This window comes from Macaca thibetana, chromosome 5 (assembly GCF_024542745.1).
Source record: "Macaca thibetana thibetana isolate TM-01 chromosome 5, ASM2454274v1, whole genome shotgun sequence".
NCBI classification, from domain to species: Eukaryota; Metazoa; Chordata; class Mammalia; order Primates; family Cercopithecidae; genus Macaca; species Macaca thibetana.
In genome coordinates, this window is record NC_065582.1 from 128,319,064 (window position 1) to 128,391,152 (window position 72,089).

At 41.0% G+C, this 72,089-nt stretch overlaps 3 protein-coding genes across 10 annotated transcripts in view; 2 read left to right on the plus strand and 1 right to left on the minus strand.

The window, feature by feature from the left end:
* The first annotated feature begins 1,328 nt into the window (after nt 1–1,328).
* FAM47E (family with sequence similarity 47 member E) lies at nt 1,329–33,014 on the plus strand. Its single transcript, XM_050790870.1, has 8 exons — nt 1,329–1,602; nt 5,994–6,339; nt 13,493–13,632; nt 18,790–18,943; nt 21,721–21,921; nt 28,245–28,400; nt 30,416–30,493; nt 32,615–33,014. Exons 1-8 carry the CDS (start codon nt 1,529–1,531, stop codon nt 32,678–32,680), a joined length of 1,215 nt encoding a protein of 404 aa, XP_050646827.1. The 5' UTR covers nt 1,329–1,528; the 3' UTR covers nt 32,681–33,014.
* Nucleotides 33,015–49,556: 16,542 nt separating this feature from the next.
* On the plus strand, nt 49,557–54,729 carry STBD1 (starch binding domain 1). Its single transcript, XM_050790882.1, has 2 exons — nt 49,557–50,654; nt 52,786–54,729. Exons 1-2 carry the CDS (start codon nt 50,435–50,437, stop codon nt 53,640–53,642), a joined length of 1,077 nt encoding a protein of 358 aa, XP_050646839.1. The 5' UTR covers nt 49,557–50,434; the 3' UTR covers nt 53,643–54,729.
* Nucleotides 54,730–56,647: 1,918 nt separating this feature from the next.
* CCDC158 (coiled-coil domain containing 158) overlaps nt 56,648–72,089 on the minus strand; it is a 116,056-nt gene continuing 100,614 nt past the window's right edge. For 7 of the 8 annotated variants that reach the window (XM_050790822.1, XM_050790823.1, XM_050790825.1 and 4 more), the window contains 3 exons: nt 69,849–70,007; nt 67,300–67,407; nt 56,648–56,855 (listed from right to left, as the gene is read on the minus strand). In XM_050790822.1, coding sequence (XP_050646779.1) covers nt 56,779–56,855; nt 67,300–67,407; nt 69,849–70,007 — 344 coding nt within the window. In that variant the 3' untranslated portion in view covers nt 56,648–56,778. The remainder of the gene's footprint in view (nt 56,856–67,299; nt 67,408–69,848; nt 70,008–72,089) is intronic. The other variant, XM_050790827.1, reaches the window with a different exon arrangement.

Consider the following 72,089-nt stretch of genomic DNA (forward strand, 5'->3'; position numbering starts at 1 on the left):
TCCACACTGACATCTGTTGTTTTTTTATTTTTTGATTATGGCCAGTTTTGCTGGAGTAAGGTGATATTACATTGTTTTGATTTGCATTTCCCTTATAATTAGTGATATCTAGTCTTTTTTCATATGTTTGTTGGCCATTTTTATATCTTCTTTTGAGAATTGTGTATTCATGTCCTTAGCCCACTTGTTGATGGATTGCTTGTTTTTTTTCTTGCTGGCTTGAGTTCCTTGTAGATTCTGAGTATTAGTCCTTTGTTGGACATATAGACTGCAGAGGTTTTTCCCATTCTGTGGGCCGTTTACTCTGCTGATTATTTCTTTTGCTGTGCAGAAACTGTTTAGTTTAATCAAACATTGTTCAGACAAATTGTTACAAATCATTCCTGCAGGACTCCATTCAGCCTAGACAACCATACCTTTAGTCTAGTTCTCACAGAATTTCTACAGAAATCCTACCTCCTCAAAGTAATAAAAAATTTGCATTAGCAATCAGACTAATATCAAAGATAATAAAAATAACAATTGGGCTACTTATAATGATTACCTACATAACTTTCTCCATTAACTACCTCACAACAACTCTGTGAAGTAGGCAGGACAAATATTACCACCCCCAGTTCACAGCTGGGATAATAGTACTCTGCATAATAATAATTCTTGAGGGATTCTTAAATGCTGGCACTGTGTTAATTTCTTTATATTCATCGAATATCCCCAATAACCCTATAGGTAGATACTATTATTTTCCCCATTTTCAGGCTACGTAATTAATGAAGCTTAAAAATGTAAGTAGCCTGCCCCCAGGAGTGCATAATTATTAAGTAGCAGAACCAATGCTTATGTTTAAATCAGAAACACTCAGAAGTAGCATGAGAATTTAGTAAAACCGAAACACACCCTCATGCAATCCGTACTATGTGGCCACGTGCCTACCAGGGTCAGCTGGATGGTACTTGTCTGCTAGAAGTGATTCGAGACAGAAGAATCAACACGAGCTGGAAGGGCATCTGGAAATCAGCTGGGGACTAAAGACAGGTGTGCAGCCCTCGGTTTACAAAGGCTGTGAGACCAAGAGTTCCAAGACCTCCAGGAAAACATCTCCCTGCTAAAAGGCTTTCCTAACCTTTAGAAATCTATTCCTTTCCCTCCCTTTCCATCCTCTTTCTCTTGCTATCTCTTTATCGCTCCTCCTGCCTTCTTCCTTTCTTTCCTTCAGTTAACTTTTTTTGAAACGATGATGAGCAAAGGCCTGATCCAGTCTATGGCGCGTTTCGGTGGGACGATGAATACGCCTTCCCAGCAGAGTAAAATGTGATTACACCAAGGACTGGTTCCCTCTCCCTTCCCCTGGCCAGGTCAGCGTCCCCAGGCGTCGGGGAAGGGGTTGGACCGCTCAGCGGGCTGTCAGAGTTGCCAGGCGCCCGGGGCAAATACGGGCAGCCGGTGGCTGTGAGGTGTCCTAGCTACGGGGCGGCGGCAGGACACACACACCGCCCAAGCCCGGACGGTGGCCGGAGCTAAGGCCACCATGGGGGACCGGAGGCGGCGGCTCCAGCCGGGGACGTTGGCCCCGGTGCGCGAGGACGTGAACTGCAGGTCCAGGTAAACGCTCAGTTCCCGGGCCGAGGGCGCATCCCCCGCAGGCCTCGCGGGGGCGCCTGGAGACCCGCGCTTGCTGGGGCGGAGGCGGGGGGAGAGGTCCTGCCTGCCTTCCCTCCTCAATGCTTCCTGTACGTACAATATAATATGCTGAGATAACCAGCGCTCGGTGCTGCTCTTCGCAAAGGATTTTTCCTCCTGTCATCCTCGCAACCCCCGCCTCTCACGCCCCCAGGGATGTAGACTAATATCTCCATTTCTGAGGGGAAAGTGATGGCCGCAGGGTCCGCTGCGGAGGCTGGTTTAGCCCAGGACTCTGAGCCCTCCTGCTAACCACCCACCCTTCTCCGGCCTAGCCAACCAACTGTTCGTCAGATGCCCCGGGGCGCCTGGGGTCCTGTATCCGGTGTTAGGCATCTGTTGCCCCTGGAGCCTTTGGCATCCAGATGGCGGCTGTGACCAAGCGGAGCCCAGGGTTGAGGGAGCGCCTGGGGTACCAGGGAGGTCTGCTAACACTTTGTACGGTTGTGGTAGCCTCACAGCAGGAACAAGAATGTTTTTGCCTTTGCCGACTCCTTGAGAATCTTTTGAGAATGGAATTCGTCTCTCTTGGAGACAGCACGATGTGGTGGTGAAGATTCCAAAGTCTAGAATCAGAAAGGCTTGCGTTGAAGGCTGGTTCTCCTCTTGTTTGGAGACTTAGGCAACTTAGGCAAGTTGGTTGCTCCTTCTGGGCTCACTTTCCTAACTATAAAATGGGGCAATAACTTGGGAATCAGCTTTCTAAGATTGTTGTGAGGATTAATGGAGATAGCACATGTAAACTTGTCACTGGCACATAGAATGTATTGTGTACATGTTAGCAATTATTCATAGTTGTTTCTAGCAGTTATTCATAAGAGCTTCTTTGGGAAGCTTTTCCCTCCATTTAAAAACTTTGTTTTGAAATAACTGTAGACTCACAAGAAGTTGCAGAAATAGTACAGAGTTCCCATGTACGCTTCCCCTAGCTGCGTACAGTGGTACCATTTTACATAATGATAGCACATTGCCAAACCAGGAAACGTCATTGGCAGAATATGCTAATTGAACTATAGACCTTACTTGGATTTTATCAGCTCTTGCACTCAGGTGTGTGTGTATACAGTTCTGTAACATTTGGTCATATGTATACATCAAGATACAAAACTGTTTCATCCCCACAAAGGAATGCTTAGTACTACCCCTTTACTGTCACTTCCTTTCCCACCCCAGCCTTGGCGATCAGTAAACTGCTCTCCATTTCTGTAAGTTAGTTCTTTTGAGAATGTTAGATAAATAGAATAATATGGTATGTAACTATTTGAGACTGGTTCTTTTTCACTCATCATACAGCCCCCGAGATCCATCCAAGTTGTGTGTATCAATAGTTCATTTTCGTTGCTGGATAGTGTTCCTTGGTGTGGATGTACCACAGTTTGTTTATCCATTCACTTGTTGGAGGATATTCAGGTTGTTTTGGACAGTACAGTTTTTGGGCTATTACGTAGAAAGCTGCTATCGACATTTGTATACAGAATTTTCTAAGAACATACGTTTTCATTTCTTTAGGATACATGCCCAGTATCCTTTTGCAATTCCTAAAGAGGGAAATATCCACATATCATGTACTAACGTCTGTGAAAACAGTAAATATTTAGAAAAATTGTTTTCAATTTTATTTTATGGGCCAAGCAAGATTTTTCCTGAACCTAACATAATGCAGAGTGGTAAGCTTATTAACTATGAGAGGCCGTGTGGGGGAGAGGAAAGCCCTCCCTCTACCCTTGTTGCCTCACTCTCCTCTTGGAACTTAGTTTCCTTATTGAAAAGAGGAAAGTGGTAGCCAGGCATGGTGGCACATGCCTGTAGTCCCAGCTACTCAAGAGGCTGAGGTGGGAGGATCACTTGAGTATGAGAGGCAGAGGTTGCAGTAAGCCAAGATCACACCATTGCACTCCAGCCTGGGCAACAGCAGAACCCTGTCTCAAAAAAAAAAAAAAAAAAAAAAAAAAAAAAAAAAAAGGAAAGAAATGAGGAACGTGGCTCATGCCTGTAATCCCAACACTTTGGGAAGTGGAGGCAGGAGGATCGCTTGAGCCCGAAGTTTGAGACCAGCCTGGGCAACATAGCAAGACCCTGTCTCCTCTCTCTACAAAAACAATTTAAAAATTTAGCTAGGCATGGTGGCACACACCTGTAGTCCCAACCATTTGGGGGACTGAGATTGGAGGATCCCTTGAGCCCAGGAGTTTGAGGCTGCAGTGAGCTATTGAGTTATAATTGCCACTGCATGCTAGCCTGAGCAACAGAGTGAGACCCTGTCTTGAAAAAAAAAAAAAAAAAAAACAGAAAGAAAAAGACGAGTGAAGAAAGTAGACTGGATTTCTCTCAGGATCTCTGCCAGTTCTAACATTCTATGAGGTTTCAGCTCACTGCCACATACATTCCCCATTTTGAGTTGTATGGCTGTACTTAAACAAAAATATTTGTTCTCAGATTTGATTTTGTGAAGTGCTTGGGTGCATGAGTTAGCTGTAAATATGCATAAAATGAACTTTGTAAAGACATTTAATATGGAGAGTTACTTACTAATAGGTAATGCTGAATGGGTCATCAATCTTATGATTAGATGTAATTTCAACATCTTTCTGCCATTTAGCTATTTAAGAGTGATTTGTTAAATGCAGAGAGTAACTTTTTGTTAAGTTCATCTTTTTGTGTCCTTTCATCTAGATTTTCACAGTAGAGTTGGGTTAAGCCCTTAAAACAACACATACACATCTATGCAGCAAGTAAGAAGTTTCTAGGACTCACTAGAAAATAATTGGGGTCAGGCTGGAATCTCTTAAAAACACTTTGTAGCAATGGGTGTAGCAAGGATTAGATTTGGTGTATAAAGACATTATAGATTAAAGGGATCTGAAGGTGGAAGAGGCTTCAAGGACACTGAGATTCTAGAAATATCTGACTAAGGCATTGTAGTATGTGGGGATAATGAGATGCTCAGATTCCAAGTTGTGACTTTGGTGTTCGCTGGTTGTGTTAGGTTATTTGGGAGCTGGTTCTATTTTCCTTCCTGTTTGCCCATCTGTCTCTTCCATCTCATCTCTGTGCCCTAACTACTCAATGCTAGCAGGGGGCTGGTGGATAAGGAGGCTGAGTGAAGCAGCTATATATATGGCGGTAGGGAGAGGTGGAGGTTGTGAATGAGAGAGCAGGTGGTTTGTCTCAAGTGGGCAACAAATATACCAATTGTGGCTCCTTGGAAAAGTGGACCTATTGTTCACAGATCTTGAAAAATCTGGCTTTTCAAGAGCAGCTGTTTTTCCTGGTTATTTATGTGAACATTTTTATTTATCAGAAACTAGTAGAGTGATTAAGCACCTTTTTATGGAGCTGCACTACCTGGGTTAAACTCCCAGCTCTACCACTTATTAGCTGTGTGACCTTCGACAAGTGTTTGTTTTGCTTTTTAACTTCTTTGTGCTCAATTTTCTTATCTGTAAATGGGAATAATACTCATACCTAATTCATAGGGTTGTTATGAGATTTAAATATGCTGGTATGTGTAAAGCACTTAGAAAGTGTCTGTTATATTGAAAATTCTCAATTTATGTTAGCTATTATGATTTTTATTAAAACGTAAGGAGGACCAAATGACAGGTTTATTGGCCCGATGTAGCCATGGACAGCCATTTTGCAACCTTTGATCCCCTAAGTTTAGGGGGAATCCACAGAGGTTATATGAAGAGCCAAGGCCATTCAGCTATTTAGGGGCTGAGTTGTCAGTGGGATCCAGGTTCTTCCCACCCCACTGCACTCTGTCCCTTTTAGTGAAGGGAGAGGGTCCTTGGGAAAGGCAGCAACTTGAGTGTCCTTCACAAAGTGAATGGAGAGAAGAAGTGTGGTGGCAGCAGTTGGAATAATGAATTAGATTTATATAGAGTGACATGGAAGGGTCTTTAAAATATAGTGCTTGGTAAACAAGAAACAGAATAGTGCCATTTACATAAATTAATAGTGCATGCACACAAAAGGATGCTTCAGAATTTCAAGGAAGTGTACAAACAAAGGATATATTCCAAATCCACTAGAACAGTTTTGCTTTTGCAAGGGAGACCAGTGAGACTGCACTGTGGGGATAAAATAGACAAGAAAGCAGGAGAGGGGTCTTGTACAGAGCAGCGATTCTGTGCTATGAACTAGGAATATGATTAACTCCAGCTTCTCTAGTGAATCCCTCTTCCCCTACCCCCCACCCCAAAAGCTGGAGACCAGCCTTTTTACTACCTCCTTCTCCCACCCAAGTCCTGTGGTTAATATGAACAGGCACGTCGTATTCTAGGTACAAAGAGAATTTATCTACCTTTCAGATGTTTCACAAAGCACAAGAATGCGCTGAAGTTCCCCACTTCCCTGAACAGCCGGCAGCTGGTATTTCTAAGAAAGAGGCTGGATGACTTCAGGAAGGGCAGCCCGTCTTGCACTGGTCTGGTGACTCAGGTCCCTGTGGAGGGCTTTCTGCCCCAGATTTATCACAGAGCTCCCCAATTGGCCCCAAAGAAGAGACAGATCAAGCTGCCCAAGGAAGCAGACCTGCTTTCCAAGCTCTTGCCAGCCCAGCAGGCTCAGAAGGCATTCCTGGAGGACGTGGAGGCCCACCTGACCCCACATCCCTTGGCGCTCTACCCGAATCTGGAAGAAGCTATGCCTGTCGAGGTGATGTGTCCTAGGGTTTGTGGGAGGGGCTTCACTGGGGCCTTGCAAATAATTCTATTTAAATGTCTAGGGAGTCCCCATGAGAGGGTGACATATATTTATAAGAGGAGCAATGAATGTCTCCCCCAGGGCACGAGTACTTGTGGGCCTCAGAGCAGCCTTCTGTCCTCTGCTCCCAGAAAACACAACCAGCAGCAACATGCACACTGCTCTCTTTGCTTCCTATGAAGCCCTTCAACTTACAAAGATGCCACAAACCGAAACGTCTGACTTCTGTTCCCCATAATTTCTACCCATCTACTGTACTTTGCATTGTGACTTTTTGGGGGGAGGAAACAGTGAGAGGGAATTGTCTAGTCTTATTTTTGTCACTTTAGCCTGTTATTAAGAGGTGCCCTTAGGTACTTACTAACAGGTGGAAAGAATGAGACCGGAAAGGTCGTGGGGAAAATCCACCTAATGGTCCAGACTAGGGCTGGACAGCAGCAGCTCTGTGATGTGACCCATGTCCCAGGCCTCTCCTGACTTTTAGCTCTGTATCCTTAATATGCATCTCTTGTCTTTGTATCTCAAAGTGGCTTCCATGCTTCCAGGCATCGAGTCTGTATTTCAGACAAGAAGAGGGAAGGGACAAAGGTTAAAGGGTGCATGCCGGCTGACTCTTTTAATTAGGCAAATAATAGTTTTGCCAGTAAACATCTCTTTCATCTGACTACTCCTAGTTGCTAGGGAGTCTAGCAAATGGAGTTTCAGAGTTGGGCGTTGAACCTGACAAAAACCCAGGTTCTATTGGGTTTAAAGAAAAAAGGTAGAATGGATATTGGGCAGGGAGCTAGCAGTGACTGCAACTCCATCCCCATCCCTGCAACCTGTATTCTACACAGAGAGGACGATGGTTCAGAAAGGCAAATCTGTTCAGAGCCCTCCAGTGTCCCCTTCTCTCTCAGAGAAAGCCAGAGTTCTTGTCGGGGTCTGAAAGGCCTTGGCATTCTGCTCTCCACAGTACCCCTGTTCTGCTCCCCCTCCAACTTCACCCCTGCTCCTGCCACTCCAACCACTCTGGCCTCCCTGGCTGCCCCATGGACAGTATGAGCATGTCCAATTCAGCTCTCTGTTCTGGTGCCTGGAACACTTGCTCCAGATGGCTGCTTGGCTTACTCCTTCACTCCCTTTAGATCGATGCTCAAATGTCTCCTAATTGGAGAGGCCTGTATAAAATAGCACTTCCCTTCCACCCTCACACTCTACTCCTTACCGTGCCCTACTTTTCACTGTAGCACTTGCCACCACTGAGCTCCTCCTACAATGAAAGCTTATAGGGGCAGGGACTTTATTTGTGTCTTTCACTGTGTACCACCAATACCTGTCCTATGGCAATAAATAATTTTGAATGAATGAATAAATAAATGATCAGTGGCAAAGAAGTCTACAGAAAGGACAGCTAGAATAGCTGATCAGTTAATTTCTCTCTGGGGCTTTCCTTCACTGCCTCCTGCAGGCCAGAGCTTCTGAGTCCATGACAAAGAGATTATTTCCACATCTCAGATGGCACATGGGCATGGCTTGGGATTGTGGTGCTTATTTCCATGTGTGACCTCCCCAAGTACATGTGTTGGCTTTCTGCTGAAGCAGGATCTCTTATGGTGCTAAGGTGGTCATCAGAAGATCCAAGTTTAAGCCCTACCCATTTAGCAACCCCAGCAGAAAGAGAACACACCTTTTTACGTGATCCCAGAAAAATTCGATAGCCGAATTTTCATGGATCCAACTTCAATCATGTGTCTATTCCAGAGTCAGTCACTGTGGTTCTGATTGTTCTGCGTTAGGAGTGAGGTTGGGGTCGGGCTAATTCAGACCATACAGGTTGAGAGCAGAGAGGTGGTTCTCCAAGGAAAAATCCAGATATTCATGAGAGGGAAAGTAGATAGTGGGCAGTCAAAAACCACAGAAATCCTTTAGAGGTGCTTCACTTAGTGGGGCGTTTGGGGACTGGGGTAGGCCCAGAGACATATTCTATTCTATATGAAGTAGAACTTTAGTAAAAAGCTGTATACTCAGTGTCTAGGTGATGGGAGGTTTATCCAAGTGGTGCTGATTATAATCCCAAAAGACATAGTCCCCAATCTCATAATCGTGAATGTTGAGATCTCCAAAGTCTAAAATCCCACAAATCACAATCCTGAAAGATTAAATTCCTGAATGTTGAAATCCTGAAAGCCAAATTCTGGGGAAGGGATTAGTGTGTTTTTGGTTGTATGCTGGATAGTTGCATCGTGGTAGGTGGACCTATTACCTTGCTATTGTCTTTATTTGGAAATTAAATATGGTTTAAGGAGATGAGTATGAGTGCCAACCTGACAAGAGGTGGACTTGTGGACTTAATTTTAGATGTCAGTTTGACTGGATTAAGGAATTCCCAGAAACATGGTAAAGTGTTATTTTGGATGTGTCTGTGAGGATGTCTCCAGAGGAGATTAGTATGTGAGTCTGAGTGGAGCAGGTCGGGAAGATCTGCCCTCAGTGTTTCAGTGCTTCAAAGATCATAGAGTAAGTGAAAATGCAGGTGAAAAATACAAGAGATCTCCTCTGCCAAATTATTTGATTGTGTATAATTTATGCCCCTTCACATATAACACCATCCTTGCCTTCAAGCATGTGACACCCTTTGTCAGAGAATTAAAAGAATTTGACAAGCTCAGCAACCTTCTGAACCAGACATTTGCTGATATTGAGATTCCTCCAGTGTTATAACCACCTAAAATGGTGAACTATTCTTGGTTAAAGATTTGACTGTCAAGAAAGATAGACTTCTTATATTTACCACTAAATCTAACATAGAAAAACTAGTGCATGTTTCACTTTGGCTATTGGATGGCACTTTCAAGACTGTCCCCACTTTTTAAAATCAATGATATACAATTCATGCCCCTGTTGGATCTGGAAATTCTAAAACTTATCTGCTTCTTTATATATTAATGACTGGAAACAAATGAAGTATTTTATAATCACTTATTTGGAGATTTGGTGGACTGTGCAGAAGAAAATGGATTTCTTTGAACTCCCAAACCAAAATGACAGGTTTGGAATTAAGTGTAATCAAAGCTTCTAAAAGTGAACCTGAAAGAGTTATCAATAAAGTTTTTTTTTTTTTTCATGTAGTCCAACACATGTGGCAGAAATTCAGATGAATGGATTGGCCGTGTGATTAGGCAATGGCAGAAACTTGAGTTTAAAAATGAATCATTTCATGATCCTACACCCAGAAAACCTTAAAGATTCATCCAAAAGACTTCTAGACTTGATAAACGACTTCAGTAAAGTTTCAGGATACAAAATTAATGTTAAAAAATCAGTTGTGTCTCTATACATTATCAATACTGAAGCTGAGAAACAAGAACTCAGTATCATTTACAATTGCCACAAAAAACTAAAATACCTAGGAATACATTTAACAAAGGAAGTGAAAGACCTCCACAAGGGGAACTACAAAACACTGATGAAAGAAATCATAAATGATGCTAACAAATAGAAAAACATTCCATGTTCATGTAAAGGAAGAATCAATGTGTTAAAATGACCATACTATCCAAAGCAATCTACAGATTCACTGCCATTCCTATAAAATTACCAACATAATTTTTCAAATAATTAGAAAAAACAATTCTAAAATTCATACAGAATCAAAAAAGTGTCTGATTGGCCAAATTAATCCTAAGCAAAAAGAACAAAGCTGGAGTCATCATGTTACCCAACTTCAAACTATACTGCAAGGCTACAGTAATGAAAACAGCATAATATGGATACAAAAACATGCCCATAGATTAATGGAACAGAATAGAGAACCCAGAATTAAAGCCACACACCTACAACCAGCTGGTCTTTGACAAACTTGAGAAAAACAAACAATGGAAAAAGGACACCCTATTCAATAAATGGTGCTGGGAAAACTGGCTAGCTATATGCAGAAGAGTGAAACTGTGTCCCCTTGTCTCACCAGATACAAAAATTAACTCAAGATGGACTAAAGACTTAAATGTAAGACCTGAAGCTATACAAATTCTAGAAGAAAACCTACAAAAAACTCTTCTGGACATTGACTGAGGCGAAGAATTTACGACTAAGACCTCAAAAACAAATGCAACAAAAACAAAAATAGACAAATGAAAATTAAGCTAAAGAACTTTGCACTGCAAAAGAAACTATCAATACAGTAAACAGACAGCCTGCTGAATGGGAGAAAATATTTGTAAACTATACATGTGACAAAGGACTAATGTCTAGAATTTATAAGGAACTTAAACAATTCAACAAGAAAAAACAATTCCATTAAAAAATAGGCAAAGCTGGGAAGTCTCCCCAGGAGGTTTAAGGCTACAGTGATTGCACCATTGCACTTCAGCCTGGGTGACAGAGTGTGAGACCCTGTCTCAAAAAAAGAAAAAAAAAATATATATATATATATATATATATTTTTTTTTTTTTTTTCACACAAAGGACATGAACAGCCACTTCTCAAAAGAAGACATACAAGCAGCCAACAAACATGTGAAGAAGTGCTCAACATCACTCATCATCAGAGAAAAGCCGATTAAAACCACAATGAGATACCATCTCATATCAGTCAGAATAGCTATTATTGAAATAAAATAACAGATATTGGCAAGGATGCAGAGAAAAGAGGATGCTTATACACTGTTGATGGGAATGTAAGTTAGCGCAACCTCTGTGGAAAACAAGATGGAAATTTCTCAAGGAGCTAAAAATAGAACTACCATTCAACCCAGCATTTCCACTACTGGGTATCTACCCAAAGGAAAAGAAATTGTTTTATCAAAAAGACACCTTCACTCATACATTTATCGCAACACTATTACAATAGCAAAGTCATGAAATCAACCTAAGTGTCCATCAATGATGGATTGGGTAAAGATAATGTGGTATGTATACACCACAGAATACTATGCAGCCATAAAAAGAATGAAATCATATCTATTGTAGCAACGTGGATGGAACTGGAGGCCATTATCCGAAGTGAAATAACTCAGAATCAGAAAATCAAATACCACGTGTTCTCACTTATAAGTGGGAGCTTAACAATGGGTATACATGGTCATAAAGATGGAGAGAATAGACACTGGGGTCTCCAAAAAGGGGGGTTGGGAAGGTGTTGAGGATTAAAAAACTACCTATGGGGTACTATGTTCACTATTTGGGTGACGGGTTCACTAGAAATCCAAACCCCAGTATTACACAACATACTCATGTAACATACCTGCACATGTACCCCCTGAATCTATAATAAAAAATTAAAAGATAAAATAAAAAGGTTTTTTTAAAGGAAAAAACTAAACATGAAAAAAGTGTCATTTGTTTGCATTAGCATTCCTTACAGCTGCTGAAATTCCAGGAGCGTTTAATAAAGCTGCATCTGCCTGAAGAGATCGTGATTTTACTGACTAGTTCAAAAATAATTATAGGATACATAAGATAAGATGTTGTTGCTATTGAATCATCAGTATTGTTTCTGCCAACTTTGGTGTCTGTATATGAGCACGTGTGGAATGGATTTCCCTATACCCAGAACAACATAGAAGTATGGCACAGAAAAGGGGAAAATGTAATAGGGAATACTCATGTGAGTATATATTGAATCACAGAATAATTTTAAAAAGAGCAGTGCATGTAGAAAATGAATATGAACGTATTCTCCAAGGAGAGCCCTAAAAGAAAAAAAGCAACTATTTACTATGATGCAAGTCTTCAAAATATAGTTAACGATCATAAATGCCTGCCAGTTCTTATGGGCTACCTCTGTGTAATTGCCCATAATCTATCTCATACATGTTTTTAACATGTTGAATTTCCTTCTTAGCTTTTTTTTTAGTGCCCCCCACACTATTTTAAATTGTAAGTGTTATTTTTTACAATTCACTATGTGTTTCATCTTTGCATCAATTGTAATGCTGGAGATACACATTGTGTAAAAACTTTTATAGAGTTCTAATTCACTTCATGCATTTTTTGCAAATTTGACTTCATGAAAATGCATTGTCACAACACTGACTTTGTGTGTAAGCATTGTGGATTTACATAACAACATTGAAACTTCATCAATGAATGAAGAGATGTCCTTTTTGTTCATCTGTATTTGTGAAAGATAATATTTCTTGATATCTTGGTTCTTTGGGTAACTGCGCATAGAGTGGTGTCCCACAATGGTTGTTTATTGCTTGTGTTTTTGAGACAGGTTCTCATTCTGTTGCCCAAGCTGGAGTGCAGTGGTGCAATTATAGTTCACTCTTACCTCAAACTCCTGAGCTCAAGGGATCCTCTTACCTTAGCCTCCAAGTATCTAGGATTACAGGAGTGCACCATCACGCCTGGCTAATTTAAATTTTTTTAAAATAGAGACAGGGATCTTGCTGTGTTGCCCAGGCTGGTCTCAAGCTCCTGGCCTCATGCCATCTTCCTGCGTCAGCTTCCCAGAGCACTGAGATTATATGTCTTAGCCACTGTGCCTGGCCCCATCATGCTTTTTGATTTTGTCTAGGTTGTACATTGCTGTATTTCAGATGACTGAAATTATAAAGCAGAGTGCACACAATTGCCAAACATAGTGATATGCATTTATACATATCACTTTTTGAGCTATTTCTTTATGAATATGGTTTCCCTGCTCATATTATACCCATGTGACTTTTGCTAGTATACCTGACTTTATGCTTGCAAAAATATGTATATTGTTTTTGCCCAATTCATTGTGTAAAATGGCCAATGAAGTGTTCTCTCATTTTTACATTTCTCAAATAAATCTCCATTTAAAAATTTAAGTGTCTTTAAAATAATTTTTTTTACAATTTTTTTTTTCAGAATTATAGTTTTGGAATTTTAATTTTTGGGATTGCGATTTTGAGGATTTTAGACTTAAGGGATTATGATCTTTCAGGATTTTAACATTTGAGATTATGTCTTTTGCGATATGGTCCTAATCTATCCATAGCACCCAGCATAATACTTGGTATGGAAGTTGGTGAACAGTACTGATGGATTGAAAAGGAAAAGTGAAGGGCAAGTGTGTCTGTTTTGTTGTAGAATGGGGACTCCCTTCTTCAGCACATTTTTCTTTTCCTCTAAGACTATTTTCTGTTTGTAGCTCTTATTAAAGGTGCTGGAAGTGCTCGATCCTGACCGGAAGCTGGAGGACACATGGGCTTATTGTCAGGACACCAGGAAAGGAATGAAAGAACCCACAAAGCTTTTAAAAAAACGTTCTACCCAAGTCTACCTGGGACCGTGAGTATTGTTCTTAACCCTTTGATCATTGCTGTCACCTGATGAAACATTCTAGCAATTACCTTCTTAAAGTTTCTCATCTTTAGAATAATTCTAATGAAGAAAATATAACTAAGTTCCCAAGGAAGAGGGAAAGGAGTCCTAGGTACCACTCTAAATAGTGCTTATTTCTTCAATGGATGTGATTTATCCAGCAACGATGCAGACACAGGTGTCTATAAGGAAATTCCAGAAAGAGTCCCTCCCTATGCTTGAGGGGTAGAAACAGTGAAAGTCAGAAAATCCTTGATTTTGAGGCAGCTTCTACAGCTTTCCAATTTCCTTTAATTCAAAAGTGCTCAGCATACCAAAGCACCATAGTTTTGGGGTTTCATCCTTTGTACCCCAAGAAATGTTACGGCTAGAGGGCAGTGAAGAGATCACAACTCACTGCAGCCTTGAGTTCTGGACTCAAATGATCCTCCTACCTCAGCCTCCTGAACAGCTAGGACTTCAGGTATGTACCACCATGCCTGACCTAAGCCTTTTTTCTGAGTATAGGTCTACTGCTTGGAGTTTCCACCCATCTTTTTTTCTTAAACCATACCTGTAATACTACCTTCATTGACACTTCTCAAAGCATTAAGCTTAACGAAAGCATCTCCCTTTTGTAACACATTCTTGATTCCCCAGTCAATATAATATTTAATTAAATAACATAAATGCAGTGATAAGCATACTGGACACAAATAGATTTGGGATACACATGTTTTTTTGTTTGTTTTTGAGACAGAGTTTTGCTCTGTTGCCCAGGCTGGAGAGCAGTGGCACCATCTTGGCTCACTGCAACCTCTACCTCTTGGGTTCCAGCGATTCTTATGCCTCAGCCTTCCAAGTAACTGGGACTATAGGTGCTCACCACCACATCTGGCTAATCTTTGTGTTTTTGGTAGAGATGAGGTTTCCTCATGTTGGCCAGTCTAGTCTTGAACTCCTGGCCTCAAGTGATCTGCCCACCTCTGCCTTCCAAAGTGTGGAGATTACAGGCATGAGCCACTGGGTCAGGCCTACATTTGACTTTTGAAATTAAAGACCTCACTGATGGGTGCTGAAGAGTATGGTGAACTAGAGAGCAGCCTATCCACAGTACCCAGACACTTAGAGGGGTGTGGACCAGGTCAGTGTGTTTTGTGGGGGCCATGTAGAGCTTTGTTGGTCACACACATTACCTACATGGAGGTGGATTTAGAGAGAATCCACTGCATTACATTGTATATGTTTTTTAGGGGAAGACACAAGGTGAGAGGAACTCTAAGGACATTTCTGGCTCTTCAGTCCACCACTTGGTAAAAATAGGAAGGGTAACTGGATGTGCTTCTCTCAGTTTTGCCTTTCTTCCATGAGGAGCAAGATGGCCCATGGGAAGCATAATTTCTCCTTGCTTCCCCATTCTAGAGGGGAGGACTGTCCTGGTCCAGCCCTGCAGGAGACTGGGTGGAAGTCTTTGCCAGTTTCTGGGTGTCAGTTAGCAAGTCCTCTTGGACCTAAAGCCATGTCGTCTATCATGGCTGCTGTTAGCAGTGAAGGGGATATTTTGGCTATTGTCTTTGCTCTCCATATTGTTTTTCAGGTTGCTCAAAACTTGGGTGGGGGAGCGAGAGGAATGTTGTATGTAGGGATCTGTGATATAATAAATATACTTGGTCTTTGTCCCCAGTTACTGACACAGGGCTCCTAAATCCCTTGGGATTTCCTGAGTGACAGGAATGTTTTTGTTATTCATAAGGAGCCCCTTTTAGTCACTGGAGAGTTTATGCTAATGAGGTGCTCAGGTTGGGGCACCTAGATTGTCTTAGAATGTGGCTGGTCACCAGAAAGACCAAGTGATTAGAGGGTTAGAATGTTCAGTCCCACTCAGTGTGACCTCTCAGAGGGGACAGAGGGAAGCATGGCTGGAGATTAAAAATTCTTGAACATATATTTGATGAACCTCCAGGTTGATGAACACCTCCAGGTCCTGGCAGGATACAAGTGACACCAACTCCGCCTCACCAGATAATCTCTCCTTTCCTTTAGAGCAAAATTTTTGAAAGAGGCATTCATACTCACTCAGTCTTTTTCTCTCCGAACAGCAATCAGGCTCTTATCTCTACCACTCCACTGAACCTGACCTTAGCCAAGGTCACCATTGACCTCTATGTTACTTAATCGGCTCTCAGGGATCACCATACTTGATGTATACATAGTAGCAATTGACGTAATTGATTATGTCCTCTTTCTCCTAGCACTTTCTTTACTTGGCTTCTGGAACATCCCTCTTTCATGGACCTCTCCGTAGTCATCTTTTACTGGCCACTCTTTACCTTTTAGCCTTGAAGTACTTTGGTCTTTGATGGCTTTTCAGCACATTTACTCACAACCAAGTGACCTCCTCTGGTCCATCTGTATATGGTTAATTCAATATTTGTCCTTGGATGTATAATTGGAATCTCCGACTAGACAAACCCAAAACTGAACTCTTGTTTTCTCCCCTAAACTTATTCCTACTTCTGTCTTCCCCAGTTCAGTAAATAGGAACCCCATCTTTCCAGTTTTTTCTGGAACAATAGTTGCAATCTGCTGGCGAATGATAATGGTTTTACTTTTGAAATGTATCCAGAATCTCACCTTCTCCACTACTACCAGTCTATTCCAAGATTCCATCACCTCTTGCCTGGATTATTGCAATAGCTTACTAACTGGTCTCGTGACCTCCACCCAAACCCCCTCTCTCAAGTCTGTCACACAGTAGCTGACATAATCTTTTTAAAAACATAAGTCAAGTCATGTCATTCCAGTGCTTGAGATTCTCCAATTGCTTATTTTTCTGAGAAAAATCCAAAGTCCTTACAGCTGCCTTCAAAGTACTATATGATTAGGTCCCTGTCACCTCTCAAGCCTCATCCTCTGCTGTTCTACTCTTTACTCCTCTCCATGGGACTTTGTATTCTTCAAACATGCTCAGCACGCTCCCAGCTCAGGTCTTTCCATATACCATTCTTTTCTGTCTGTTATCTGCATGACTTGACATTTACATGGTTTGACCCCTTTCTTCTTTTGGGTCTTTGGTCAAATATTACTTTAATAGAGACAACTTCTTTGTATAAATAAAATGCTCCCTACCACCACTCTCCATCCCTCCTGTCCTATTTTGCTTTCTCTATATCACTTATAATCACCTGGCATATGTTTGTTTACTATCTGTCTCTCTTATTCAATTGTGTACTCTATGAGGACAGGAGCTTAACTTTATTTACATTTCAATTCTAATGCCTGGCACATAGTTGATGCTTACTGAATATTTGTTGAATTAATGGATGGATAAATTAATATGAGTGTTATGAATAAAAGGTACAGGGGCTATGAATAAAAAGTAGGCTCAGGGGACAGCCTGTGGGGATGCCTCCCCGAGGAAGGCACATGTATGTTGAGACATGAAGGGGATAAGGAAATGGTGACAGCATTGCAGTCAGGTGGAACAGCTCAAGCAAAGGCCTAATGGCTGGAGGGAGCAGCATGAATTCACAGAACTGAAAGAAGGCCATATTGGCTGGAGTTCAGAGAGTAAAAAAGGGCGGTGGGTCCCAAAGAACCTGGAGAGCTAGGCCATGCAGAGCCTTAGAGGTTGTGTCAAGATTTAAGTCTTTATTGGAGGAATAGCAAGAGGCTGTTGAACACAAAAGCTTGTTCATGAATGTCCATAGCAGCATTGTCCTTAACAGGCATAAAGTGGCAACAGCCCAAATGTCCATCACCTGCATATGTTTGTGAACGGATAAACAAAAAGTGGTCTATGTAGACAATGGAATATTGGCCACAAAAAGAAATAAACTACTAATACATGCTACAACATGGATGAGCCTTGAAAACATGATGCTAATTGAGAGAAGCCAGACACAAAAGACTACATGTTGCATGGTTCCATTCAGATGAAATATCCGGTATAGACAAATCTACAGAGACAGAAAGGTAGGTTAGTTGTTGCCAGGAAGGAACAAGGGAAGTGGGGAAATGGTGAGTGATTATTAATGGCTACAGGGTTTCTTTCAGGGCAATAAAAGTGTTCTGGAATAAGATAGTGGTGGTGGTTGCACAACTTTGTGAATATAAAAGGGTACTCTCAAACACTTTTGAAGTGGTACATTTTATGAATTTCATGGTGGATGAATTATATTTCAATTTTTATAAAGAAGCTATTGATGGTGATGAAGGGTGGCTGATTTGATATGTCCAGAGTTACATTTTGAAATGACTGCTTGGGCTGCAGTGTAGGGAATGGATTGGGGGTTGAAGGTTGGGGGAGCCATAGGAGTTGATGATGCAGAGACACTAGCATTTTGCTGCAGTCCAGAGGGAAGGAGACAGTTACAATCTGCCAGACTTTAACTGAGCTGGATTTTAGGAATGATAGAGAAGTCAAGGATGACTCCTACTTGTCAAGGTTACCTGAGGCTTTGGTAGACTTCAAGCACAGTAATTTGGGCTTTTACCCAGTACATGTTTTAATAAATGGTACTCAAAATTTTAAAAATCAACTTATAATGGTAAAATGCTATATAAGTTTTAATTATTATAACTAATCATGATATACTTGTCTTTATGATATTGGTAATGAGAATGTGCTCTTTGAAAAATTAAAATATAATTTGTATGTGAGCTTGCAAGAGACTGTCAGAAATACTTGCTTTGGACGGGCGTGGTGGCTCACGCCTGTAATCCCAGCACTTTGGGAGGCCAAGGCGGGCGGATCACGAGGTCAGGAGATCGAGACCATCCTGGCTAACAAGGTGAAACCCCATCTCTACTAAAAATACAGAAAATTAGCCGGGCGTGGTAGTGGGCACCTGTGGTCTCAGCTACTTGGGAGGCTGAGGCAGGAGAATGGTGTGAACCTGGGAGGCGGAGCTTGCAGCGAGCCGCCACTGCACTCAAGCCTGGGCACCGCTCCACTCCAGCCACTGCCCTCCAGCCTGGGTGGCAGAACAAGACTCCGTCTCAAAAACAAAAAACAAAAACAAAACAAAGCAAAACAACCAAATACTTGCTTTATGATTTCCTTTTGCCTCCAAAACTGTTTGAAATCCATTTGGATTCATTGTGTCTCATATTGTAATTCTTTAATGATTTTATTATCTTTAGTTCCAAGCAGACTTCTGTGTCAAATGCAAGCCAATGGCTTTATGAAGAAAAGCCACATAAAATGGATTTGCTCCATGAAAACGGTCCTCGTCCTGGTCTTCAGGAAAATGTTCACAGAGCAGTTAATGACTTCTGCAACTGGGTTACTACTTTTGTAAGTTAGTGGTAATACTTAAACCTACTTTTAAATGTCAAGCTCAAAGTTGCTTTTATTAAAAAACAGTATTGAATAAAATCTAAGTCAAATCCTCAAAATCATAAAGGAATCATTTTCTTCTATTATACATAAATAGAAATATTTCTGGTATATGAAATTTCTGGAAAGTTTGCAAACTTGTGGCTAATTTGGATGTTTATGTTCACATCTCACATCATTGCAGTTGTTTCATATTTTTATTTTCCATTTTAATGTCAGGACTTTCTTTTCTCTCTTTCACTCCTTAAACTCATTTTTCTCAGTTAGATTTATCTAGAAGTACTCTGGCAGGTACTCCTTGATTATAACCTTCACACAAAAATGTTCTAACATGCCAGGCACAGTGGCTTATGCCTGTAATCCCAGGACTTTTGGAGACTGAGGTGGGTGGATCGCTTGAGCTCAGGAGTTTAATACCAGCCTGGGCAATATGGCAAAACCTTGTCTCTCTTGTATTTTTGTAAAAAATATGAAAGTTAGGCCGGGGCAGTGGCTCACGCCTGTAATCCTAGCACTTTGGGAGTCCAAGGTGGGTGGATCATGAGGTCAGGAGTTCAAGATCAGCCTGACCAACATGGTGAAACCCCGTCTCTACTAAAAATACAAAAAAATTAGCCGGGTGTGGTGGCATGCACCTGTAATCCCAACTACTCAGGAGGCTGAGGCAGGAGAATTGTTTGAACCCGGAGGCAGAGGTTGCAGAGAGCAGAGATTGCACCACTGCACTCCAGCCTGGGCAACAGGGTGAGACTCCGTCTTAAAAAAATAAAAATAAATAAATAAAAATTAGCTAGCCATGGTGGTGTGCCCCGCCCACACAGGAGGCTGAGGTGGGAGGATTGCCAGAGCCTGGGAAATCGAGGCTGCAGTGAGCTGTCATCATGCCACTGTACTCCAGCATGGGCAACAAAGCAAGACCCTGTCTCAAAAAAAAAAAAAAAAAAAAAAAACTGACATAAACAGACTTTTGACTCAGTTATCAAGGTCTTCCCTTGTGCTCCTTCCAAGACCTATATAGTCACCTATTCCTGTTCCTGAGTCTCTGTAGATGTCTAAATACCTGATGCTTTTCTCGGATTTAAGGTCTTTAGGATTTGCATTATATGTCCCCACCCCATCTTTTGAGTGTTAGTTTTAGTCAATGTATTTTTTTAGTACTTTTAAACATCAAGCTGCTTACTTCATTGGCAAGTGACTGAAATATAATTCAGATTGGTTTAAGAGAGAAAAGGAAAGCATCCAGATATAGTAGGAACTTCAGGCACAGCTTGATCCAGGTGCTGAAATATTTTTAGATGTTGTTCCTATCTCTTGGTTCTTGCAAGATGGACTTCTTTCTCAATCAATATTTCCCCAAGAAATGGCAAAAGTCGTCACTAAAATTTCCAAGCTTATATCCTACAAGCGAGCAACCTAAGTGTGAAGACAGCAGTGCTTTTCCATTAGGGAAAAGTCCAGGGATTACTCTCACTGGACTCACTTGGGGCACGTGCTTATGCTTGAACTAACCATTATGATTAAGGAGATGGAATATGCTTATTGGCTAGGCCAGGACGCACACCTAACCCTGAAGCCAAGAGTGGGGGTGTCCAGCCCAACTGCAACAGAGTGAGAGTGAGGGACAGAGACTCCTCAGATGGTGACTGGAGCGGGGATGCTGGACGAAGCAGACGACGCCCAGTATGCCTGGTATCCAAATCACTGCTTGTCCATAATCTGTTCAGAGTGGACTGCCTGATTTCCAGAGTCCACTTCTCCTATTCCTTCTGCTGGAGGCGATTCCTGTCTCAAGGCAAGAAACTTAAGGAATCTTAGAATAAGAGCTTAGCTTCTCTGGTAACTGCCTTTAGTTTCAGACCCTGTGACCAAGCTCCCATCTTTACTGACATCCCACGAGCTAGGTCCCTGTCTCATCACCCTGCGGGATTTTCTTCACAGCACTGGCTTGTGCTTTTCCTTCCATTCTGTTTGTTTATTTTTCACCTCATTGATTCTGCTTGCTTTATTTCTGCTTCATTATTACTTTAGCTTCCTTTTGCCTGTACTTGTTCCTTTATGTCCCTGACTCTGTTTCATGACTCCTCTCTATAAATTTTACTCCAGTCACAGTGCCAGCTGCTGGTGACTTCGTTCTCTGTGTTTTCCAGTTTCTATTCTCCAGTGTGAGATTCTATGGAGTCTAAGATCTTTTAGCCTTGAGCCATATCATAGGTAATCGCTCAGCATACAGATTAGCTACTCTTAATGTGCCCATCTCTACTCCCACCAGCTGTAGCTGAGGGAAGGAAATGGTGAAGGTTGTTCTGTGTACAGAATGCGGCTGACTGAAACCACCTCCTTCAGCAGGAGCTGTGAACCTGGCAGCTTCCCTTATACAGAGTTATGGGCAGAGAAAACACTGCCATATCTACACAAGTCTGGAAAATACTTCTAGAGATGCCGCCACTATAAAGTGCTGAAGAAGTTTGCTATCGATCAAACTGAATTTCCCTCAGGCTCATGATTTTCCTCAGGGACTCACTGCTTCTTGCAAAGTCCTAAGCTGTCTTTTAATGACAAAGCCCTCCAAATCCCAAACACTTCTTGTCTTCGATAAATGCTGACTGAGCATTTTCCACCTCTCCCCAAGCTACCTCTTTCCCCAGCAATGGCCAACTACCTCCCTTAGATTAAAGAAGAAAGCAAGGAGCATTTCACCGATTGCCCTCAATTCATGCAATGTGATATTCTTCCAGGAAATTTCAGACATTGATGAAGAGTTCATCTTGAAACAGTTTGACATTGACTATGAGACCAAACCAAGCCATGATGCGCTCCACACGATGAAGCCAAATCAGGTTGCTCTGGAGCCAAAGCGTAGTGTGGGGCTCAGTAAACTGCAGGAGCCAACGTTCTTCCAGAAAACAGGCTATGAGAGGAAACTCCAGAAACCACAGGTAATTGCAGAAGGGGACCAGTCCGAAAATCAAAGAAAATTAAGTTGTATTGAAGTCTTAAAGTTCTTGAATTCTGGTGTGTCATGGGTACTGGTTTTTTAAAGTAGAATTCTTGAATTTTTTTCATGATTAATATTTGTTAAACAAATGCATGTTTAATACCTATAATAAAGTCAGTTATACAAATGAGGCATATCATTTGGGATTATTTTTAATACCTGAATAGTCATTTTCAGAGATAATTTGTTAGGTGTTTTATATGTTGAAATACTAAAAGTCAGTAGAAATATACATGAATGGTTATTATTGCAAGAGCAAAATGCTGCAATTAATTATTGTGAATGCTGTTAATAGTATGTCCAAAGAATTCTTGAATTTTTGCTGGAGTCTTGTTGACCACAAACCATCATTCTTGACCACATGCTTGCCTAATGATTAACAGGTTTCCTCAGCACCAAGTTTCTGTAAAGATGGAAGAACAAGGTAACAGAAAGGAGAAATAACATGCCATGTTCCAAAGGGAAGTACTATGGGCCCCTAAACTACTATTTACTTTTCTACACAGTGTGTCACTGCAAATATATATACACAAGTCAAGTTATGTGAGTCAATAACAGATTTAAGTGCCTAAGTTGGAGGGGAGAGCCCTTCCCTGAAAGTGAAAAACAATATTTTATCTCTAATTGTCTTCTGCCTTTTACACATAAACTTTGATATTATACTTCCAATATTTGGGACATATTAATTTTGTCCTTTACAGTTGAACACATTTGCCAACCTATTTTGACACACATTATGTTTCTATCCTTGACTCTATTGCATAAGGTTTATGAAAACTATGCATTTCATCATGAATATCAGCACTTTTATTTTTCCATTTTCCTTTCATCTTTCTAAAAGGTAAAATGCAAAATGGTATTAGACAGGTAAGTTATGTCCATCACACCTGAGGCCTGAACCACTGCTTGTCCTGATTCTGGGCTGAATAAAATTGCTCAATTCCCTGTATGTAGAAATAATTATGCAAACACTGCTTTATAAACCATGGAAGTTATTGCCAAAGTTGAACCTTTGACTGGCAAATGGAGAGTCACTATACAAAAGTTGAAACTATATTTCCACATAGTATCTTTTTTCTTCTGACTAGAAGACTTCTTTTAACATTCCTTCCAGTGTGGATCTGCTGGTGATGAATTCTTTCAGCTTTTGTATGTCTGCAGACACCTTGTTCTGCCTCATTTAAAAAGATTCAGTGGTCACCTGTTGTCTGTTATCTGTAGGGGTTATGTTTCAAGATCCTCCAGTAGATGCTGAAACTTTGGATAGTACTAACTCCTATATATACTGTTTTTTGATCTGATAACAGGCGGTTACTGAGTGACTAAGGGTGGGTAGTGTGTACAGTGTGGATACTCTGGACAAAGAGATGATCATATCCCGGAGGAATGGAACAAGGATGGCTTGAGATTTCATCATGCTACTGAGAATGGCACACAATTTAAAACTTATGAATTGTTTATTTCTAGAATTTTCCATTTAATACTTCAGACCATGGTTGACCACAGGTAACTGAAAATGTAGAAAGCAAAATCATGGATAAGGAGGAATTTTGTATTTTGTGGGAAAAGAATTCTAGTTCAAAGTTAATTCACAGTTTTAAAATTTTCAGTAAAGATATTGCTTTCCTGTCTTCTTGGTTGTACTGTTTCTAGGAGAAATCTTACAACATCCTCATCTTTGTTTTTTTGGGATGTGCTTTTTCCTTGGATGCTTTTAATATTTTCTCTTTGTCACTGGTTTTGAGCATTTTGATTATCATAAACCTTGGTGTATCTTTCTTCGTGTTTCATGTACTTGTGGCTTGTTGAGCCTCTTGGATTTGTGGGCCTGTAGTTTTCATTAAATTTGGAAAATTTTGGACTGTATTTCTTTAAACTTTTTTTGTTGTTGTTTTTCAGTCCCTTCCCAGAACTCTGATTACCTGTAATTAGGCCACTTGAAGTTGTTTTACAGTTCACCACTGCTCTGGTGAGCTTTTAAAATTCTCTTTTCTTTTTGTGTTTCTATGGCTATGTCTTTAAATTCTCTATTTTTTCCCCCTGCAATGTCTAATCTTTCGTTAATCCCATCTAGTATTTTTTAGAATCTCATATGTTACAATTTTTATCTCTAAAAGTTTAGCTTAAGTCTCTTTAATTTATATCTTCCATGTCTCAACTTCACCTTTTGCGCATAAAAAACATAGTTATAACAATTGCTGTGATGTCATTGTTTATGGATTCTAACATCTGCATCAGTTCTGTGTCAGTTTCCATTAGGTGATTTGTCTCCTCATTGTGGGTCATACTTTCTTGCATCTCTGTGTGCCTGGTAGTCTTCGATGGATGCTAGGCAGTGTTACTTTTATCTTACTGGGTGTTGAGTATTTGTATTCCTATAAATATTCTTGAACTTTGTTCTGGGATGCAACCAAGTTACTTGGAAGTTTGATCCTTTTGAGTTTTGCTTTTAAGATTTGTTGGGGTTGGGTGCGGTGGTTTATGACCGTAATCCCAGCATTTTGGGAGGCCAAGGCAGAAGTATCACTTGAAGCCAGGAGTTTGAGACCAGCTCGGGCAACATAGTGAGACCCCGTCTCTACAAAAAAGATTTAGAAATTAACTGCTTGTGGTGGCATGTACATGTAGTCCCAGCTACTTGGGAGGCTGAGGCAGAGGATTGCTTAAGCCTAGGAGTTCAAGGCTATAGTGAGCTATGATTGTGCCACTGTACTCCAGTCTGGGTGACAGAGTGAGATTTTTGTTTCTATTAAAAAAAAATTTGTTGGGAAAGACCAAAGTTATATGGGGTAATTATTCCCTACTATTGAGGCAAGACCCTTCTGTGTGTTCTGCCTAGTGTCCTGTGGATCTTTAGGTTTTCCAGGAGGAAGAAGGCACTGTTCCTGGCCCTGTGAAAGTGCTGGACACTTTGCCCTCTTTTCCTTTTGGTTGGTTCTTTCCCTGACCGTGGGTAGTTTCCTCCCACACATGCACAAAGGGGTACCCTCTGAAATCTCCTGGAGTTCTCTCTCTGTGCAGCTCTTTCTTTTCTGATACTCTGTGCTGCAAACTTTCTCTGCTTTGATCTGTCTGGACTCTTGGTCCTGTCATCTCAATTCAGAGAGTCCATTGGGCTCCTCCTGGGCTCTGCCTGAAGGCAGTGAGCTAGGGCAGTCGTGGGGCTTATCTTGTTTGTCCCTCAAAGATCACTATCCTTGGTTACCCCATGTCTTGTGTCTGGCATAGTATTAATTCATGTACTTTTTCTTGTTTTTTTGATTGTTGAAGGTGGCGGGGTAAATCTGGTCCCTATTCTGGAAGTCCTTGTCTTTATTTTCTGGGCGTCCCTGTCTTTATTTTCTGACTCCACAAACCCTCAGGCCTTCTAAACTGTGGTCTTTGGTGTATGAGCTTTCCTGCCACCTTAGCTTTGCTCATAGTATTCTCGATTCCTGGAGTGCCCTCCTCTCCATGTTCATAGGTTCTATCTTCCTTTAGACCCAGGAAATATGCTGATTTTTCCATGGAGCTTTTCTAGGTCCCTTGGTTGACATTAATTTGTTCTTACTTCTAATCTCTCACAGCAATCTGTGCCTCTATTTTATATATCTTCCTTTGCCCTCTATATTAATTGATCAATTTGTGTATGCATTTATTCAAAAACAGTAGTAGGTTTCTGAGCACCTACCACTATGTGTCCAAAAGTGCTGGGAACAAATGAAGCAAAAATGGAGGACTGCCTCCTGCACTTATGGAGATTACAGCCTAGTGGGGTCAACAGGTAAATGATTATAGCGAAATGATGTCATGGTGTGTTCAGGACATAGGAAGAGGTAATCAATTCCATCAAGCACGGAGTGAGGGCATGTTTACGAAGGTATCACAGAAGGAATTATGTTCATCTTGAGTCTGGAAAGATCACCAGTTACCCAACAACATAACATATTCCAGAATTGAAGTTCTTCAGTGTGGCAGTAATGTAGATTCCATTCCCCTCCTTCTCCCCTTTCTTCCCCAATCTGTTTTCTTCCCTCTTTCATTTCAGTGGTTCATATCTGAGGGCAATTTGCCCCCTTTCCCCCACCTCAGGGATATTTGGCAGTATCTAGAGATGACATTTTTGGTTGTCACCACTTGGGGGATGCTATTAGAATCTAGTGGGTAGAAGCCAGGAATGCTGCTAAACATCCTATGATGCATGGGACACACACACACACACACACACACACAAACACACACACCACTCCCCTACATACAAAGGGTTCTCCAGTACCAAATGTCAATAGTGCCAAAGTTAAGAAACATGACTTTCATTCAGCAAATACTTATTAAGCACCCATTATGTCCTAAGTATTGTTTAGATGCCAGGGAGATGTAGCTGGGAATAATTTCCTAAGCTTATATTTTAGAGGACGAGAAGAGAGACAGACAAATGATCAGAAAATATATAGCATAGAAATGGTGATGAGGGTCATTAAGTAAAATGGAGCAGAGAAAGAAGGCAAAGAGTGTTGGGAGGGGGGATTCCTTTTTTTTCTTTTTTTTTTTTTGGAGACAGAGGCTCACTCTGTCACCCAGGCTGGAGTGCAGTGGACTGATCCCAGCTCACTGCAACCTCCGCCTCCTGGGTTCAAGCGATTCTCCTGCCTCAGCCTCTAGAGTAGCTGGGACTACAGGCATGCGCCACCACGCCCAGCTAATTTTGTATATTTACTAGAGACAGGGTTTCACCATGTTAGCCAGGCTGATCTCGAACTCCCGACCTCAGATGATCCGCCCACCTTAGCCTCCCAAAGTGCTGGGATTACAGGCGTGAGCCACCGTGCCCGGCCCGGGGTTACCATTTTTTAAATTGGATGGCCAGGGAAGATGCCACTGAAAAGATGACATGAAATAGGTAAAAGAGGAAGCCATGTGTGTGTCTTAGGGAAAAACATTACAGTAAAGGGAACAGTGTGTGTAGAGGCAGTGAGGCAGAAGCATGACAGGGGTGCTCTGGAAATAGCAAGGCAGTCTGTATGCTCGGAGCGGAGAGATCACAATGCTGAATCTAGCGCTGGAAGAGATTTCCCTCCTGTCTACTCTGTCCCATTCTCTCTGTCTTAGAGCGTATCTGGCTTGACTCTAGAATGCCCCACACATTCCGCCACATAGTTTAAATGTGCATGAGAGGAGATAGGGCCAGAATCTTTGTGGTTTCATGTTTCTAACACCCAAGAGTTAGACCCCCTTTTGTGATGCTACAGTGAGGGTATTGCATTCACAGTATCAGTCTATGAACCAACAAGAGGTTCTCCTAACGTCCTTGATGCACTGCTGAGGAATGGGGGAAAGAAGGGAATGAGATACATTCATTTTCCTCTTTCTGTCTTCCAGTTAAAAAGGCAAGAGCTTGGCCGGGCGTGGTGGCTTACACCTGTAAGCCCAGCACTTTAGGAGGCCGAGGCAGGCAGATCACGAGGTCAGGAGATTGAGACCATCCTAGCTAACATGGTGAAACCCTGTATCTACTAAAAATACAAAAAATTAGCCAGGCGTGGTGGTGGGTGCCTGTAGTCCCAGCCACTTGGGAGGCTGAGGCAGGAGAATGGCGTAAACCTGCGAGGCGGAGCTTGCAGTGAGCCGAGATCACACCACTGCACTCCAGCCTGGGCAACGGAGCGAGACTCTGTCTCAAAAAAAAAAAAAAAAAAAAAAAAAAAAAGAAAAAGAAAGAAAGAAAGAAAAAAATAAATAAGGCAAAAGCTTGGTGTTAGCAGTTTGATAAAACAATATTGTAGCATGTGCAAGGCTGAGCACCGTGCTGGGTTCATACTGTCTAATAACTTACTATTTTGATTGACTGAGTATTATTCAAGGTCTTTACCCTAGGGGAAAACATGTGATTTTTACATGATTTCTAGCTGCTTTACATACATTCTCTCCTTTAATCTTCACAACAGCCCTGTGGGGGTGTATACTATTATTATCTCCATTTTACAGATGAAGAATTTATGTAATTTGATCATCTCACACCTACTGAGTGGGAGGAAAGCTGGATTTGAACCCTGGTCTGTCAAAATCCAAAGGCCGTGTTATTAACCACTGCATTATTTTTTAAATCATGAACTTTAATGTTTACTTTGTAAAATCAAAGCATGCTGAAACTTCACAAAATACTTTGGCAAGGGCCAACCTAAATTCCAAAGTAATGATCTTGCTCTCCTAAGCTGAGCTCTAGATGTTTGAAATGACAAACAAACAAAAAATCAATGGCACTGGGAATTGTGTTACTCTCCATAGAATCCTTGTAAGCCAAAGTGGGTGAAGATGAGGTATGGAGCGTGGTATTTGAACCCCAAGTTGTGGAAAAAGCAAAGAGCAGACGAGCCTCTGGTTGACCCTGAGGTCTCACATAAAGCTCAAGAGGAGAATTTTAAAAAGGAGCTGCAGGAACAGGTACGTATTTATACTGAGATTCGATCATCTGAGCTTAAGATGACCACAGTGTGTCTGCCACCCCAGTACTGAACTAGACTCTGTGGCGTAATACAAAGGCTCCTGAAAGCCCTCCACCTTGCATATTGAATTCAGCAAGGAGAAAGCCAAGTCATGTTATGGAGAATATGTAATAAGCAAGACGTGGAATCTCCTAGCTTTGTGGTAGACATGACACCTCTACTCATGGTATTTCAACATTTTTGGAACAATTTATTCCAAGGATAATTGTTCAAAGGGCAGTGTGACTTGGTAGGACCACCTCAGTGCCCAGAATAGATGTGATGTCATGAGTTCTCTTTGGGTAACAAAATGTGAAGCTTGTTTCCTATCAGCTATGGGTGAATGTCAAAACATTCAAAATTTCAGCCAGGAAATTTCTTTTAGGCAATTCATTCGAGTTGCAGGATCTGTCTGAGAGGAAAGGGACAAAGGTTAAGCACTGTTTGATATTGCAAAGCAACAAACACAACAAGGATGTGCTCTAATTTTACTACAGATAAGCTGTGTGCCTGCTCATTTCTTGTGTAAAAGTAGCTAAAGGAAAGAAGATACTCATTATAGCCCTGGAAATTTGGAAATATTGATGAAACACTTGCATAGTACTCTAAATGAGGATATTTGCAAACCTCTTCTCTTTTTCAACAGACCCCAAACTTCTCCCAGATAACAGATGTGAAAACACTTTGAGAAAGCAAAATACAATACGAATTAGACTCATTATTCATCAGTAATCACTCATCAATTGTCTTCTTCAGATTGGAAAGCTAGGACAGGAAGGATGGTCATTTTAATCTTTTCCAGTACTGAATATAAATTCTTATTTTCAGGTGTGAGGTATGACACAAATTTATGAGCACTACATGTTTATATAAATCTCAAAATTATGTAAATAATGTTTGGCAGAATTTCTTAGTATGGTTTTTGGAGAGCCTAAGTTTATGTGAATTTAATATATAACATAAAGCTATTCCAGTTACACTTTTATTATAAAAGGTAATATCATTTTCTCAAATATTTAAAAAGAAAAGTAGCTACAAACTTTTGCTTTAAGGTGTCTAGAGTTCTCTTTTTAAAAACATATTCTTAATGACTAAGTCTTAAAGACTTCAAAAGTTTTACAAAACATATTTCATTTTGATGACAAATGCTATAAAGATGTTTTCCAAAATGGTTACAGTGAGCGAATGAAGTAGTAGTATTTAAATTTTGGAAATATAATTGATATAACTCATATAGTAAAAGATTGTTTATCAGGCAGTTTAGACACAGGAAGGATTCATAACAATGGAATTGTTCTACAATAATTTTTATAAAACACACCTTTTTAATGCCTGAGGAATGATTTACCTTATCAACTACAGGTGGTACCACTAGACTGTGGCACCCCAGTTTACAAGACACAGGCACTATGGGGTACTGGTAAGTACTATGACAACATGACTGTCTTTCTGGGGACTCATGAGTTTTGACTATTCTTGATAGATTTCGTTTGGAAGGTGAAATGATCTTAAAGTACTGAATTGCAATTATGTAAACTTATGCATCCAATTTTTAAATTAAAATAAATGTAAAGAAAAACTAAAAAGATGCATAAATATCACAGATGTTGGGACTGATCAAATCATTTTTGATTGTCATGTCCTTTGAAGTTAAGATCTATGATTTGTGGATATACTGTTAATCTTAACTAGGTTAGATTCCAGACATCATAGGTCAATAATTGTCTAATCGCTAAAATGTATTGCCCATCCTTAATACGGGGATAAGGAAAAGGGCAGGGGAAGGAGAGAAAGCTGGACGTCTTTAAAAGCCTTCATATTCATCAACTCAGGAACATTACACACATATTCAAAAACAAGAAGGATATGGATTAAAATGAGATACTTTATAAAGAGCTAAATGCTTTTAATGAGAACAAATGCGAGATCAAGCTTCTGATGGCGGACCCCTTTCTTCTGTGGGTACTCTTTTAGGAGGAGTTACTTGCAGACCTTCATGGAACAGTTGCCTTTAAGGATTTCATTCTAAGCAGGGGCTACAGGATGCCACGTGTGAGTAAAGGGTTACTTCAGAAGGCCCTGCTGAGGGGCTTCGTGGCTCACAGTTGTTGATGGGAAGAGGTTATGACCTTGACAAACCCAAATAGTTCTTTCACAGGCACATACCAAGACAGGCCCCTGGAAGAAAGGGCGTGCTTTTCCCCAGACGGGGACTCAGAGATAGGATATGGCATTTTGCCCTTTTTATTCTGCCTATTTGGTTTCTGCTACTGTCAGAGATACCATTTCCCTGCTGGTCTTTGACTCATCTTCCTTGGGTTTGGCCTCAATAGGTCTATGTGCAGGGCATGGACCTTGCAAATTCCAACTGTTACTCAACACCCTGAATTCTCTAGGATGTTTTCAAGTCTCCTTTACATCCTTGTCTAAGGACAGAGAGCTGTGGCTTGGGTTAGGACAAAATAGAGTTGGGATTTGCAATTTTATCATTGCACTATTAGCTCTGCCTCAAGTGGAAACGGGCTAAGGCAAAAGTTCACTTCCTGGGGAGCCTGGCCAGTGTCGTCTGCCTTTTTTTTCCTTTATTCTTTTCTGCCTCCTGGTTTCCCCTTACTAACTTGTAAAGCTGGCCCCAGCATCTCCACACAATGTGGTCCCCCTTTGGACAATCACTTGTAACAGGGGTGGGGTGGGAGGTTGGCAGAAGGGAACATGGAGTGGGAGGGCCTGCTGCCTCAAGCAGTGTGCCCAGATCAGCCCTGTTACTGCAGCAGGAGACAAGATGGGCATCTAGGGCTGAAGTCATAGCTGATAATGTCATGCATTTGTCCACTGTCCTCTGTGTGCACGTACCTTGGGGTCTTTAGGGAACAGTGCAACTGAGATGGTCAGAAGTTCCTGGAAATGGGAGATTTGATTTCTGTTTTTCCAAGAGTGATAGAACTAACAATAGCTGATACTGCTATTAAATAAATGTAGGACCAAGTTCAGAATCAGACCAGTTTCAAAGTTAAATCAGGCAAGTCTAGAGCATGAGATGGAGATTTGAGATTGAGAAACTCCATTATAGAACTGGTTTGGAGGAACTCCTTTAGTTTGAACATCAATACTAGGTCTGCTAGATATATTTAATATACTTATACAAATAACTGCCTAATCTGTATATGAGGCTTGCATAACTATATTTATATATAATATATAAAATATAAAATACACATATATAGCTTTAATGTTACATAATTATGTGTTTACATGTCCATATTAGATATATGAAGATGTACTTCTGTGGTATATGTGTGTGTATATATAAATCCTTATTTGCTGTTGATATTACTTTTTGTATCTTAACATTTTTAGTGGCAAACACATTTCTTTTTTTCATTTTGATGTGTCTCCTGTTGATTCAGTCCATGCTGTTGATGAACATTTAGTTCAGTTTTGGGCAAAAGGAAGCATGCCTGACACACTGGCTGTCCTCTTTTCAGTCACATTGACTAGAGAAATTATGCCCCTGGTCACAACAGAGTCCTCTGAGAACACCTGTCACTCAAAACCCTACAATACTTTGTCCCTTTATTCTTACATCCTATATTCTTATTTTATCAATAAGATTTCAACTGAAAGAGAGAAGGGACTCTATCACAGGGAATAAGATATATATGCATATACACACATAGAGTATATAAATATATATGTGTGTATACACAGTTATTTCTTTCTTAAATCTATATGTGAACATTCTTTTTTTAACCTCCTCTCTATATATACATTCACATATGTTATGTGAACATACACACTTACCTACACATTCCAGTATTTGCTGCTGGATTATCTACTTGATGCATCACCCACAGCCTCATTCCCTCTGCTACACAGATGGGTCCCAAGCCTTAGTAGCAGGGATGGGCAGCACAAGGCTATATTGAGCTGGGCTGGGCCAGACTTGGGCACAGAACAAGTGTGAATTCCATCTGAGTGTTTCTGATACTGTGTGACTACCTTCCAAAGACCAACATCTATCTTGGTCGGATTATTAACATGTGATTTTGCGTAGTGTAAGGATGTATATTAGAGTGTGAAATTTTGAGTTGGGTTTGGTAGTGATTGTGGGGAGGACTGTACTGTACAAGTTTTGTTTGTCAGTCTAATGAAGGTTCTCTCATTTTTTTTTAGTTCCTTGAGAATATGTATATTGGGAAGGAATGTAAACATGCGTGTAATAAGACTCCTATAAAATGAACTCAAGCATGGAAGAATCATAGGAGAATGATTAGGCAGATTTTATTACTACATACTTGGCGTTTTCTCTGTCTCCTTTTAAAGATTAAACAGAATTTATGATGAGTGTCCCACTGTGGATGTTCAACTTTGACTTGGCAACATCTGTAAACGTAGTACCTGATGGTTATAAACATTTCTCAGTGGATTTCTGCTTCAGTTAATCAACATTTTGTATACTTTATCACCTATGAGATCAATATTCACATGTAATCTTCTCACATTTTTGTAGCACTGTGAATATTATATAGGTATATCAACTATTTGTAAAAATAAATAAAGCCATAAATAAAAACAGAATTACTCTATTGCTTTTTTCCCAGGTTCTTCCCCTGGTATTGAGTGAGTACCTCCTTTCCTTTTCCTTTACAATATAATTTTCTTTCATTTTGAATTAAATTTACTGAGATATTTTTTCCTTTTGTCAACATTGCAATGGGTGGATATTGTCTGTTTGGCCCCACTAAATCTTATGTTGCAGCTTGATCCCCAGTGTTGGAGGTGGGGACTGGTTTGAGGTGTTTCAGTCATGGGGGTGGATCCCTCATGAATGACTTGGTACCGTTCTCACAGGAGTGAGTGAATTCTCACTCTTGGTTCCTGTGAGAACTGGTTATTGTAAAGAGCTTGGCTCTTCCTCCTCTCTCTTGCTTGTTCTCTCACTATGTGAGCGAATAAAGTGGCACATGCCAGCTCCCCTTTGCTTTTTGCCACAAGTGGAAGAATCCTGAAGCCCTCACCAGAAGCAGATGCTGGCACCATGCTTCTTGTACACCCTGTAGAGCTGTGAACCAAATAAATTTCTTCTCTTAAAGATTACCCAGCCTCAGGTATTCCTTTGCAGCAACACAAATGGACTAAGACAGGCATGTTAGTGTTGATAATAAATGTGTATCTATAACATAAGGGCATAGGCCAGAAGGTTTAATGGAAACTCTAGATGACATGTATTTTAATTACCTTTAAAAATTATGTTTTATTTAAAAATGTTAATACTGTCTGGATGTGACCACTCACATCTATAATCCCAGTGCTTTGGGAGGTCGAGTCAGGAGGATGGCTTGAATCCAGTAGTTCAAGGCTGCAGTGAACTATAATTGTGACAGTGCCTTTCAGCCTAGGTGACAGAGTGAGATCCTGTCTCTAAAAAAAAGTTAATGCTTATATTGGGAAAATCAGAAAACATAGACTAGCAAAAAGAAAAATAGAAAATACTAATTCTTCCTATGCCTGTCTTTACTTTAATCTCTTAATCCCATCATCTTCATAAGCTGAGGATGTATGTCACCTCAGGACCCTGTGATGATTGCATTAACTGTACAAATTGTTTGTAAAACATATGTGTTTGAACAGTATGAAATCAGGGCACCCTGAAAAAGAACAGAATAACAGCGATTTTTAGGGAACAAGGAAAGATAACCATAAGATCCTACTGTCGGCAGGGTCGGGCAGAATAGAGCCATATTTTTCTTCCTGCAGGGAGCCTATAAACGGACGTGTGAGTAGGAGAAATATTGCTGAATTCTTTTCCCAGCAAAGAATTTTAATAATTGATAACCCTGGGGAAGGAATGCATTCCCAGGGGTAGGCCTATAGATGACCGCTCTGGGAGTGTCTGTCTTATGCGGTTGAGATAAGGGATGAAGTGTGCCCTGGTCTCCTGCAGTGCCCTCAGGCTTACTAGGATTGAGAAATTCCAGGCTGGTAAATTTAGTCAGACCAGTTGTCTGCTCTCAAACCCTGTTTCCTGTTAAGATGTTTATCAAGACAATGCATGCACAGCGGGATATAGGCCCTCATCAGTAATTCTAATTTTGCCCTTGCCTTGTGATCCTGCTCTGCCCTTTTGCCTTGTGATCTTTTATTACCCTTTGAACCATGTGATCTCTGTGACCCACTCCCTATTCCTTTTGAAATCCCTAATAAAAACTTGCGGTTTTGCAGCTCAGGATCACCATCACAGTCCTACCAATATGTGATGCCATCCCCGGAGGCCCAGCTGTAAAATTTCTCTCTTTGTGCTATTTCTCTTTATTTCTCAGACCGGCTGACACTTAGGGAAAATAGAAAAGAACCTATGTTGAAATATTGGGGGCTGGTTCCCCCAATACATAGATACAACACTAGTGTCAGCACCTTAACCAGCAGCAGCATCCATGTCCAGTGTGGGTTCTTCCTACTCATCTTAGGGTCTCTGATGAGGCACTTGACTGGTGGAGCCAGATCCATGCCTATGAGTGAGGTAGGCAGAGAAAAGTAGTATATGGCATTTCCAGCTCCTACAGTGTAAGGGGACTCTGCCCCCATAGGTCAGGGAGTTCAGGTGCCTCTTAGAATATGGAGTTCAGATGACTAGCCTCTTGAATGCCCAATATCAGTATCTACTTTTTTTCATAAAGAAAAAAGCATAAGAAACAAACAAAACCACTTTTCTTCTAATTAGTACAACCATCTCTCTTGCAGAAGAGGACACAATCATGTTCTCAAAAGTGATGAGTTCAAAGTTTTATCCATTACTGCATCTGCTTTCAAATACAAAATCCCTGGGGGGTGGCCTTTCATCCTCTGGGTCTGTCATGACCTCATCTCAGTAATCTGTATGCTGAACTGATTACCTAGTAAATTTGACCACTGACAACACACCCTTAGTGGAGAAATAGACAAGGGAAGAGGAAGAAACTTAAAAAAAAATGACATATACATGACATGGCAAGAAAGAAAATGCAGATAGATGCAACAGTATCCATTTCTACAAATGATCAAGAGGCCATAGCTGCTATATATAATTTCCATTCTCCACTTCCCATTTCACATTCTTTTCACCTTTGGCCAGTCCCTTAACTGTTAGGAAATATTTACTTAAGAGAATGACCTAAACCTTTATTCACAAAAGGCCCGAGCCTTGGTGGTCCTAACCAGCCAGGACATTTTTATTAGAAGACATGACAACACTAGGTGGAACTCCAAGGGGTCCTTTGATTTCCATGACTCTATTGTCAATCAATTTCCACTTGTTATTGATGATTCATATAGCTCTCTGTTTTTCTTGTTCTTCAGGGATCATGAGGAGTCCATACAATGACCATGTAGCAGTCTTAGATTCTAATTCAATGGAACTATTATTTTTTTTCTACTGATAGACACTTTGTCTCAAATTTTTAAATCACCAGAACCCAGTTCATGGGGCTAAGAAGTAACAATTTTGCAAGTGGTTCTGAAGGAGGTGCTCCTCCTGATGCTACACCCATGTATGCTGAATATGGGAAAAACAGCATGTATTGGTTGCTGGTACAGAATAAATAATGAATGTTGGTATGGGCAGAAATTTGTTAGGCAGGATCAGCAAATTGCAATCCAGAATAAGTTACTATTCCAGTAAAGATAAATTACTGCCCCTTTCATGATAATGGAAGAGGTCTGGGACATTCTTTGAACCCACTTTCTCAACAACCATTATGTCCCCCTTCTAGCTTGCCTTCCTACTGTAGAGGCTGGAAAACTAATGGCTGCATTTCCCAAACTCTCTTAATGTTTCAACTCATTTAAGTGCCCACATGTTTGGAAGTCCAAGGCAGCACCAAGGAGAGCGCTGATCCTCTGCAAGCCAGTCTGGCTTTCAGGTGCTGAGCAGCAGAGGCTACTGGAAGTGGTGGTCTGGAAAGAATCCACTTCTTTCCCCAGGCACATTGTTCCTGGCTTTGTTCCATTCAAACCTAATTCATATCAGGGACTTCAGTTTTATTTCCTGGACAAATAAATATCATACAGAGGCTGTGGCCAGATCAGGTTTGACGAGGGAAATCCAAGTTGCTGAACCCATGTGTAGCCTGTGTTTCTGCTACTATGCCTACTTCGCTCATTGGGCAACACTGGAGTGCCTGCAGAAAGGAGAGGGTTGCAGGGGCCAGGTCAACCTCTTCTCTTGACTATTGAGCACTTCCTCTCCAGTGGAGGCGTTTGGGTGGCATTCACAAAGAACCAAATATCCTCATACTCTGGATTCATTCTCAGAGATCCCATGGATACCTCTTCCTCCAAACATCCTTGTCTCCAGACTTGCATTCTTGATCCTTCCGTGTCTTGGCTGCTGAGCTATACCGTCAGCTAATGACCATCAACTGGTGATATCCATTTCTCCTTTCAGACAAGGTGGTCAGCAAGATGAAATGCTTAAAATTCTGCCTTCTGGAAGATTCCCCTTTGTTGATCTTCAGGGCCACCCTCAAGTTGGGCTATAATGTTGCCGTAGTCCACTTGTGGCTGGTGCTGTCATATTGTGCTGGTTGCTGTCTAGTCAGTTGTACTTAGAGAATACACCATGAAGTCAGAGGTGTAGGCTGAGGAAGAAATGGTAATGTGGTAGGAGTGGGAACACCATGCAATTTGTTGTGTCTTCAATTTCTGCTCAAGCCCAATCTTATATAGCAAACTTTCACTTGATCATAAGAAGCAATACAATTTGGTAATTTAATATGTGTACTTTGAAGCCAGAGAGCCTGTGTTCTAACCAAGTCCTGCCACTTATTAGATATATGGCCATGGTCAAATTGCTTTTATCCTCTCTCTGCTTCAATTTTCTCATCTAAAATAGGAATGATTACAATAACAGTACTATTTCCCAGAAATGTGGCGAGGATTAAAGGAAATGTTACAAGTAAAGTACTTAGAGCAGAGCTTGGCACGCTGTGCACACACACTAAATGTTAGCTGACTTTATGGCGTGGTGGATCAGGTAGCCCCCAGCTTATGATGAGCAGTAGCCATGAGATTAGGCTGCTATATTTACCAGTGCCCAGCAACAAGCCAAGATCTGTTTCTCAAAAGAAGAAAAGTTATATGCCACAGAATCCGTGGCTTGCCTGCAAAACTCTGAGAGCCTGTGCTGGATGTTCCAAAGCTCTGTTCCAAAGCTGCATTCAGCAGCCCTATCTGCCACAGGCATTTCAATAACATCGTATCCACTGGATCAGAAGACAGAGCTTCCTGGAACAGCGAGACAGCATACTCTTGCTTCAGGCTGCACTCAAAATTGGCAACCTCTCAGATTATTGAAAAAACGAGCTGAAATAGCATGTCTAAATCTGGCCTCCAAAATTGAAAGACAAGTGCAAGCAGCACACCATTATAGCGTATTTCCAACACCCAGTTATAATACATATAAATAATCTGAGGAGCATAGATAATAATAAAAAGTCAACTAGGAAGTGATGAGTTTGTAATTATCTTTGTTTTTCACATCATTTATTTAACTGTAAGTATATATAATTTGTTTTAATAACGGTTGTGTTTAGCAGTCAGCTCACTAAATTCTTGAAAATTTGTCAGTTGACCTTTGTGAGTTGGTACAACCTGTCTCTAGTACCTTATTGACTGTAGAATTCAAGGCAATGAGGGAAGTTAGGAGCAAAGAATGAAGAGAATTGGTTTCTCCTACCTCCAGTAAGGTTACTCCTACAAAGAATAACATTACAGAGTCTTCATGAAAGATGGAGAAAGCCTCATCATGAAGGGAGATTTTCTCTGATGAGGAAGGCTGCATTAATTCAGGTGTGCCAAGAAGCAGATGGCAAGATGGGAATAGATGTTCATGAGCTTTACTGAGGGAAGGAATGGGAAAAGATAGAGAAAGGCTTTAGACTATAATGCCTGTCTGATATCTGTGGAAGGAATAAGGAAAGGAAAGAGGATTGGTATAAGAAGAATCTTGGACTGCAGTACAATTCAAATAAAGGTTTCACCAGTCCAGTGCAAAGTCCTCAAGCTGAAGTTGCCTAGAGGAGGAGTTTCACATATTGCCAGAATGGGACTACCTTGGTGCTTCTGGTATGCTCAGTCATTGGCTAGGGGTAGCCCATTAGAAGCATGGCCTCAGTGTGAGGGTGGAGGATCCAGGGAGGCAGCAATTTGGTCCACCAGCCAATGATGCTCTCTGCAGCAGATGATCTGAGTAGCATATTTTCATAGGGTCGGGAGTTTAGGGTACTTGGAGCCCACCATACCTTCCCATATGTTCCCATTTCAGGATTCAGGGTCTCACTTTTTCCAAACAATGTTCTGTCTTCACATAAGGTATCCTACAAAGCTGTGAATTCAAATGATGTCTTAACTTGGCAAACTAAACAGTCAATTATCTCTCTCTCTCCCAGTTCAACAGTTTCAAGACATGATATTTCTTTAGAAAATTCCAAAGAGCCCTTGATTTGGGGATTTGTGTTTGTTTTAAAGTATGTCCATAAATTGGCTGGGCCCAGTGGCTCACGCCTGTAATCCCAGCACTTTGGGAGGCCAAGGCGGGTGGATCACGAGGTCAGGAGATCGAGACCATCCTGGCTAACATGGTGAAACCCCGTCTCTACTAAAAATACAAAAACTTAGCTGGGCATGGTGGCGGGTGCCTATAGTCCCAGCTACTCGGGAGGCTGAGGCAGGAGAATGGCGTGAACCCTGTAGGTGGAGCTTGCAGTAAGCCAAGATCGCCAGCCTGGGTGACAGAGTGAGACTCCGTTAAAAAAAAAAGTCCACAAATTATTTGATGCTTTTTCAAAATGTGGTATCTAATTCCCTCCACTCAAGTGTAGTTAGTGACAGTAGTTAGTGGGCTGTACTTAGTGACTTGCTTCTAATGAAGACAATGTGGGAAAGGTGATGATGCCTGATTTCTGAGTCCCAATCACATCGGGTGAAATTGTGGCTTCCTTCTTGTTCTCACTTGGATCATCTGCTCCGGGAGTGTTTAGTTGCCATGTTGTGAGGACACTAAAGTTGTCTATGGAGAGGCCCACATAGCAAGGAACTAAAGCCTTCTTCTAGCAGCCATGGGGCGAGCCATCTAGGAAATGGATCCTCTAGTCCCTAGTAAGTCTTCAGATGAGACTGCAACCCCTGCTGACATCCTGGCTGCAGTCTTATGGGAGATCCTGAGCCAGAGCCACTAAATTGTTCTTGAATTCTTGCATCACAGAAACCACTATAATATTTGTTGTTTTAAGCCACTAAGTTTAAGATTTATTTGTTAAGCAGTAATAGGTAACTAATATTTTGTTACCTGGAAGTGGAGTGCTGCTATAACAGGAACCTAAAGTCTGGGAGGGAGAAGAACTGGGTAGTGGGGTGGAAGCTGGAAAATTTTGAGAAGAGTGTTAGTAAAAGCTTCAAGGGCCTTAGAAACACTGTTAGTAGAAGCCTTTGAGGAGGTGACAGCTTGTTGGAAAATGAGGTAAATGTTATTGGGAAGTGGGAGAAACAGTCTCCTTGTTATGAAATAGCATAAGGTTTAGCCACGTGGAATGTAGAAAAGGCAGCTGATGAGCTGGATGATCTAACGAAGGAGATTTTTATACAGAATGATGAAGATACTGCCTGGTTTCCATTTGCTGCTTACAGCAAAATGCAAGAAGAAATAGATAAGCTAAAGCAGGACAACTTAAAAAGAGGAACCAGGATTTTATGGTTTTGAAAATGTCTAGCCTCTTGGATAGCAGATAATGTTTAAATTAAGGAATGGTTTGGGACAAAGACAAAATCCAGGACATTGCCAGGAAAACATGGTCTAAAGAATGTAAGGATCCAAGGATGTAAGGATGTAACTGTTAAATCATTTGTTAAGACCTCAGAAAGATAAAAGTTGGTGCCTCAGCATACTGTTCAACTAGACAAAAGGCTCCCTAAAATTTTCTTAAATGTGCTACAGTTTCTCTTGATCAAACAAATAAAGCTTCCAAGAAGCTGAAGATGTTTTTCTTCACCAGAAGCCCTGGTAGAGAAGGGCTTATCTTGAATTGATTTGTAGATTTGGCTTTTGAAAAATGGTGTGAACCCAGTAAGAGTCACTGGAAATCTGTAAAGTTTTTCAAAGAATTGTATTGGCATAAAAACTGCCAGCTTGGACTAAAAGGGACAAAGACAGTATGAAATGAAAAGAGGCCTCTGGATCTCCATAATTCTATTGGCAGAAAGCAGACTGAGAGAACTTCTCAGCTACACATATGTGTTTCCATGATAGAACAGATGACTCAGAGGACAGAACCAAAAAGTGGAAACAAAGGCCATGGAGAATTATTCCTAGTTGAACAAAGTTCTAATTGAGGAACTTCTACAACTTCCTTGGCTGCTTTTCAGAATTGCCACAGAGCAGTGACTCCTATATGCCTCTATTTTCTCCTATTTTTGGAATATGATTGTATATGGTGATTATATTGTGTCTGTTCTACCATTATATGTTGGGTGGTGTTACGGGGGTGGGGGTGGGAGGGATAGGCATGTACCTTTCTGTCTTCAGATTGAAAAGAAAGGTATTAGAATAATTGTACTTAGGAAGTATATGTAAGCAGTCTCATCTGTACCTGCACCTGGTTTACATTCTAACATTCTAGATTCCAAGCTGATGCTGTAAAGGAGTTATGGGAGGATTTTGTAAGGGTGGGGCTGTGGGGTAAGTATATTTTGCATATGAAAAGAATGTAAGTAATTTGTGGCTAGAGGACAGATTGGTCTTGTCGTAAAATATGTTCACAAATTCTGTGATACTCTTTCCTTCAAAAGATGAAGCTTAATTCTGCTTCTCTTGAGTGTGGGCTGTACTTAATGGCTTGTTTCTAATGAATAGAATGTAGCAGAAGTAGCAATGTGTGATTCCAAAACTAGACTATAAAAGGCATTGTGTACCTTCTTTGCTTTCCCTGGGATCACATGCTCTGGTGCAGATTTTCTCAGCCCAGGCAATATTGATGTTTTGGATAGAATTATTCTTATTATTCTTTGTTGTGAGGGGCTGTTCTGTGCTTTGTAGAATATTTAATATTATCTCTGGCCTCTACTCAACCAAAATTCCCAGAAGTTGAATTGCTGTGTCAAAGGGTATATGTACACGCAGCTACACACACACACACACACGACAGAAAACTGACTTAGCCCAGTTATCTCCTGGGGGACGAGCAATGGTGTGCTCACAGGGCTTGCTTTCAGTGTGGGCAGAATAGGCAGTATTACACATTCTGGTGACAAGAGGTGGGGAAGCCCTTCTTTCCTCCATCACCCTCCAAAGTAGATGTGCAGGATATAAAATTCTTACATTAGAAATGCATTATTTGTCCACTTTTTAGTGGGATTATTAGTTCTTTTGCTGTTGAGTTACTTGTGTATTTTGGATATTTGTCCCTTGTTGGATGAATAGTTTGCAAATACATAATGAAATCTAAGTTGGCCATAGAATGAAATCCTGTCATTTGCAGCAACAGATGAAACTGGAGGATATTATATTACGTGAAATAAGCCAAGCAAGGAAGACAAATATTGCATGTTCTCATTCATATCTAGTACCTAAAAAAGTTGACCTCATGGAGGTAGAGGGCAAAATGATAGTTACTAGAGGCAGGGAAGGGTGTGTAGGGGGTAGGGGAGGAATAAAGAGAGAGGTTGGTTGGTTAATAAATACAGACAGATAGAAGGAATTAATTGTAATATTTGATATCAGAGTAACAAAGGATTATATATTTCAAAGTTCCTAGAAGAGAGGACCTGAAATGTTCCCAACACATAGAATGCTGGATACTCTAAATATCCTGACTTGATAATTACACATTCTGTGCATGTAACAAATACCACATATACCCCATAAAAATGTACAAATATGACATATCAATAAAAAATGCATTCTTTTAGTTTGTCCTCCCTCTAGACTGATTTTAAAATATCAAACAAATTCACTGTAAGGTATTGGTGACACATCAACTTTCTTTTTGACAAATGTTCACAGATAACAATATTTACAGTGCCATGGTTTTGGGTGGATGGGTGGAATCAGAAAGCAGTTAAAGAATAATACTGAGGCTGGGCACGGTGGCTCACACCTGTAATCCCAGCACTTTGAGAGGCTGAGGCGGGTGGGTCACAAGGTCAGGAGTTCGAGGTCAGCCTGACCAACATGGTGAAACCCCATCTCTACTAAAAAAAAATACAAAAATTAGCCAGGTGTGGTAGCAGGTGCCTGTAATCCCAGCTACTCAGGAGGCTGAGGCAGGAGAATCACTTGAACCTGGAAGGCAGAGATTGCAGTGAGCCGAGATTGCGCCACTGCACTCCAGTGTGGGCAACAGAGTGAGACTCTGTCTCACACACAAAAAAGAATAATACCGAAAAGAGGAAGAAGACAAGAAATGAGATAAAGGAACACCCCAAACTTTGCCCTCATGGTGGCTTTACTAGATCTGTCCTGGTCTAATTTACCTCATTCTCTCCCAAGAAGATAACTGTCAATTCTTTAAAAAAAAATCTCTTGCACATTTACATCCTATATTTTGTTAGTAAATGCTAGTGCTTGACTATTCTTTATATTCGTTTATTCATTCACTCAACAAATACATATTTGAGCCTCTACTGTGTAGGACACTAGGCACCTTATAGGTCACTGGGAGAAACCTATAAATTCCCTGCCCTTGTGACCTTACAATCCAGGGAGGGAAACACAACTTTAATCAAAGAAGATAATATGGAGAGTGACACGGGCAATTAATGGGGTGCAGGGATGGAGAAAAGCAGGGGGCAGGCCTGCGGGAGTGAGGGCGAGGGCCAACTTTGGTTGGGGAGGGTCTCTCTGAGGAGAAATCTGGCCTACATTCTCTCCAGTAACAGTGTGCACATGGTGGGAATTGGGAGTCTTTCACTCATTATTACAATTATTTGAATTGTATCTAATTGTGTGAGGAGCTGGAGTGCATGGCATGGCCCGGGAGGTCAGACTGGAGGAAGCAGAGATTGCCAATGGCACCCATGGGCTCTTCCCTTTTCTGTGTGCTGGGCCCGCTGCCCTTGCCCTGGACGCTCCCTGACTCCATCCTTCAAAAATTGCCTGTTCTCCTCTTCCTTCCTCTCTCGTATTTCCCTCCATTCTTCCTCACTTCCTCTTTAAGCCTGCAGGGTTTGAGTTCACCTTATTCCTTAGTCTCCTTGCTACTTACCGTGAGGCCAACAGACCAGTATCAACTGGCAGCTTGTTAGGAAAGCCGAATCCAGGCCCCACCCTGGACCTCTTTATTTATTCATTCATTCTCCTTTTATCCCAACTCCTATTCCTATGCTTTTGCCCACCAAAGCCACTTCCTTTAATGTGGTAAGAATTGTCCCTAAATATGCATGTATCTTTGAAGCCTCAGTAGTGCTATTTTGAGTGTTTATGTATTTTCAACTTGCATAAATATTATTGTACTGTAAGTCATTGTTTCTTGCCTTTCTAGTCACCATTATGTATTTAATATTTAATTACGTTGTGTGTAGATCTTGTTCATTGTTCTAACTATTGCATAGTATTTCATAGGCATCTACTGCATTTTACTTAGTTATTACCCTATGATGAACGGCCAGGGGGCCTCAAACTTGCCGTTGGCCCAAGTTACACTGTATGTCCCTTATAGTCTTGTGCACATTTTTCCCTGGGCCTACATGTTGAGGCGTGGGATTGCACAGCCATCGGCTATATGCATACTTAGCTTCACAACACTCTTCCAGCGCGTTTGCACCTGTTGACTCTCCCAACAGCAGCACCAGGCATCTTCTTTCTAATATTTGTCTCTCTGGTGGATGTAAAATGGCATATCATTGTTTTAATTTGTATTTATCTGACTATCAATGAGTTTAAACATTTTTGTGTCTAATGTTATTCAGCCAAAAATTACTGTGCCTATTATGTTCCAGTCATTGTTCTGGGCACTGAGGAAAGAGCATCCCTCGTCCATTTTTTATATTGGATCTTGTGTCTTTTTCTTGTCAATTTTTAAGAGTTCATTGTAGAGCTAGGTATTAATCTCTTGTCAGTTTTAGACAACACAAATATCTTCCCCCAGTTTGGCTCTATCTGATAACTGTTTATGGCACCCTTCATTGACCAGGTAGCATCATTTTAATGAAGTCAAAAAAGTTTTTGTGGCCTCCTATGTTAGGCAATGTCACATTGCCAGTTTCCTGGATTTTGTTCTATTCATAGTTTTACCATTTACATTTAGGACTTTACTTCATCTGGAGTTCATCATTTATGTGGTACAAAGTAGTAATCCAGCTTTATTTTTCTGTAGATAGTGAGCTAGTTGCCTAACACAGATCTCCTTTTCTAAAGTATTCATGACTTAGCATGACTGATGTCAGCCTTGAGTCTATTCTGGAACTAAGATGAGTCAGAGGTTTGCAGACAGTTTCAGTTAGAAAATGTCTCTGTGAAACCTGAAACTGGGCAGCTCCAATGTGACTGCTTTGCAGAGAGGTTGTACTTGTGGTTAATGTTATGTGGTTCCCCAGGAGCCAGAGGTCTGACAGCAATGGACAGGTGCTGAGGGTGATAAGTGCGTTCCCCTAATGGAGAGAGGGGTTGCAGAGAGTTATTACTGACCAAGAACAAGTCTGAAAGTCACCACAAACACTGAAACACTCCCATAAGGGTTCTCTAGTGTCACATATCCAAATTGGCACACTCACTTCTAAAACCTATGCTTTGAAATTTGAACATAGTTTAAGAATCCTCAGATTTCAGTGCAGCTAGGGTTTCAGAGCATGGGTCCTGGGGGTCAGAACAGCAGGTTCAAAATCCCAGCTTGGTCACTTATTAACTGTATGACCTTGGACAGATTACTTCCCTCCAAGCATTCCATTTATAAGGATGAGATAATCTTTATTATGCCTGGTGCCGGCATATTTTAGTTATTCAATGAACTGGTGCCGGCATATTTTAGTTATTCAATGAACAAAAACAATAAAAAGAAGGCCTGTTAGATGATAGACTTGACATTCCAGGGAATACAAAGATGGCCAAGTTGTGACCAGCAAGGGATTTATAATCTAAAGTGGGGATGAGACAAACCTCAAAAATACTGATACCATAAGGGAAAACCTGGTGTGATTGAAACCGTCCCATTAGGAATAACAAATCCCAAGGGTTCTAGGTTTTCTGTGCCAGCAACAAAAGGACAAGACCAAATCTCTTTCTTATTATAACCCACTGTGGAGAGGCAACAGGACTCCAGCAGAGACAGCTCTTGTACTGGCCATGGCTTCTCCCAGTGCATTATCTACTTTCTCTGCTTTTCTTAAAACTCCAGCCAGATTTCCTTTCTCACACTCAGCTGATAACCTCACTGACTACTTCCTTTATAGCACAAAATGTCCCTGATTTTCATTCTTTACTTTTTTCATGCCCTTCTCCTATCTTTCCTTCATCCAAGGCCAGTTCTTCCACTGGCATTCCTGACCCATCTCCCTCTTGTGCCTTATGAAAGTCCCATGAAAAAAAATATTTCCTCTGCTTCTCATGTCTTCAAGCTCAGTCTCCACTGGCTCTTTCCTGTTTCCACTCGTGCTTAAGTCTCTCTTGGTTTATAGGAACTGCCCTGAGTCCTGGTCTATTTTTTTTTAGGCTGGTGGTGGGGGGGGTCTCCCTCTGTTGCCCAGGTTGGTCTCGAACTCCTGGCCTTGAGAGATCCTCCCACCTCAGCCTCCCAAAGCGCTGGGTATCCTGTTCTATTCTTAAGCAACCCTTCTGTTTCTCTCCGACCTTTTGCCTCCACATTTCTCAAGAGAGAGATAACTCAATTCAGGACTTCTTATCCTTTCACAACATTTATACCTTAGCATTCTGAAATCCAACTCTCACCGCCACAAACACTGCAGAGCTACTGATGGCTTCTTATGTGCCAAATGCAACCATTTTCCCTTCAGTTCTCTATCCACTTAAGTTTCGCTAAGCAATGCCTCCATTCCCCCTCCCCGCCACCTTCTTGATCTGCTTTCCTTATCTGATTTTCGTTCTCCCTCTTCTCTGGTTCTTCCTTCCCACAGTCTTTAGTCTCTTTGACTTTGCAAACAGAGTTGCTTTTCATTGTTCTGTCCTCATCCCTCTAAGCCGGGATTGAGCAATCTTTTCTGGCATAAGTTTAAAGGAAAAAATATATAATAAAATAAACTTTAAAATATCCATCTATATCTATTCATACTTTATTAAATAGGATAATATCAATTAGCAAATGGGTTCTACATTATGGCCCATAAAATATAATCTCAAGACAGAATTGCCATATAAGTAGCAACACGGAGGCAACTTCCCAATCTTTCTTCTTGCAATTGTGCCAAGGGCTCATCCATCCTTCATTATTTCTCTTTATAACATTAATCTTTACTATGGATTTAATTACCACCTCTCTATGCAGAATTTCCAATATCTCCAGCCTTAATCCTCTTCTTAAACGAAAGAAACCCAGTTTCTACTTCCTGCTCGTGCCTCCAATTTAACACATCCCAGCAGAACTCATCATCTTCCTCCTTTGTCTGCACAAATGTGCTAGCTTGTTTGCTCCCTGACAACACTATCTTCCTAGGCACTCACAGTTTTCTCTATGGAGGCAAACATGATTATTCTGCAATTGTATAGTGATAAGCATGGGTACCATCAGTGCGGCAAGAATGTTTTTAGGATATGTGGCTATGAACCTTTAATATAAACATATGACTATGATTGGAGCATTTTTTAAAAGAGCAGCAACACAGAAATCAACGAGCCAACACTTAAGTTTGGAAAAGCCAAAAGGAAGGCCAAATAATGTTCTTTAAAACTGTTGCATTTACTTCTTGGGATTCCCAAAGAAAAAAGTAAATAAAAAAATAAAAATGTTGCATGATCAATATGATACAATGCAAAAATTATTCTGATGGGTTGAGAAAATAATTTTTGGTATTATTTTAAATAAATGAATAGAAATTGGTGACAATAATAAATATTAAGAACCTTTTAGGTATTATAAGTGAATAGCGGGGCTCACATCTGAAGGATTTTACAGATTCTCCGGGATTTTATCCCGTAGACGGGAGTCCCCAAACCTTGGTCCGAGGCCTGTTAGGAAGCAGGCTGCACAGTAGGAGGTGAGTGGTGGGCAAGCGAGCATTACTGCCTGAGCTGCACCTCCTATCAGATCAGTAGCGGCATTAGATTCTCATAGGAGCACAAACCCCATGTGAACTGCGCATGCGAGGGATCTTTTATTTTTATCAGATTTTTTGAGACGGTCTCCCTCTGTCAACCAGGCTGGAGTGCAGTGGCATGATCACGGCTCACTGCAGCCTCCACCTCCCATGCTTAAGTGATCCTCAGCCTCCTGAGTAGCTGGGACTACAAGCGCCACCGCCTTGCTCAGCTCATTTTTGTATTTTTCCATAGAGACAGGGTTTTGCTATGCTGCCCAGGCTGGAAGAATCTTATTTTATACAGTGACATTCATTCTCTTAAAAATACAGCTTTATGGTCACTTTTTTTTTTTCTTTTTTTTTGAGACGGAGTCTCGCTCTGTCGCCCAGGCTGGAGTGCAGTGGCCGGATCTCAGCTCACTGCAAGCTCCGCCTCCCGGGTTTACGCCATTCTCCTGCCTCAGCCTCCCGAGTAGCTGGGACTACAGGCGCCCGCCACCTCGCCCGGCTAGTTTTTTGTATTTTTTTAGTAGAGACGGGGTTTCACCGTGTTAGCCAGGATGGTCTCGATCTCCTGACCTCGTGATCCACCTGTCTCGGCCTCCCAAAGTGCTGGGATTACAGGCTTGAGCAACCCCGCCCGGCCTGGTCACTTTTTATTATACATAAAATGAATTTCCAGGAAAGGTAATATCCACGTGGACTAAAAATGCATATGGAATCTATGTAAGGAAAATGCCAATAATGCTCTAGACTGAAAGTATGTGGGGCTTTTAATTCATTCATTCAACCTGTACTTCTAAGCGCGCACTCTGGAAAGGTTACAGGTGCTAAGAAGTTAGCAGAGAACAAAGGACAATAATCCCTGCTGTCATTTACACTCTAAAGGGAGGAAAGAGAAATTAAACCACAGACATGCGGATTATAGAGTGTATTAGAAATGATACCCTAAGTGCTAATGAGAACAATGGAGCAAGGGAAGGATATAGGGAGTAGGATTATAATTAAAACTGGGATTGTCAAGGAAGGGCTGGGCGGGGGAGGGGGCAGTGGGGGCACAGATAACACTTGTGCCAAGACCTGAAGGGTATGAGAGAGAGAGGATGTCTGCAGGAAGGATGACTCTAGGCAAGGAAGCCAGTGTGGCTGGAGGTGGCAAGATGGAGGTGAGCGCGCAGTGGTCATGGAGAACAGATCCTGCGGGGTCTTAAAGGTTTTTCTGTGTGATCTGGAGCAACTGGAGGGTCTTGAGCAGAGAACTGGGGTGTTTTAACAGGATCACGCTGACTGGTGGTTTGAAAGTGGCCTGTAGGAGCTTGCTGTGTTTTGTTTTGCAGCAACGGGAAGGATGTAGTTGCCACTTCCTGAGATGGGGAAAGTAGGGAGAGTAGTAGGTTTGGGGAGTTAGTTGGGGAGTTCAGGTCTGGATGAGTTGGGCTTGAGATGTCTATTAGACATCCACAAGGAGATGCCCAGTAGGCAGTCTTCACCCTTACCTCTCCTCTACCTGCTCTCTTACGATTACAGAAGTTGTGGCCGCATCAAGGTGTGCATCAGCCCTCCAGTAACCCAACTGGCAGAACCTTGCACCCCGTTAAGGGCTACTGTCCATTCGGAGCAAGGGGCACATTTGATAATTTGTCCTACCAGAGAGAGCAATTATAGTAATTACTCCAAGGCAGGTGTTTGGCATCTGTGACCTTTAGCAGTTGAATGTCAGAGTCCAAGGGAAAGATGGGAGCTGCAGACACAGACGTGGGGACCATCAGCTTGAAGCTGTTGTGCAAAGTCATCAGATCAGCAGAGGAATGAATTTACAAAGAAATGTATGTAACACCCACAGGGTTGTTGTCTTGTGAGGATTAAATACACACATAAAACATCTGGAATACAGACAGTGCTTAATAGAGAGCTGCTGTTTTTATTAACAAACTTATCTGTAGGAGCTCGTCCATGGACAACATCCAGTTCACACAGATGGGCGCGCATTTCACAGTAGCCATACACGCCCAAAGAGGACGAGACTGGATGAGGTTGAGCTGACTGGCATCTTTAGATGGATGGTCCTTAGTCCAATCCTTTCATTTTACAGGCGGGGAGGCGGAGGCTTGGGGAGGCTAAGCGCGTTGAGCTGGCGGCGAAGCGGAGCTTCCACTAGGGCTCCCAGTTTCCCTGCACCGCGCCCGCTGTCCTCCGGGCCAACCGTCCCACCCGACCGCGCCACAGCTCTAGCCCGCGCTCCAGTCCGCGCGTCACCGACGCCCGCAGCCTCTCCCACCTCTAAGTTCCAGGAAGCTCTCGACCTTTAGCTGACCGATTGCTGCTGAGCTTCCCTGGGGAGGAGGCGCCGAGGTGCCCGGCGCTGGCCGAGGTAGGGCTAGGCCTCGCGGGCAGCAGGCGGGAGAAGGAAGGGCGGTGGGGCAGGTCCCGGCTGAGCGCGGCAGTTGTGCGCACTTGGGTTCTTCACGCGGGACACACGTGGAAGGCCGACCCCTGCGCCCCGGCCGCTGGCAACTGGCAGGGCCGGGAACAGAAAGTGTAGGGACAGAAGAGCGCTGGAATCTTCCCCGGGAGGGAGCCCGGGGCCGCAGCCCAGGGGCGGGGAGCGGGGCGGGGCTGGGAAAGTTGAGTACTGGTCGCTCAGGGCCGGGCTCCGCCGGAGCGCACGGCGCAGAAACCGTAAAAGGCTGGACCGGGCGGGGTAGGTGTGGCTCTGCCTGCGTGACCTGAGCCCCGGTCCCAGTCTCTGTCGTCTCCCGCGGCCGCAGCCTCTCAGCCATGGGCGCCGTCTGGTCCGCCCTGCTGGTTGGAGGGGGTCTGGCCGGAGCACTTTTCGTTTGGTTGCTGCGGGGCGACCCTGGAGACACCGGGAAGGACGGGGACGCGGAGCAAGAGAAGAACGCCCCTCTTGGGGCAGCTGCGGTTCCGGGAGGCCATCAGAGTGGCAGCGGCGGACTGAGCCCTGGACCTTCCGGGCAGGAGCTGGTCACCAAACCAGGTATTCTTCCCCCCGTGACTCCTGGGCACATCTGCCAGAGCTTTGAGGTTAATCGAGGAAGGGAGGAAAGAGACAAACCCACCTGGAGCTTTCCTCCTGAGGACGGGCTTTCCTAAGGGAACTGGGCCGTGCCCACGCCCCTCGGTTTCCCAGGCTGGTTGGTACGCGCGGGCAGATTTCTTGGCTGGTCCTCCAAGGGCCGCGCCCTTGCCGAGTCCCTCAGCGCCCGCGCCTGAGGACTTGGTCCTACCCCTCCGGCGGGGATGAGCTCCTCCGCTTGGCGGCGCTTGGTGCAGTGCGGGTGGCTGCAGTGGCGGCGCCCCTTCCCGGCCTTTGGAAAGGAAGGCTTAGATTTAGGGGATCCTACAAGCCTCTTCGATCTCTGCCCAAGCAGGGACATTTTCTCAGTCCCAATCCTGGTAGTCTCACATCCTACCATCGCACAGCCCATGAAGAGCTGGGTTTGGGAACAACCCAGCTGCGGGCGCCTCCTGCTATCTGGACGCTTCTTTAGGAATGCAAAGTTCAGGTTGGACTCTGGCCATGAAGGCTGTGGCTGAGGCCCTGGGGCTGTGCCTTAGTCGCCCGTTTCAGCACTGTGGGCAGTCCTCCCGACGCTGCCCCAGAGTAGGGCCCGACGGTCATCCCTAGGGACTACTTAAATAGGGGACCCAACCTTGATGAGTAGAATTGACATCTGGGTTTAAATTTCTGTATGTTAGGCACCGTTTGCTAAACAGAGAGCGAACACTGGCAGAAAACATTACCGTCCAGTGCCTTCCCTTGGCAAGCTGCCCATGCCTGGACAGAAGCCTAATGGTGAAAATGACATCTGTGAACTTTATTTTTAGCCCAGTGGTGTTCATGTGCAGCCACATGAAAATCTGCCCGTGTGCCTTTACTGTGATTGGTCTGAGATGCCTAGACAGTTCACTTATCTTTTTTCTGAAGACCAATCTCATGCTTTAGGTTGAAAAGTTGGGAATCCAGAATAATATTTGTTCATTCTCACTTCCAACTCACCATCACCAAGGCGGGCAAGTCACAAGGAGTTCGAGACCAGCCTGGCCAATATGGTGAAACCCTGTCTCTACTAAAAATACAAAAATTAGCCGGGCGTGGTGGCAGGCACTGGTAGTCCCAGCTACTTGAGAGGTTAAGGCAGGAGAAACGCTTGAACCCGGGAGGCAGAGGTTGCAGTGAGCCGAGATCCCACCACTGTACTCCAGCCTGGGCGACAGAGCAAGACTCCATCTCAAAAAAAAAAAAAAAAAAAAAAAAAAAAAAGGATACAATGAAACAAGACTGTTGTCCCCATACCACCCCCCCCACATAAAACCACAGCTGTGATGATTTTATGTATGATTTGGAGATTTCAATCTTGTAGGGAGCTATTTGGACTACCACTGGCGTGGCCAAGAAGGAAACTGCATTTTTAGAGGACTTGGATTTTGTATTTTTAAGAACATTTTTAAAAAAGTGCTTACAATGGAAGGGGGTACAAAACACTGTTTTGTTGAGGAGGTTCCTAATGCATTTGGGATTGGCAAGGAGAAACCAGCCCCTTCCCCCAGTTCTCCCTCCACTCCTGCCCAGGGATGCACTACTGTTCTTTGTATCTCCCCACAGCAATGGCTCCTGCTGATCTGCCTGCAGATCTGCAAGAGCCAATCCCTGCCCTGCACGCCTCCCTTGGGAGTACAAGTGTACTCTTCTGGTTTGTAAGGTAGCCACGCAGCCCTTTGCCCCACAGCCTGGACAACATTCTTTGATGATAGGAGCCAAGCAACTTAACTTGGCTGCATGCCAGTATGGCCTGGACTGTGGAGACCGGGGACTGTGACGGGGTTATATGTCTGCCTCTACAGCTTACCACTTCATTTACACTTGTGTTAGCACACTGATACTCCTGGATGTCCCTTTTATTGTCAGATATACATGTGTATTCTTAGAGCACAGTGTTGGGAGCATACTGGTTAATTAAGTAGTACTTTATTTTAATAGAGGGGGACTTTGTGAATTGCAGATTGATTAGTAGTAAAGCTTTCAGTAACTAAATCTATTTTCTCAGCCTAACTTTTTTCTTAAATGAACTACCTGACTCTATTACATTTTTCCTTTGATTTCTTAGAGCATCTTCAAGAAAGCAATGGACATTTGATTTCTAAGACCAAAGACCTTGGTAACCTGCAAGCAGCATCATGGAGATTGCAGAATCCTTCCAGGGAAGTCTGTGATAATTCAAGAGAACATGTTTCTTCTGGACAGTTTCCAGACACAGAAGCTTCAGCTACCTCTGAGACCAGTAACTCTAGGAGTTACTCTGAAGTTTTAAGAAATGAAAGCCTCAAATCTCCTATGGGAGAATGGGGATTCCAAAAAGGACAAGAGATATCTGCTAAAGCAGCTACATGTTTTGCAGAGAAGTTGCCTTCTAGCAACCTGTTTATGAACAGAGCTAAAGAAGAAGCGAGCCTCTCTCATTTGAACAGTCAGGACCGGGTTGACCACAAGGAGTGGGAAATGGTGTCTAGGCACTCATCTTGGGGGGATGTTGGTGTGGGTGGCAGTCTTAAGGCTCCAGTGTTAAGCCTAAACCAGGGAATGGACAATGGAAGAAGCACTCTGGTGGAAGCAAGAGATCAGCAAGTGCATGGGAAAACAGAAAGGGTAGCAGTGATGTCTGCAGGGTCTCAGCAAGTTAGTGTCAGGTTCCAGGTCCATTATGTCACAAGCACTGATGTGCAATTCATTGCAGTAACTGGAGACCATGAGTGTCTTGGGAGATGGAACACTTACATCCCACTCCACTATAACAAGGATGGGTTCTGGTCTCATTCCATTTTCCTGCCTGCAGATACAGTGGTGGAGTGGAAGTTTGTGTTGGTAGAGAATGGGGGAGTTACCCGCTGGGAAGAATGCAGCAATAGATTCCTAGAAACTGGCCATGAGGATAAAGTGGTTCACGCATGGTGGGGGATTAACTGATTCAGTTTGCAAAGGATTGGAGAAGCTGTAGAACAATGTGGAAGAGGCTGAGGTTGTGGAACACACTGAATAAAATAAAGGCAGTGTGACTCCAAATTCAGCCATCCGAATTGTTTCAAATTTGCTAGTGGCCTTTGTCTAATGTGCAGAAATATATATGTGTGTGTGTGTATAATGCTTCCAGTGAGTGTGAACTTTTCTTCCCTGTGGCACGGACTGACAGACTTGTGCTGATCCATTATTACTTTAGGGCTTGATTCTCTTGGGGAGTGACTTGGCTAAGCTTCAGGTGTGAACTGTGGTCATGGGGCAAAAAAATTAACCAGCTGCCCAGGGTTTAAGCTTGAGCCTTTACGTGATCTTTAAACCATGGTAGCAAAATAAGCCTCACTCAAACATAGCTGACTTCCTATTGGAACAGCTTGAGAAGCACTTTTTACTACATACACATTTTATGCTTAAAAAGTTAACATGATACAAAACTGTGATTAGAAAATATCTGGTCTGGATGTGATTAGTAAGGGTACAAGATAATGCTCTAAGACTGCCTAATGCTTTTTGTTTGATTTTCATCTGCCAGGTGTGGTTATGTGCTATGAGGGTAGCAAGTATGTCTTTGTCTTAATGATCTAAGGCTGGTGTAGAAACAAGGGGCCTAATGAGAACCAGTCGTCATGGAAGTCAGTCGCGGGGGCAGCCCATGAGGAAAGGGAACATGAGTGGGGGTGGGGGTAGGCTGAGTGAGGTAGCCTGAATGACACCTCTTAGAGGACTGTGAAGTACAGGCACAGCCCGACTGCAGGGACAGACACACCCATCATTTGCCCATGGGAGCATCTGTAGGACCATCTCTCTTCCACTTCTCTTCCCCTCCCCTCCTCCATCTGGATAGATGGACTGTCCTACAGCAATCATTTCCATCTGTCACCCTCTTCCCTCTCCTTTCATAGCACTCACTATCTTGGGTAACACATTTATACAGGACAGTGGTACAGAAGTACATCTTTGCCCTGAGAAGACAGCAAATATTTAAACTTTAAGTTATTATAACTGAACAAATAATAAAACCTGAATTTTAATATCTTCATTCGATGTCTGAACTATTTGTCTAAATTTTACTATCATAATAGCCTAGATGTAAAATAAAATACAAATATTTTCCTTCACTAATAACAGACACATACAGAAAAGCAAATATCAAAAGGTACAGAAGACATGAAGATTCTGTTTTTCTCCTCCCTTTGGAGAAAAAGTTTACAATATTTATTTTCAAAGTTCACCTTTGACTGGAGGGAAATTCAGCATGCCTGTACTTGAAAATGAATTCTTACATGTTAAAATAACTTTTAATAAGTTTAACATCTATCAGTGAAATAATGTTTAATCCTGTTAAAAAGATGGTCTTTGCTGAAAAGAATAAATCCAACTGAAAATAGCATAAGAAAGGGCTTAAAAGAACTATGTTTAACAGTTTTTGGCTCATGGTACTTTTATGTTAAATTCATGTGTACTGTTTACAGACTTCAGAATGAATTTTATACTGCACTAATAAGCTCTGCAGAAGGCATTCACCATTACTGCGTGGAATGCCCAAACATGCCCATGAGGAAAATTAAAGGTAAAACAATTTAAGTAAAAGTCTCTCTAGAATTCTATTACTGGCTATTTTATCACTACCTGGTAACATTATAATTAATTTTTCAGTAAAGCCAACTGATCTAAGAGATAAATATTACACTTTATATTTTAAAAATTCACTTAAAATTGGATGTGCTTACAGTTCTAACATTGCCCTTGAGAGCAGAAGCGTGAGGATCTTCTGGTGACAGCATGTATGCCCTACTCCATTTGTTGTCTGCATAGGTTGGGGCTGCTGCTAGCTGCTGTAACAGACACCATCCATTTAAGAAGGCTACAGCACCAGAGGCCGATTTCATGCTCATGTAACTGTCAGCAGTGAGTCTTCCTGGCAGGACGGCAGCTCCCCTCCTTGCAGAGATTCAGTTACCCAGACTCCCTTCTGCCCTGTGACTCTACCATCCCCTATAACCCTCCTGTCCTCTGCATCCAGCCCATGGAGGGGAAAATAAAGTGAGGAAGAACACTCATGCATGTTAATACTTTGATCTGAAAGTGCCACATATTGCTCTGTCCACATTCTGTTAATGAGAACCCTCAGGCCACACCCACATACAAGGGGAGGCAGGATTGGGAAACAGAGACTCTTCCCGGGCAGCTGTTTCTCAGTGACAATTCCAGATTATACAACAGGAATATAAGATTTGTTTTGGACAGCTAGCCATCTGCCACATTGTCCCTAATATTTTGACACAATGGATACATTTTTGTATCTGTTCTTCTCTCATTTTATTTGGTTCACATATAAACCCCCCTAATTTATTAAAATGTAATTAAAGCAGACTGAATAGATATAATCTAGAAGTTACCAACTTGCTAAAGAGTAACAAAATCATTTTCTTTCTTTACTATTATTAATAAGCAAAAAAGGGAAACTTTTGTAAAAGTTTTGACTGGGGGCCCTGATGTTTGATTATCTGTTTACCCTCACTGATATTGACAGAACAGTGAGTTCATAGTCACAAAATGAGTCCCTGTTAGTATGCTGAAGTTTGTCCTCTGTCCTTGGTATTACACCACATCTTTCACTTTCATGTGAAAGTAGTTTTTCCCCCAGCAATTTTTTAAAGCTAAATTAGATTGAATAAAACACTTAAATTAAATTAAAATTTAAGTAGAATAAAATAAAATAAAATAAAATAGATTCTATTGTCTTGGGACCAGTAACAACAATAAAAAAATACAATTATTCCAATATATTTGAATAAGCACAAATTATATCTTATGATAAATTACCTTATAAGGTAATTATAATAGTTTATTATGTATTAATACTTTATAGGTATTAATTGTTACAATGTATAAATACTAGCTAGTAGATGTTTGAAGTTTTACCATGAGGAATTCAAGAATAGTTTATTTCAAAATAGAGTTTACAAGACAGGGTATCTTTTATTAAATTTTCACATAAAAAGAAAAAGTACACAGGGCACTAATTACAAGTAACACCACAATTAATTGGGCCTCATTCCTCTGTAAAGAATAGGCAAGCAATGAGTCATTTTAGTAACATTTTTTCCTGGTCTTTTACTTTCTGTATCCTCTTTTCTTGATTTCTGATCATTGAAGACATCGCTGAAAATGTTGATAAAACAGTTAGAATAACAAAATCCACTCAGGCTTTAATTCTACAATGTGCTACTTAAAAGATTAACTTGTTAGTATGGAATAGACATGTTCTGAGCTCAAGACATTCTTAAAAAATTGTGATGTAGCATATTTTTGAAAAGGTTGGTGTTACGGAAGAGAGCTAAGGGTAAATCTTTAGTGTTTCAGATGTTTTATTTACTTATTTATTTTGTAGAGACAGGGTCTCTCTATGTTGCCCAGGGTGGTCTCAGACTCCTGGCCTCACGCAATCCTCCTGCCTCGGTCTCCCAAAGTGTCAGGATTACAGGCATAAGCCACTGTGCCCAGCCTCAGTTGTTTTAAATGGGCATGAGAATTGTAAAAGTAATACTAATTGTAAATAATTCAAACACCTCAGAAGGACACAAAGAAAGATGAAGGTCAGTCTGCCTCTGCTCCCTCAATCTGCTGGAATCTGCCTCCGCCTGAGAGGTCATTCCCAGCAATTTGGTGAATATCTGCACATATACATGCATGTGCGTATGTTTTATTCTTTACACAAATGAAAATATATGGTATAGATTGTTCAGTAGCTTCCTTTTTTCATATAACAAAATGTCAATAATTTTCCAGTTCAGCTTATGTTGTGTTGTAACTGCATAGTATTTACTAATATTTCATTATACAAATTATTAGGATGTTAGTAAACAGACTAAAAAAGGTTCCTTCCTTTGAAATTTCTGGGTCAAAGCGTAAATGCACTTCAAGTTTTGACAGTCCTCCCAAAATTCCCCCTAAAAATACTTGTTTTAGAATTTTCAAGAGGTGTCCCATCCCGACACAGCATTCAGCAAAAAGGTCTTTTTATTTTGTAAACAAATATATGTCTTCCATGTGGATTATTATTTGGTGGCATACATCGGATAAACTCAGAAACATATGTCATGGTGTGAATAAAAATACGATCAATAAGATAATGCATCTGCCCTCAAAAAACTCACAATAGATGTGGAGAGGAAGATGGCAGATAGGAGACAGGGCTGACATGCAGCCCCAGCTTGGATGGACAGAGAAATGAATGGAGACCGTTGACTTTTGCTCCAAGAGCCACTGCAGGAACATAACAGGAAAACCGAAAAAATTTACAGATCCTTTAAAAGCAGCAGCATGCCACTGCAAATTCCACAAGACAGGTAAAAAACTGTGAGTTTCCAAAGTATGAGAGGGGGAAATCCTGCCTCTCAACATATACCCCACTGGGGAACCTGAAAATCCAGATTATGGGAGAAGGATTTAACCTTACCTAGAACTGGAACAAATTTAGCACAAAATATAAAAGTAGAAGGAGCAGTGCGAGGGGCCTTGGAGGCACTCCCATTCTCCAGCTTGAGCCCAGGGAAGCCATCCCTAACTATATCTCACAGGGGCCCTTGGGGAAGGTGGCTGGCAGAATTTGGGAGTGGTCACAGAGTGAAAGAAGCTTCCAACTGAACTCTGTAATAATTTCAACTGGGCACAAACTCTTTTGAGCAGAACTGGGTGGTGAATGGGAAATGCTACAGAAAGGAGCACAGAAGCCACTGCTGACAGTGTGGGAAGACAGGAAGGGGCAGGTGAGACCTGAAAGCCATACTTGCTTTCTCAGTGGCAAAGTTTAAAACAGGGGCAAGGTCTGATCTGCCTGCAACCCCCAACCACTGCCCTGCACTGGCTGCCTGGAGACACTGGCGCTGTTAGCAGGGCATGGTGGGAGCAAGATTGGCCTTGCCAACTGTGTGGGAGGCTAGGTGAGGCCTATTGCACAGGCTTTCCCCAACTTCCTTGGCAACAGAGGCAGCCAATTCACCTCTGGAACATAACCCCACTGGCCCAAAAACCACCCCGCATACCCCACAGTGGCCACAGCAGGCTTCACCCAAGGAGAGTCTGAGCTCAGACCCACCTAACTCTGCCCCAATCCAATGGTATTTTTTAACCTGCCCTGGTAGCTGATCACAAAACACACAAACTATTGAGATCTTGATGGCCCCACACATCACCTGACAAACCCAAATACTTATCCTGACCAACTTAGGGCAGGCTTATATTCCCCTGTCTACTATCACAGCTTGTGCTCTCTTGAAAGTGCCACCTCCTGGCTAGAGACCAACGAACTCAGGACATTACAGTAACTCATGATAGAAATGATAGAATAACCCTGTACTAAGGAAGGAGAAAGCAGCAGCTAATTCCACTGCCTGCAACGTTCTGGCTAACCAGAGGTCCTGAGTCTGTCCATGTGAACATACCACTGCTAGCAAAATCAGTATTTGATAAAGCCAGGACACTAAACATATCTATAACCAAGGACTCTCACAGAGTATACTTTACTCCCCTATATCCTCTACCAGAGGAGGTGCTGGTATCCACGACTGGGAGACCTAAAGATGAATCACATCACAGGACTCTTTGCAGACATTTCCCAGCACCAACTCTGAGCCTGGTAGACCCATTGAGTGGCTAGAAGCACAAGAACAATAATGATCATTGCAGTCCAGCTCTCAGGAAGGCCCATCCCTTGGGCCTTGGGGAGGACACCACATTAAGGGGTCACCCTGTGGGACAAAAGAATCTGAACCTTGAGTTCCAGGTTTTTCCACTGAAATAGTTTACCGAAATCAGAAGGAATCAGAAAAGCAATTCTGGAGATATGACAAAACAAGATTCGATAACATACCTGAAAGGCCACACTAGCTTGCCAGCAATGCAGCCAAACCAAGAAGAAATCTCTGAATTGCCAGATGAATAATTCAGAAGGTTGATCAAGCTACTCATGGAGATACTAGGGAAAGGTAAAAACCAACTTAAAGAAATTTAAAAAACAATACAGAATAGGGATGAAAAATTCTCCAGAGAAATAGATATAAAGAAAAACAATCATAATTTCTGGAAATGAAAGACACACTTATAGAAATACAAAATGCATTGGAAAGTGTCAACAATAGACTAGAACAAGTAGAAGAGAAACCTTCAGAGCTCGAAGACAAGGCTTTCAAATTAGCCCAATCAGACAAAGAAAAAATAATTTAATAAAATTGAACAAAGCCTCCAAGAAGTCTGTGATTATGTTAAATAGCCAAACCCAAGAATAATTGGTGTTCATAAGGAAGAAAATGAATCTAAAAGTCTAGAAAACTTATTTGAGGGAACAATTGAGGAAAATTTCCCTGGTCTCACTAGTGATCTAGACATTCAAATACAAGAAGCTCAAAGAATAGCCGTGAAATTCACTGCAAAAAGATATTCACCTAGGCACATGGTCATCAGGTTATCTAATGTCAAGATGATGGAAAGAAAATTAAGAGCTGCAAGGCAAAAGTATCAGGTAACCTATAAAGGAAAACCTATCAGATTAACAGCAGATTTGTCAGCAGAAACCCTACAAGCCAGAAGGAATTGGGGTCATATTTTTAGCCTCCTCAAACAAAGTAATTGCCAGCCAAGAATTTTGTACCCAGCAAAACTAAGCTTCATGAATGAAGGACAGATTAAGTATTTTGCAGACAAAAAAAAAAAAAAAAAAAAAAAAAAAAGCTGAGAGAATTCACCAGTACCAAGCCATCACTAAAAAATGCTAAAAGGAATTCTAAATCTTGAAATAAAACCTCAAAACACATCAAAATAGAACCATCTTAAAGCATAAATCTCACAGGGCCTATAAAACAATAACACACAAAAAAACCCCAAGGTATTCAGGCACCAACTAGTAGGATGAACAAAACAGTACCTCGTATCTCAATACTAACATTGAATGTAAATGGCCTAAATGTGCCACTTAAAAGATACAGAATGGCAGAAAGGATAAAAATCCACCAACCAAGTATCTCCTGTCTTCAAGAGACTCACCTAATGCACAAAGACTCACATAAACTTAAGGTAAAGGGATGGAAAAAGATATTCCATGCAAATGGATACCACAAACGAACAGGGGTAGCTAGTCTTGTATCAGACAAAACATACTTTAAAGCAACAACAGTTCAGAAAGACAAAGAGGGATATTATATAATGATAAAGGATCAGTCCAACAGGAAAATATCACAATCCTAAATATATATGTACTTAACACCGGAATTCCCAAATTTATAAAATGATTACTACCAGACCTAAGAAATGAGATAGATGCTAACACAATAATAGTGGAGGACTTCAATATTCCACTGATAGCACCAGACAGGTCATCAAGACAGAAAGTCAGCAACAGCAAAAAAAAAAAAAAAAAAAACAATGCACTTAATGCAATGAACTTAAACTATACCCTAGAACAAACAGACCTAACAGATATTTACAGAACATTCTACCCAACAACTGCAGAATATACATTCTTTTCATTAGCCCATGGAACATTCTCCAAGCTAAATCATATGATAGGCCACAAAACAAGTCTAAATAAATTTAAGAAAATCAAAATGATATCAAGTACTCTCTCAGACCACAGTGGCATAAAACTGAAAATTAACTCCAAAAGGAACCCTCAAACTATATAAATACATGGAAATTGAATAATCTACTCTGGAATCATCTTTGGATCAATAATGAAATCAAGATGAAAATTTAAAAATTATTTGAACCGAATGAAACTAGTGACACAATTTATTGAACTCTCTGGGATACAGCAAAGGTGGTGCTAAAAGGGAAGTTCAAAACCTTAAATGCCTACATAAAAAAGTCTGAAAGAGCACAAATAGACACTCTAAGGTCACACCCAAGGAACTAGAGAAACGAGAACAAACTAAACCCAAACCCAGCAGAAGAAAGGAAAAAACAAAGATCAGATCAGAATTAAATGAAATTGAAATAAACAAATAAAAAACAACACAAAAGACAAATGAAACAAAAAGCCTGTTCTTTAAAAGGATAAAATTATTAGACCATTAGTGATTTTTTTTTTTTTTTTTTTTTTTTGAGACGGAGTCTTGCTCTGTCGCCCAGGCTGGAGTGCAGTGGCCGGATCTCAGCTCACTGCAAGCTCTGCCTCCCGGGTTCAGGCCATACTCCTGCCTCAGCCTCCCGAGTAGCTGGGACTACAGGCGCCAGCCACCTCGCCCGGCTACTTTTTTTGTATTTTTTTTAGTAGAGACGGGGTTTCACCGTGTTAGCCAGGATAGTCTTGATCTCCCGACCTCGTGATCCGCCCGTCTTGGCCTCCCAAAGTGCTGGGATTACAGGCTTGAGCCACTGCGCCCGGTCAGATCATTAGTGATATTAACTAAGAAAAGAAGATACAAGATCCAAACAAGCTCAGTTAGAAATGAAATGAGAGATGTTACAACTTATACCACAGAAATACAAAATATCACTTAGGGCTACTATGAACACCTTTATATGCACAAACTAGAGAATCGACAGGAGATGGATAAATTCCTGGAGACATATAACCTTCCTGATTAAGCCAGGAAAAAAACAGAAACTCTGAAGAGACTAATAACAAGTAGTGAGATTGAAACAGTACTTTAAAGAATGCCAGCAAAAAGAAGTCCAAGACCAGATGGATTCGCAGCTGAATTCTATCAGGCATTCAAAAATAACTGGTACTAATCTTACTGAAACTGTTTCAAACATAGAGAAATACGGAATCTTCCCTAAATCATTCTATGAAGTCAGTATCACCCTAATATTAAAACCAGGAAAGGACATAACAAAAAAAGAAAACTACAGACCAATATCCATGATGATGCCAGGCACAGTGGCTCACACCTGTAATCCCAGCACTTTGGGAGGCCAAGGTGGGCGTATCACGAGGTCAAGAGTTCGAGACCAGCCTGGCCAACATGATGAAACCCCATCTCTACTAAGAATACAAAAATGAGCCAGACGTGGCCAGGCATGGTGGCTTACACCTGTAATCCCAGCACTTTGGGAGGCCAGGGTGGGCAGATCATGAGGTCAGGAGATCAAGACCATCTTGGCTAACACGGTGAAACTCTGTCTCTACTAAAAAATACAAAAAAGGAGCTGGGCGTGGTGGCGGGGGCCTGTAGTGCCAGCTACTTGGGAGGCTGAGGCAGGAGAATGGCGTGAACCCGGGAGGCAGAGCTGGCAGTGAACTGAGATTGCACCACTGAACTCTAGCCTGGGCGACAGAGCAAGACTCCATCTCAATAAATAAATAAATAAATAAATAAATAAATAAATAAATTAGCCGGGCATGGTGGCATGTGCCTGTAATCCGAGCTACTCGAGAGGCTGAGACAGGAGAATCACTTGAACCTGGCAGGTGGAGGATGCAGTGAGCCAAGATCATGCCACTGTACTCCAGCCTGGGTGACAGAGCAAGACTCTGTCTTGAAATATATATATATATATATGTGTGTGTGTGTGTATATATATACACATATTATATATATATATATATATATATCTCCATGACGAACATAGATGCAAAAATCCACAACAAAATATTAGCTAACTGAATACAACACCATATCAAAAAGATAAACCACCATGATTAAGTGGGTTTCATACCAAGGATACAGGGATGGTTTAACATACTCAACTCAATAAATGTGATACATCACACAAACAGAATTGAAAACAATAATCAAATGATCATCTCAAAAAATGCAGAGAAAGCATTTGACAAAATCCAGCATCGCTTTATAAGGAAAACCCTTGGCAAAATCGGCACAGATGGGACATACCTCAAGGTAACCAAAACCATCTATGACAAACTCAAAGCCAACATTATACTGAAAGGGGAAAAGTTGAAAGCATTCTCCGTGAGAACTTGTACAAAACAAGGATGCCCACTTTCATCACTGCTATTCAACATTGTACTGGAAGTCCTAGTCAGAGCAGTCAGACAAGAGAAAGAAATAAAGGGCATCCTTTATTGAAGAGGAAGTCAAACTATTGCTGTTTGCTGATGATATGATCCTATGCCTAGAAAACCTTAAAGACTCATCCACAAAGCTCCTAGATCTGATAAATGAATTCCGTAAAGTTTCAGGATACAAAATCAATGTACACAAATCAGTAGCATTGCTATACACCAACAATGACCAAGCTTAGAATCAAATCAAGAACCCAGCCCATTTTGCAACAGCTGCAAGAAAAATAAAATACTTGGGAATATACCTAACCAAGGAGATGAACAATCTCTACAGGAAAAACTACAAATGCTGCTGAAGGAAATCATAGATAACACACACAAATGGAAACACATTTCATGCTCATGGATAGGTAGAATCAGTATTGCAGAAATGATCATACTGACAAAAGCAATCTACAAATTCAATGCAATTCCCATCAAAACGCCATCATCATTCTTCATAGAACTGGAAAAAACATTCCTAAAATTCATTTGGAACAAAAAAAAAGATCCCACATAGCCAAAGCAAGACTATGCAAAAACAAGAAATCTGGAGGCATCACATTACTTGACTTCAAACTATACTACAAGGCTATCATCACCAAAACAGCATAGTACTGGTATAAAAATAGGCACATAGACCAATGGAACAGAATAGAGAACCCAGGAAGAAAGCCAAATATTTACAGCCAACTGATCTTTGACAAAGCAAACAAAAACATGAAGTGGAGAAAGGACACCGTATTCAACAAGTGGTGCTGGAATAATTGGCAAGTGGCATGTAGAAGAATGAAACTTCAACTCAAGATGGGTCAAAGACTTAAATCTAAGACCTGAAACCACAAAAATTCTAGAAGATAACATCAGAAAAATTCTTCTAGACATTGGGTTAGACAAGAGTTCATGACCAAGAACCCAAAAGCAAATGTAACAAATACAAAGATAAATAGATGGGACCTAATTAAATTTAAAAGCTTCTGCATAGTAAAAGAAATAAGCAGCAGAGTAAACAGACAACCCACAGAGTGGGAGAAAATATCTGCAAACTGTGCATCTGACAAAGGACTAATATCCAGAATCTACAAGGAACTCAATCGAATCAGTAAGAAAAAAACAAATAATCCTATTAAAAAGTGGGCTAAGTATATGAATAGACAATTCTCAAAGGAAGATACACAAATGGCCAACAAACACATGAAGAAATGCTGAACAACAGCAATGATCAGGGAAATGCAAATCAAAACAACAATGTGATACTACCTTACTCCTGTAAGAATGGCCATAATTTAAAAATATGACATAAGTTAAAAATATGACCAACAGATGTTGGTGTGGATGTGGTAAAAAGGGAACACTTTTACACTGCTGGTGGGAATGTAAACTAGTACAACAACTATGGAAAGCAGTACAGAGATTTCTTAAAGAACTAAAAGTAGAACTACCATTTGATGCTGCAATCCCACAACTGGAGGAAAAGAAGTCATTATGTGTAAAAGACACTTGCACACACACGTTTATAGCAGCAAAATTCACAATCGCAAAAATATGGAACCAGCCTAAATACGCATCAACCAACTAGTGGATAAAGAAAATTAGGCCGGGCGCGATGGCTCATGTGTGTAATCCCAGCACTTTGGGAGGACAAGGTGGGTGGGTCACGAGGTCAGGAGATCGAGACCATCCTGGCTAACACGGTGAAACCCCATCTCTACTAAAAATACAAAAAATTAGCTGGGCATGGTGGCAGGTGCCTGTAGTCCCAACTACTTGGGAGGCTGAGGCAGGAGAATGGTGTGAACCCGGGAGGTGGAGCTTGCAGTGAGCCAAGATCACGCCACTGCACTCCAGCCTGGGTGACAGAGCAAGGCTCTGTCTCAAAAAAAAAAAAAAAAAAAGAACGAAAATTATTATGTATCTATCTATATATAGAGAGTATTACATGGTGTGTGTGTGTGTGTGTGTATATATAGTATTACATTATATATATATACACACACACACCTCACCCATCTCATCCTTCCTCCATATATATATACATACACCATATATATTTACATGGTGTATACATATATACACACACACACACACACACACAAAAAAAAAAACAACCATGTAATACTACTCAGCCATAAAAGGAATAAAATAATGGCATTTGTAGCAACCTGCATGGAGTTGGAGACCATTATTCTAAGTAAGGTAACTCAGGAAAAGAAAAACAAACATTGTATGTTCTCACTCATACGTGGGAGCTAAGCTATGAGGATGCGAAGGCATAAGAATAATATGATGGACTTTGAGGACTTGGGGGGAAGGATGGGAGGCGGGTGAAGGAAAAAAGATACATTGTATACCGCTTGGGTGATGGGTGCACCAAAATCTCAGAAATCACCACTGAAGAACTTTTCCCTGCAACTAAACACCACATGCTCCCCACAAACTATTGAAATTTTAAAAAATAACGCTAAAACCCCACAAATTCACAATAAACTTAAAACCAAATGTTTTTCCTAATGTTTATATACATAGGAGTCTTGGGTTATCACAGGGACTTGGAATTTTCTTCAACAACAATTCGCTAAAGCCTTACTATATTAAAAACACGTGGATTCTGGAGTCAGAAATTGCAGAGGCCAAGTCCTCACTCTACTCTTCACTGTGACTTGGAATTTATTGACTATTCTTTTATCTTCAGTTTTCTCATTTTCAAATGCTGTAATAACAGTACCCATTTCCCAACGTTGTTGTAAAGATCACATGAAGAAAACGTAAGTGAAGCTCTTAGTACAAGGCCTGACACATAGTTGGGAAGTGCTCAATTAAGTGTTAATAGCAACTATTATTACTAATAAAGTTAAGTTTATTTTATGAAAATTTGTTCTCAGAAATGTATTTTTCTTTACCCAGCAATTTATTGTTTTCTAGGGATAGAAAAGACAGAATAACAAATGTACTTCAAAATTCATTTCTCTCTGACAAAGGCCCCTGGATTCATGAATGTGGGTTAGAAAAGTATGAACCATGAAGGCTCCCCCATATTGATGGTACTTAGAATTTATGCCCAAAAAGCTGTCGGTCTTCTGCAGATTAGAACAGTTTCTTATTCAAATAGTTTTAGCATTTTTAGAAGTGGATTCTTTTTATTTTGTGATTCATTGGGTGGCAGAGTCTCTTATAGTGCTATGCTAATTTAAATCCTGTGTAAGAATAAATACCATTATTTTGCTTCCTTGCTATTGACTATACTCTTGCCTAGGCTATTATCGTATAAATGCTTGTCTACAGACCTAATAGCAACAAGAAAGACAGTGTGTGGGAAAGTCCCATGTGAAAAACCACTCAGAACCTCAAAACCACTCCTGAGGGATGGCCAGCAGGATTGTCATCCCCATTAGATAAGAGAGTACAGCAGGGCAAGAGTGACCTACCCATGGTCACACAATTAATCCAGGGGCTATTAATGGTTAAGACCCTTATATTTAGACTTCAGTTTATAGTTGCTAATTCAATACCCTTTCAGTAGGTTTATAGACAGGAGGCTTAATCTGAAAGGAAGGTGAACATTGTCATGAGCAAGGCGGATCTCTTCAAAAACACACACTGTACCTTGGTTCTTCATCTGTAAATCTTCTACCAGAGTTTGCAAGCTTTCTAGTCTGTTCTGAAGCTTCCTGCATGTTTTTCCTGTTGTTTCTATTGGCGGAGACTGTGAATCTATTACAAAATTGCTTAGATGTGATATTAAAAGTCTATTCAACATTTCCTTTTAGAAATCTTTCAATTAAAGGCCAAACAACTTTTCTTTAAAATAAAGAGACCTTTTTTTCATGACAAATTCTAAAACAGCTATAACACTTAAAGAAAACTCTAAAACATGATTTTTAAAACAGAGAAAAATGAGTTTTATCTAAATATTGCAATGCTAGCCTATTTGATTTTGTTCAAACTAATCTGATGTATCATTATTTAACTACATAATATTAAATAAGATGGGTAAAAAGAACACTTCAAGTTTCATGATACATTCTGCATTATAAATGACAGCTTTTCGTACCAAGCCTGAGTAGTTCCACTAACTTGGGGTTTGAAGGACTATGATCTAATACAGAAACTGCACCATTTTCAAGGTATGTGAGGCCAGTGCCCACATCAGTTCTGTCACCTAATGGGAATGGTATTATATGATGGCAGAGGGTGGCATGGATGCCAACATGATCACACTGAACCTAGAACAAATGTGGCAGTGGCAACTAAAGAGGGCCTAGGAGCATGTAAGCTATTCTCTTACCAGTGTGCTGTTTTGTCAACCTCTAAAAGTACTTAATTGGCAATCTGAAGACTTAAATTTTGATCTTAATCCCTGCCTAGCTGCATAATTCTGATAATATTTTTAATGGCTAATTTTCCTATCAAAAAATACCCTTTCCATTTAAGGCAATTATCTAGGAATTACTTCAGTTTAAGAGAATGGGAAACATTTTCTTGGAGAGTTTTTTTTTTTTTTTTTGAGACAGAGTTTCGCTCTTGTTGCCCAGGCTGGAGTGCAATCATGGGATCTCAGCTCATCGCAACCTCTGCCTCCCAATTCAAGCGATTCTCCTGCCTCAGCCTCCTGAGTAGCTGGAATTACAGGCATGTGCCACCACACCCGGCTAATTTTGTATTTTTAATAGAGATGGGGTTTCTCCATGTTGGTCAGGCTGGTCTCGAACGCCTGACCTCAGGTGAGCTGCCCGCCTCAGCCTCCCCAAGTGTTGGGATTACAGACATGAGCCACAGCACCCGGCCAGAGGTTTTTAACATAAATAATACAAAATATATGTTTGATGGGTATGACAATAAGCGGGGGATTGGGGGTGAGAAGAAAATGCCATGCCATTATGTAACAAAAATTAATAATAAAGTGTCAAGCAGTATTGCTCTATTCCTGCAATAACCACAGCTTTAAAAGGTAACATGGAGGCCAAAGCAACTCCATCTTGGATGCTAATCTGCCAAGTTGACTTTTGATTAATCCCAGTTCCAGGAAGGCATCCAAGATTTCCAGTTTCCTTGTATGGTAGGTAGCAAGTACCTGCCATAAATTCTACCCTTAAGCAATTGTACTGTTCATCCTTTCTGAGGCATGTATACCCTTTACCTATGGTGTACAGGTCCTGTGTCTGGGGGGATAGTGGTACAAGGATCCACCACCTTGTGTGACTGTTGCGGAGGCACAGACACGGCTCCATGCTTAAGTCCCTATTAAATGTTTCTTTCTGAGAAATTGGATTTGTCAGCCTCTTTCTTCAGCCTCTCAGCTTCCTCAGTCTTTGTGGGTAGGTTGGCACAGACTTGCTTACCACAGAACAGGAAAGTAATTTTATACTTAAAATTAAAAAACATAGTAAATGAATAGCTTAGACACATAAGAGATGAAAGAGGACACAAGTACAGAAAAAAAGATGTAAAAAATGTACTAATGTGTGATTAGGTATTTTTTAGGATCTAGAAATGTGTAAGGTATAGAATTTCAAAAGACTAAGAAATAACTTGATGATAATACAACTTAGTCTAGTTTCTCTCTTACAAAAGGGAATGATGTCATAGAACACTGGGGTTGTTTGGTCACTGTCATACATGATGAGAAATATTTCAAGTTCATTCAACACATAATATTTAACTCTCACTTACTTACCAGGCATTTATTCTAAATCAAACACTTTTTTCTCATTTGTCTTATCAAATAACAAACTAACTTAAAATATTAAAAATGAGAAAATTTTGAAAAGTTTGTATGGTATGCACTTATAGTGACTAAAGCAGAGACTGAAGAAGAGTTATGATTTTAAAGAATGTAAATAAGAAAGAAAAGTAACTCACGGCATTTAAAAGAGGATCCAAAATCTTTTAATAAAATAGAGGCAAAAATGTTCATTATTCATTTAGAGAAAAAGAGAGATAATGTTTACATATAATATCAATTACATTTACTAAGGCTCACATGGTACACAATAGCTGTTCTATTTAGATAAGACCTGTTTAAGTTACACAGAATCAGTTAGAGCTTACACATAAGAGCAGCATGCAAAATCTTAATTCTGAGTCAAAAGAACTTAGAGTTCAGTAGTGTAGGAAATCAATTAATCACATCAATGATATCAGATCTTTCTTACCTTTAACAGAATCAGATGAATGAATAGGCTTGGCGGACCTATATTGTGATGCGGAACCTATTGAACCTTCAACTGAACTAGTTAGGAGTGAGTGCACTGGAGACTTCTTAGGAGAAGAATTGAATGAACGAGAAGCTGAGTTTTTCACAGATGGACTTGCTAAAAGTTTGCAAGAACAAAAGTAAAAGGACAGAATTAATTAAAAATAGTACACTGCACTTCTCAAAAAGTCAAGCTTTCATGAGAAAATGTTCCCAATGGTGGAGGGACAGGGGGACATTCTTCTAAATACCCAAGATTTGGGGTTGGAACTGAAAAGGGTTATGCCTTAGGAATAAGGGTGAATAGGAACTAGACCTGCCCTTGGGATCCTGAGGTCTAGCTTCAAATCCTCTTTCTAATGTGATTAAATTGACCTGGATGCCTTAGTTGTCTACCAAATGCAAGCACGAATGCTCTCTAGAGGAAGGTAATCTCATTCATAGCATCACTATGTACATCATCTGTACAACTTTTCATATAAAACATGTCATACAATAAAAATAACCAGGCATATAAGGAGACAAGATGATATGGCAGAAAACCAAGAGGAAAAAAAAATAAATAATGACATAGATCTGTAGGGTCCAGACAATGGGCTTATCAGGCATAGACTCCCATAGATTCAAGCAGCATTACTTCAGACTCCAAGTGAATTCTTCTTATAGGCATAAAAAAATAATATCTGCAGAAATGAATAAAAACTGCTAAAACAAACCAATCAAAACCAAAAACAATCTTAAAGCAAAAGGGAAAAAAAGGAACAGACTGTGTTTAAATAAACAAACTTACAGCTGACTTCTTAGTAGAAACAATGAAAGAAAGAAAACAATGGAAAGTGATATCTTCAAAGTGAAGAAAAAAATGCCAATTTAGAATTCTATACTCAACAAAAATATTCTTCAAAAATCAGGATGAAATAAACACATTTCAGAAAAACAAAAATGGACAGAATTTCTCTCCAGCAGGTTTACATTAAAAGAAGCCTTAAAGGCATAAGTAAAATGATACCAGAAAGTTAAGTGTAAATATGTGGGTATATCTAAATGAATATTAACTGTAGAAAACAATAAAAATAATTAAGTGTGGTATTTATATTTTTATAATTCATATTTTTAATTAAAATATATGATAATTGGCCAGGCGCGGTGGCTCAAGCCTGTAATCCCAGCACTTTGGGAGGCCGAGACGGGCGGATCACAAGGTCAGGAGATCGAGACCATCCTGGTTAACACGGTGAAACCCCGTCTCTACTAAAAAATACAAAAAACTAGCCGGCTGAGGTGGCGGACGCCTGTAGTCCCAGCTACTCGGGAGGCGGAGGCAGGAGAAAGGCATGAACCCGGGAGGCGGAGCTTGCAGTGAGCTGAGATCCGGCCACTGCACTCCAGCCTGGGTGACAGCGCGAGACTCCGTCTCAAAAAAAAAAAAAAAAAAAAAAAAAATATATATATATATATATATGATAATTGTATGAAAGTTGGAAGGATAGTGAATGGAGTTAATATATTCTAAAGTACTGACAATGTATGAGAAAAGGTAAAAGTATTCATTTATATCAATCTAATAAGGCAAGGATAAATGTTTTACTGTCCTGAGTAATCATTGAAACAACAGTAAAAAACATATAAATGAAGTAAACCTGAAGGAGTTAACTTTACATAAATGTTCTTTTCTTCAAAATGTTAGTTCCTGAAAGATTTCTCCCCAGGCCAAAGATTATTTAAAAATTAAGAATTTGCAATTATTTTATTTAAGAATATTACATTTTGATTATAAATATACAGTCATAATTAACAATGGGGATATGTTCTGAGAATTGTGCTGTTAATTTTGTCATTGTGCGACCATCATAGAGTACACTTTCACAAATCTAGATGGTATACAGGCTATATGGTATAGCTTATTGCTTCTAGGCTACAAACCTGTAGAGCATGTTACTGTACTGAATACTGTAGGCAACTGTAACATAATGGTAAGTATTTATTTATCTAAATATGTCTAAACATAGAAAAGGTAACACACTGTGGTATGACATTATCATAGCTACAACATCACTAGGTAACAGGAATTTTTCAGCTCTATTATAATCTTATGGGACCTCTGTTGTTTATGTCATGGTCATTGACCAAAACATTATGCAGCACATGACTGTATACTGACACTAAGAAAAAAAATGAAAATTTATCCTTCTCCCATCTC

What these genes read in the sequence shown, in the direction of transcription:
- FAM47E (XM_050790870.1), top strand. Translation starts at nt 1,529, where the DNA reads ATGGGGGACCGGAGGCGGCGGCTCCAGCCGGGGACGTTGGCCCCGGTG. An exon ending in ACCCAAGTCTACCTGGGACC is followed by an intron (nt 13,633 to 18,789) that starts GTGAGTATTGTT and finishes TATTATCTTTAG; the next exon opens with TTCCAAGCAGACTTCTGTGT. An exon ending in AAAAGGAGCTGCAGGAACAG is followed by an intron (nt 28,401 to 30,415) that starts GTACGTATTTAT and finishes GTACTCTTTTAG; the next exon opens with GAGGAGTTACTTGCAGACCT.
- STBD1 (XM_050790882.1), top strand. Translation starts at nt 50,435, where the DNA reads ATGGGCGCCGTCTGGTCCGCCCTGCTGGTTGGAGGGGGTCTGGCCGGA. An exon ending in GGAGCTGGTCACCAAACCAG is followed by an intron (nt 50,655 to 52,785) that starts GTATTCTTCCCC and finishes TTGATTTCTTAG; the next exon opens with AGCATCTTCAAGAAAGCAAT.